This window comes from Muscardinus avellanarius (assembly GCF_963383645.1).
Source record: "Muscardinus avellanarius genome assembly, chromosome: 3".
NCBI classification, from domain to species: Eukaryota; Metazoa; Chordata; class Mammalia; order Rodentia; family Gliridae; genus Muscardinus; species Muscardinus avellanarius.
Window position 1 is genome coordinate 147,540,323 of NC_137788.1, and position 70,981 is coordinate 147,611,303.

The 70,981-nt window shown below is 50.8% G+C and overlaps 1 protein-coding gene across 2 annotated transcripts; it reads right to left on the reverse strand.

Annotated features, from left to right (window-relative positions):
- Positions 1–204: 204 nt before the first annotated feature.
- SEMA4B (semaphorin 4B) lies at positions 205–27,474 on the reverse strand (the record flags this gene model as incomplete). 2 transcript variants are annotated; one of them, XM_080691131.1, is made up of 14 exons in its annotated part: positions 205–935; positions 1,109–1,185; positions 4,549–4,715; positions 5,426–5,541; positions 5,652–5,862; positions 6,806–6,956; positions 7,078–7,259; positions 8,676–8,827; positions 8,926–9,039; positions 9,331–9,442; positions 9,994–10,092; positions 12,479–12,541; positions 12,662–12,825; positions 27,372–27,474. In XM_080691131.1, 14 exons carry the CDS (start codon positions 27,472–27,474, stop codon positions 205–207), a joined length of 2,442 nt encoding a protein of 813 aa, XP_080547257.1. The 2 variants fall into 2 exon arrangements, with proteins under 2 accessions (XP_080547257.1, XP_080547256.1); XM_080691130.1 differs by having other exon boundaries at positions 205–939; positions 1,104–1,185.
- Between the last annotated feature and the right edge of the window lie 43,507 nt (positions 27,475–70,981).

Sequence of the window (70,981 nt, forward strand, 5' to 3'; positions counted from 1 at the left end):
GCCCACCTGGGCAGGCCCCGCTGGGCCCTAAGGTCAGCCCACCTTCGGTGCGGCCGGGCTAGGCTTGCTGGCTGGGAGGAGCTGACTGGCTCCAGGGCTCTAGAGGGCAGGACACCATGGTTGTGTTCCATGAGGAGCAGAGGCCCAGCCGACATGAGTGTTCACAGCCCCCAAGCCGGGGCGGCCTGAGCTGGGAGTCAGCTCTCACACCACAGAGTCTCGGATCTCAGAGCCCAGGCGGACCCGGGGCCGGGGGCACACAGGAGACACCTCCACAAAGCTGTCCTGGATGCTGAGCGGCCTCTTCTCTGACTCGGTGAAGACCCGGGGTCCCGGGGAGCTGTCTGACAGGGCCTGGTAGCCTCGGTGGTCCAGTGATGTGCTAGGAGGGCCGAGGCCGTTGAGTGGTCGGGTCTCAGGAGGCAGCACTACAGGGCGGGTCTTGGGGTGCACGCTGGCGCGCTCCCCCTGCTTCAGGAAGACCTTCATGCCGTCCCGGTTTCGGTAGAGGAAGAATAAAACCAGAAGCACCACGGCGAGCCCAAAGAGCGCGCACATCACCAGGAACTCATTCCAGTAGGACTTGTCTGCGCCCCAGCTCTCCACACCACCCGCTGGCGCGCTCACCCTGGATGTGTTGATGATGGGCACGCTGCCGCCTCCATCCGCCTTCCTGTCCTCCTGCACCTCTGGGCAGTAGCTGGCCACGAGCTGCTGGAAGCCCTCCTCTAGTGACCAGCACTGGAACACCCCCAGCCCCTGCTGGCTGCCCACCAGCAGGAGGTCCCCAGAGGGCAACACACGGCAGGAGGCCGAGGCATTGACTTCGACCCCGTTGTGCAGCCAGAGCCGGGTGGCCAGGTTGGAGAGGAGTGGGCAGGCCAAGGTGTTCACCGTGTTGGGCTGGAACTGGACTTGCTCACACAGCTTCTTGCCTGTGGGCAGAAGAGGCCCGGGGTGGAGGGGCTGGTGTGCAAAGCAGCTCCAGGCTTGCCCCGCTCCTCCCACCTGTGCCCCTGGTGCCATGATGGGCAACTCTGGGAACTCCTGGGACTGGCAAAGGCCTGGGACCCCTGCCTCGCTCCTCCAGCCCAAGGGTGCACCTTACCTGCAGCCCGAGGACTGGCTGAGGAAATGTTGCAGAGCTCCTTGGCATTGGCCCCCTCGATGTCCTGGATCCACGGCCTGAGGACCAGAGTCTGAGTTAGCCAGGAAGCCCCACAAAGCCATGTTCCTTTGTCCCTCAGTGCAGACCTGAGCCCAGACAAGAGACCTGGTGCTCAGGGAACACCAAGCCCAGAGCAAGGGAGAGGAGCCTTCTGCAAGCTGACTCCCCAGCCCCACAGGGATTGAGTGAGCATTTCCTGTCTGCACTTTATTATGAATAAAACTGACATACTCTTTCCTTTAATTACAAAGGCAGAATGTTCTCTCAGAAAAAAAGTCTGGAAAGACAGCTGGGTCTGTATGTAACTATCTGAGTAATAGACATGCATTGATTTACATCATAATAATTTTAAAAAGGCAATTCTTGATTCACCGAATCCAGTACAGCTACATCTGCGTACTCAAGAACAGTGAGTCAAATTGCGGGCCACAGAGGAGAAATCCCAGTACTGTACTCCCTGGGACTTGAACCAGTGGGGGAGGGGCGGTGGCAAAGATATCACACCATAGGAGAACGTGCAACCTGGCACCCCCCACAGTCTAAAGCAGCCTCTATTGACTCTCTGGGTCAGAGACTCTGTGATACAACCCAGTAAAGGAGTAGTGGGGTCTGAGATACTACTGACTCGAGATCCAGAACACCTTAATGAAGTCATAGTGACCCAAGGGAAGAACCCAGAGAGGGCACAAACTTCCGAAATCATGGGAAAGAGGAATAATACTGGAGCAATGAATGCCCACAACCCCACAACATCAGAATCCGATAAAACAGAAAATCAGAGACTTCTAGAAGATCAAATCAGGGAAATAACTGTAGAAATAAGAGGTGCTTCGAAAAGAACTCAGAGCCAAAAAGAGATAAAGGATGCAATTAATGAAGTAAAGGCCTCAGTTCAAAGCACAAACAACCGATTAGACCATATGGAGAACAGAATCTCACTCTTAGAAGATGATCATTCCAAAAATGAACGCATAGTTTCTAATCTAGGAAAAAATATCCGACAGCAGGAATCTGATATTGAAGAAATATGGGCCCATTTTAAGAGAGCTAACCTAAGAATAATTGGAATAGAGGAGGGAAAAGAAAGTGAAACCAAAGGGATCAACAATCTCTTCAAGGAAGTAATAGCAGAAAATTTTCCAAACATAGAGCAAGAGGTTGATACACAGGTCCGGGAAACTTATAGAACTCCCTTTAGACAGGATCGGAGAAGAGGATCCCCACGCCACATAATTGTCAAAATGACCAATGCGGAAGCCAAGCAGAGAATCTTAAAGGCAACAAAAACAAAGGGCCAAGTGACATTCAGAGGCAAACCAATTAGAATCACTCCAGACTTCCCAAACCAAGTCATGAGAGCCAGAAGGGCTTGGAGTAACATATTCCAAACTCTGAAAGAAAACAACTTCCAGCCAAAAATTTCCTATCCAGCAAAACTTTCTACCAAATTAGATGGAAAAATAAGAAGCTTCCATGACAAACAGAAACTGAAGGAATTTATGTCTTCAAAACCAGCACTAGAGAAAATACTCAAAGAGATTAACTACAAAGAAGAACTAGGTAACACACACAAGAACCAGAGAAACAAGAGTTTCCATCCAACAGTCAACTAAGATTGGTTATCTGTGGAGATTCATTACTTATGTTAGTCTTTTACCTATCTCTAAATGGTATTGTTTGCCTTTATTGTTGTTAATTTTTAGGATTTCTAGTTGGAATATTAATATACCTTCAGATATAGCATTTGGAAATATTTTATCCCATTCTATTAGTAACTGTTAACTCTGTTTACATTGTCTTTGGATATACAATATATTTTTTTATTTTTTAGGGAGTTTGTATACTCTTCTGTTGCCTGTGCCATTGAAATCATATCCAAGAAATCACTGCCAATTTCAGTGTTGTGAGGTTTTATGACCCAGATTTTCTCCTAAAAGTTTATAGTCTTAAGATTTATATTTAGGTCTTTTATCTATTTTGAGTTAATATTTGTTTATGGGATTAGGTAAGGGTCCAACTTTATTCTTTTCCATGTAATTATTATGTTTCAACAATATTTAGTTAAAAGATTATTATTTCCACCACCAAATGTTCGTGGAAACCTTGTCAAAAATAACTTGACAATATAGGGAAGAATTTAGCTCTAGGCTTTTATTTAACTCCAATGGTTTATATATCTGCCTTTAGAATAGTAGTACACTGTTTCAATTATTGTAGCTTTATATGGTTTGAAATCAGAAAATATATATCTTCTAGCTTTGTTCTTTTTCAAGATCGTTTTGGGTATCTAGAGTCCATATTCCATATTAGGATAGATTTTTTTTCTGAAAAATAAATATATAAATATATGATAGTTTCACCTAAAAAAAATAGAAAAAAAATATTCTCTGGTAAGAAAGAAAGTAAAAAGAAATATTGAAATGTTATCTTTAAGTCATCAAAAGCTTGGTATCAGACAAATGAAACTGTTATGTGAGATTATCATTTTTAATTTTGGATAAATTGCTATAATACTAGATGTCAACCACTAAGCCAAGCATGGGAGGGAGGGATGGGGAGATAATGGGGTGGGGATCGGGTGGGGGCTGACTGGGCGTTGTGTGCATGTATGTCTACAAAAGTTTGTATCCCACTATGATGTATGAATACAGTGCACCAATTTAAAAAAAAAAAAGGCAATTCTTGATGTACTCAGTAAATGGAAAACTACACTACAAAGAATTTAAAACTCCAAAAATCCCAATGTAACCTGCCTTCCAGAGATCACAACAGCATTTTGTATGATCCTTCCAGATGTATCTGCGTAAGTGCCCCTTTAGGTTTTGCAATACAAAAACGGGTACTGTGGTACTGGGGGTGGAACCCAGGGGCATTCTACCTCCGAGCTATACCCCCTGCCCTATTTTTTTTATACTTTATTTTGAAACAGGGTCTCACTGAGTTGCGAAGGGCCTCACTAAGTAGCCGAGACTGTACGCAAACCCCGATCCTCCAGTCTCAGCCTCTCAAATGCTGAGATTACAAGCATGCACCACCTCGCCCAGCCCAGACATGTTATTCTGGACCACTTTTTGAAGGTTTAAGAGAATGTTCTGTGGCCTTACTGTCCCTAAAGCATGTTTGCCTGCCAATCACACTTTCCTGCAAGGCTTTTCCTGGCTGTGATGTACCATGCGCTACCACGGCGCCAGCCCCACTTTCCAGACAGGTAAGACCGGCGCTGACTGGCTAAACTCCGTCACTTTTGGAGGAAGTAGGCAGCTCATGAATCATGCTGCTGAGATGGGGGACGACCATGTGAGGATCCTAGCGAGGCCTACAGAAGGATTCTGAGGCCAGATGTACAGGGATTGGCAGGTGGGAGGCCGTGGGGGGCTCACCTGGAGTCCAGTTCAGGCCTGTAGAGGCTGATGTGTCTGCAGCTGGAGCCACTCCAAGCACAGTAGGGGTCCCGAGCAAGGAGGCAGTCTCCACAGCTCCGGTACAGGCTGCAGTTGGCCACAGGCACCTGGACTACACCCGAGTGGGAAGCAGCATACAGCAGCCCCTGCAAGACGCCGGGATGAGAAGCGGCAGGCGGCCCGGCTGCCCCGCTACGCTGGCTCACGTGCCACTCGAGCCACCTCTAAGAGGCCTCTGTCATGTGCCTTGCACCCCACCAGGGGCATTCTACCTCTGAACTATAACCCAGCCCTATTTAATTTCTTAGTTTGAAACAAGATCTTGCAAAGCTGCTGAGGTTGGCCTCAAACCCGTGATCCTCTTGTCTCAGCCTCCCAAGTACTGGGATTACAGCTATGTACCATCCTATCCAGTTTATTTTTTATTTTAAAACAGGGTCTCACAAAGTTTCTGAGGCTGACCACAAACCCGAGACCCTCCTGTCTTAGCCTCCCAGGTGCCAGCTCCAGATTCCTTTTTCTTTTTCTTTTTTGGTGGTACTGGGGATGGAACCCTTCTACCTCTGGGCTACACTCCCAGACCTACTTTTTTTTAATATATTTTTTAATTGCAAACAGGATCTCTTAAGCCAGAGAAGCTGGCTTCAAACCTGCGCAATCCTCCTGTCTCCACCTCCCAAGCACAGGGATTACAAGCGTGCGCCACCATGCCTGGCAAGAACCCTCATTTTCTGATGGCCTGCGTGAGGGGCCTGGATTGTGTAACTTTCCATTTTGCCAGGCAGGGGAGGACAAGCCAGGTGGGGGCTGCCTGGTGGTAACGGGGGGCCCGGGCCCCTCCCTCACCGCGGCTCACCCTCTGGCCGTCCAGGAGCAGGTTCTGCACGGGCTGGCCTGGGGCAAAAACCTGGAGTTCTTCAATAATGTGTAGGCCGGAGCCCACGTCCACCGCCTTGTGCAGCCGGCCGTCACCTGGAGAGCAGAGGACTCAGTCCCCAGCTGGAGGCTGCCACCCATGTTACGGTGGATGGCCACCCACCAGCCCTGCCCAGTCCCCCGGCCTGCAGGCTGCAGTCTCTCACCTGTGCCCAGGAAGAGGACATCGTAGGTGCGGTGCAGGCCGGGGACCCGGTGCACAGCCACACGCTGGTAGCGGGCTTGTGGCTGCAGCAGCAGCAGGCGGCTGCGGACCTGCCCGTCCATCAGGAAGTGGTCCTTGAGGAAGTTCAGCACCCGGTCTGGGAGCTGCAGGGACGAGTAGATCTTCCGTTCTCGGGCACTGTTGGTGATGCACTGAAGGAGAGGGCCAGCCATGAGCCAGCAGTGAGATGGGCAGCTGCAGTTCCCCCCAGACACTAGCAGCATCTGCCGGGGCCATGGCACACTGCCTGCCCTTCTGCGGAGTGCCAGGGTACCAGTCTGAAGGCCCCAAGGAATGCCCAGTGGGGGAAACCAGGGCTCTGTGGGTTCCTTGCTGGCCCATTCACACGGCAGCCTTTAAACAGAACCGCTCTTCTGCCTGCTCGCATCCTTTCACTGGAGCGCCGCGGAGCGCTCGATGAGCAGTGTCCTGTCCTGCCTGTACTTGCTGCTGCAGGGCTTCTGTTTACACTCTAGGGAGCCTCAACCGATAGGCCTCGGCCACAGTGGGCTCCCTGTGGTTTCCTTCCCCCTTTCAATTTTTTTTTCTTTTTTTTGTGGTACTGGGAATGGAACCCAGGGGCATTTGTATCTCTGAGCTATACCCCAGACCTATTTTTTAGTATTTTTATTTATTTATTTATTTTTAATTTTTTTTTGCAGGTCTGGGGATGGAACCCAGGGGCATTCAACCGCCAAGCCACACCCCCTGCCCTATTTTTTATTCTTTATTTTGAAACAGGGTCTCACTAGGTTTAGGAGGGCCTTACTAAGTAGCTGAGGCTGTCCATGAACCCCGATCCTCCTGTCTCAGCCTCCCAAATGCTGGGATTACAAGTGTGCGCCGCCACGCCTGGCTCCAATTTTATTTCTTATTTAAAAACAGGGTCTCACCAGGTTGCTGAGAGCCTCACTAAATGGCTGAGGCTGTCCTCAAACCTGTGATACTCCTGTCTCAGCCTCCTACATATTAGGGTTATAAGCATGCATCACCACACCCAGTGGGTCCCCATTTTAAAGATGAGAAGACAGATGCAGAGCTATATGTGACCTGGCCGCGTCAGTGGGCTGGGACCCACCTCTTCCCCGTACTCACCGCTCCAGGCCGGGGCGTGGGCACTGGGTGCGTCACAGTGTACCACTGCTGGGTCTCTCGGTTCACCTCCTTGTAGAGGCCACTGAAAGCCTTCTGCACATCCTTCATGGAGAAGACACAGATGGCGGAGCCCTCTGTGGTTCCCCCATGCCTACAAAACAGACAACCAGATTAACACCGGAGCTCTAGGGGCTGGAGACAAGGTCGGCTCTCGGGCGCAGCACTGGCCACCCTTTTCCTTCCCATCCCCAGTTGGGTCCCGGGGTCCCTACCACTGGGAGGTGAAGACCCCGTAGAAAAGCGTGTCTCGCCAGTCCTGGGGGCTGGGGCTCAGCGTGAAGACATCCTGCAGCACGTTGAACGGGAAGCCGTCGCCAGGCCGGGAGCACAGCAGCTGGGCCTTGAGGAAGGACGTCCAGCGCTGCTGCAGCACCCGCTCTCCACCCTCGTCCGCCTGGAAGAGGGAGGCACGGAACAGCTCAGGCACAGGCGGGGCCCCAGGGAAGGCATGGCGCCCCACTGCCCCTTCCCCAGGGTTGGCCGAGACAGACCATGAATTGAAGACTCTGAAAGCCAGGACAATATTCTAGCTAAATCCAAGAAAACCCGGAGGCTGGCATGAGGTACAATCCTTACTATGGGCTACGAATACACAAGGACCAGCCTGAGCTCTAAACAGGTAAAGGGCTGGGATGCAGCTCTGAGGTAGAGCGCTTGGCCAGCATCATTAGCCATCTGGCTGTGTGCCTGCAGTCCTGGCTACTCAGAAGGCAGAGGAAAGAGGATTGCTATAGCCTAGGGGTTCGTAGCCAACTTGGGAGACATAGCTAGACCCTGTGTCTTTCTCTATCAGTCCATCAAAAAAGCTGGGCATGGTGGCGCATGCCTGTGATCCCAGTTCTTGGGAGGCTGAGACAGGAGAATCAGATTTTGAAGCCAGCCTCAGCAACTTGGTGAGGCCTAAACTTAGCAAAATGCTGTTTCCAAATAAAAAAAAAATAGGGCTGTAGCTCAGAGGTAGGACTCCGATAGGTTCAATCCCCAATCTCTCTCTCTCTCTCTCTCTCTCTCTCTCTCTCTCTCTCTCTCTCTCTCTCTCTCTCTCTCACACACACACACACACACACACACACACAATCAATAAGATAGGGAAAGGTGGCCATGACTGACTACTGGACTAACAAGGATGCCAAAGCACCCTGATATAGCAGGATTCGTATTTCGTATTTGTAAGGAAGCTAATGTCATAAGTACATGTAGTTTAAAAAGGCCAGTAAGTCAGGTGTAGTGGCACATGCCTATAATCCCAGTACTTGGGAGGCTGAGACAGAGGATGACAGGTTTGAAACCAGCCTCAGCAACTTAGCGAGACCCTGTTTCAAAAAAAAAAAAAAAAAAAATTATAAAAAGCCGGGCATGGTGGCACACGCTTGTAATCTCCGCACTTGGGAGGCTGAGACAGGGAGACAGGAGGATTGCGCAGGTTCGAAGCCAGCCTCAGCTGGCTTAAGAGACCCTGTTTTCAAATAAAATATAAAATAGGTCTGGGAGTATAGCCCGGAGGTAGAAGGCCCCTGGGTTCCATCCCCAGTACCACCCCCCCCCCAAAAAAAAGGCCAGGGGGCTATGGATGTAGCTCAGAGGTAGAAAGCCCCTGGATTTAATCCCTAGTATCAAAACAATTATGATAATAATGATCATTAAGGAAAGACAGGGCCTGGGATATAGCTCAGTGGTACAGCGCTTGCCTAGCATGTGTGAGGGGCCAGGTTCCATCCCTAGCACCACTGAAACAAAGGCGCAGATGGGGGTTCCTGCCGGTAGGGAGCCGCGGGGCTCAGCTGGCCACCCCATGGCCCAAATAGCTCACCTTGCAGATGCGTGCCACGCGGGACACAATGGTGTTCTCAAAGAACTCGAACTCCTGCCCGGTCTCGCTGAAGAAGAAGTAGATCTTATCATCATCGCCCTGCACACTGCCCAGGCTCTCGGGAATGTAGGCAGAGGCCACAAAGGCAGGGTCTGTGGGGGCCAGAGGGTACAGAGTCAGCCCAGGAACCCTGGAGACGGGCCCAGCCAGGAGAATGTCCCGTCCCAGCGCCCGCGCGGGGGAACTTCACCCTGCAGCCAGTTGAGGGAGCTCTCGGTCTTGGTCGGGCGCAGGCTTTGGCTCCGGGAAATGGCCGGGTCGTTACCCTGGAAGCTGCTGACTGTGCCAGTGTAGAGCTCGCCATCTGCCAAGAAAACATTCCCATGGGAATGGCTTCCTGGACACGGCCTCTTCTCCCTGCTCCGGGCCCTGAGTGACCCTGGCACCATCCATCCTGCCCGCAGTGGGCAGAGCCGGAAGCAGGGGCTGGGAAAAGTCACACCCAAGGGCAGCCGGTGGCCACTGCCCTGGGAATCAACCCAGTGGAGACCTACAACCTCAGGCCTGCGGCCGCCTGCCCAAGCCAAGCCTCTGCTCCATGCACCTGCCACCCCCAGGAGGAGCCTCAGCGAGTCCATCACACCCCGACACTCACCGACCACCAGGGCCGTGGACTTGAAATTGGGGTCAAAGGGACAACGGCCCTTGCCGTCTTCCAGCAGGATGTTCCCCACCTCGTTCCGGGCCAGAGTGAAGTTCTCCACGTTCTGTAGGAGAGCAGGCGGGTGGGATCAGGAGCAGGCCAGGGAACAAAAGACTGCACAGGGGAAAGGAGAGAGGGCGGAGGGGAGGCCAGCCCACTCCCGACCCGGGGCGACAGGCACTGCCTGCCCCAGGTACAGCGTGGAGATGAGGCTCGGAAAGCAACTGAGTTAGGTGCGGACCCAGGCATTCCTGGCTCCAAAGCTGCTGCCCCAGTCCCCAGCCTTGAATGCCACCCTCTGCCTGAGTGTGTGCAGGGCGGGAATGTGAGGGTATGTGCGTGCTGTGCGGGGGGCGCGTGGGTGACACAGGGGACCGAGCAAAGGAGAGAAGCTAGCAAGCAGAGGCATGATGAGTCAGGGTCAGATGGGGTCTTCAGGCCAGGCTGATACATGTACCCCCTGCAGGTGGACCATCATTGGGACTGAGCCAGCTGCTACCCTGAAGCCCCTCAGGCCGGCCCTTCTCCCGGGGCAGGAGCTAGCCAATGGCTCTGAGGGCAGGAGGAGGGAGTTCCTCTTTTGCCTGGACACCCTAGGGCTGGGGCGACACTTACAATGTAGGTGCACAGGGGACTGAAGGCCGCTGTGCCGCAGGTGAACAGGTGGGTGCTGTTCAGTGGCAAGAGGATCTTGATGTAGTTTTGACAGTCGCGCTGGGTGAAAGAGGAGGAGGATGTCAGGCCCTGTGTGCCACCAGGGGGCACCATTGAGTCCTCTCCCCCAGAGCCAGGGCCAGGCCCGGGGACGGGGCCTCTGCTCAGGGACCTGGGGGCAAGGGACACTCATGACTAGGAACAAATCTGGAGCTTCTGGCAGTCAAAGGGACAGAAGACCAGGGCGTGTGTGCTGCACGGGACCTTCAGGCTCAGCAACCTTTGCACCTGGCAAAGTTTCCTTCTGTCTGGCAGCTGGAGGTCATCCTGAAGATGGGGAACCTCACCTTCTTGGGCTGTGTGGACCCCTATGAGGGACCTCAAGAAGCACAAAGAAAACCAACTTCGTCCCACGGATGCTGTGAGGGCGCCACGGCCCAGAGCAGGAGGACACGCCAGGCCCTGGACCCTGAGCCCAGGTGATACCAGCACCACGAGGTGTCTCACACTTCCGACCAGCGACCACTCCCCCAAAACTCCTAAGGTTCTTCCACCTCCTTAGCTCAGTCGGGGGCCCAAGGGCCCAGCCTTGGAATCTTTCAAACCATTTTCCACCAGGAAATCCTGGTGGTTCCATCTTCAGAATGGAAAGTCTGGCCATGCCTCGTCCCTTTATCACTGCCACCCTGGAGCCTGCCACTGTCATCGCCCAGGCCTCACTGGCCTCTCCCCTCTGTTTTAGCATCTTGGAGGACATTATCCCAGGGACACAGGGCAACTGGGCGCAGTGGTACACGCCTGCAATCCTAGGCCTCAGGTGGCTGGGACAGGAGGATTGCAGGTTCAAGGCCAGCCTTAGCAACTTACAGAGACCTTCATAGAAAGACCTTTCTTTAAAATAAAATTAATACTTGGGACGCTAAGATAGAAAGATCGCAAGTTCAAGGCCAGCCTTGCAAATACAGTGAAACTCGGCTGGGCGTGGCGGCACGTGCTTGTAATCCCCGTGCTTGGGAGGCGGAGACAGGAGGATCGTGCTGGTTCGAAAAGCCTCTGGGTTCCACCCCCAGTACCAAAAAAACAACAACAAAAAAAGTAGGACTAGGGGTATAGCTTGGTGTCCAGTACTTAGTGAGGCTCAGAGGTAGAATGCCCTGGGTTCCATCCTCAGTAACGAAAAAAAATAAAATAAAATAAAATAAAAAAGATTTAAAAATCAGGCTGGGGATGTAGCTTGGAGGTAGAATACCCCTGGGTTCCATCCCCAGCACCACCAAATAAATAAATAAATAATAGGGCTGGGAGTAGATCAGAGGTAAAAATACCTCTGGTTTTAATCTCTAGCACCAAAACCAAACAAAATTTCACAGATTTACCTCTGCTTACCTCTCTACTGGTTTCTGAAATATTTCACCCAGAATAAAATCCAAGGCCCTGTTCCTTTCCATAAGCCACGCGGGCACTCTCTCGCCTCTGAAATCTTGCCTCAAATGCCACTTTTTAAGTGAAATATAACCTGACCACATTTTTGTGTGTGTGTGGGTCTGGGGAAACCCAGGGGCATTTGACCTCTGAGTTACAGGCCCTGCCCTATTTTTTTTTTTTATTCTTTATTTTGAAACAGGGTCTCACTGAGTTGCGGAGGACCTCACTAAGTAGCTGAGGCTGTCCGTGAACCGTGATCCTCCGGTCTCAGCCTCCTGAATGCTGGGATTACAAGCGTGCGCCACCACGTCCAGCTTTGGCCACCTTTTAAACTGACTGATTTTCCACCATTTTTTCCCTCATAATTTTATCTCCAGTGCCTAAAAAACACGGACATAATAAGTGCTTAAAACAGGCTGGGGCGCAGCTCACTGTTAGCACTTAATTAGCATGAGTGAGGCCCTGGGTTCCTACCAGCACCACATTTTTTTTTTAAAAAGGAACAAGTGCTTAATAAACACTTACTAAATAAAGGTATGATTGCATGAGGGCCAGCCGGGACTCGAACCTGACTCAGGACCCCGAGTCTGGTGCTCCGTCACTTCCGCCAGGGCCTCTTACTACGTTCAAGATGGGTAAAGCCTCTGGGGACGGCGGGGAGCCCCTCAGGAGAGCCCCGAATGGGCCCAGACCCCACCCAATGGCTTAAGCAAAACTCCCCAGGAAGGAATCCGGCCAGCTCGCTGGCTCAGGGCCATCTGTGGAGGGCACGGCTCTCACCCTCTGCGAGCCAGAGGCTGTCTGCGGCGCCTTACGCCTGTGAGCTGAGTTCTCAGAGAGATGGACGTCATCTCCAAGGTCACAGAGACAGTAAGTGCAGGGCTGAGGCTCAAACCAAGGGTGACCATCTCAGACGCCCTTTCCACTGCTCCTGGGTAGTCTGCCCACCTCCTGCCTCTCCACTGGGCCTGGCTCCATCCCCTCCAGCCCTCCCTCCCCCAGTGGCCTCATCCCAGCTCACCTTGGGATCTTTGCCCTTGAAGCTGCACTGCTGTTTCCTCTCGGCATCCGCGCTCCATGGTAGCTGGGGGGGTACAGGGGCAACAGAGGCGTCGCTGAGCCCACCTGCTCTTTTGCCTGCACCGTCCTGGGGCCCAGGAGCTCAGGCATCACTCCCATTCTCCCTCGGCCCTGGACCACTCACCTCCTGGTACTCCCCCCCCGGCAGGAAGCTGAGGCTGCTGTTGAGTGCGAAGAGGGCCTCCCGGGCACCAACGTACAGAGTCTGTCCATCCTCGCTCAGCAGAAGGGCTGTGTAGTTGGAGATGTTTTCAACTTCAAATTTGAGGATTGGCCGCTTTTCAGAGCCTGGGGAGAGGAAGATGGACATGACCTGGGGCTCACTTTTCCAAGAGAAACCTCTGACACCCTTCAGGCCCATTTAATCAAAGGCGGGTCAGCACAGCCAGGGTGGTGGGTGGCCAGGGGCTGGGGTGGGGCCAGGTTTAAGTGGGAAGCAGTACTCCTGGACTCTCAGACACTGTACAAGAAACACACACACAAAGGTGCAAGTAATGAATTACGGCAACATTCACACGAATGAAAACTGGAAATGACCTGAGTCCAACAGAAGAGGACCGGGTGAAAAGTGATCCCAACATTCCACTCGGTGGGACACTACACAACTGGGAAAGACGATGCTGTGTTAGAAACCCAGGAAAAATAAGCAAACACGGCTGTACAAGGAAGACATGGTCAGTATATGAAGCAAACTAAAACAGAAAGTCATGGGTTTTGAATACGTAGGAGAAGCCGTAGGAGAAGCCAGGCGTGGTGGCGCATGCTTGTAATCCCAGTACTTGGGAGGCTGAAATAGGAGGAATGCAGGTTCAAGGCCAGTCTCAGCAACTTAGTAAGGCCATCTGCAGCTTAGGAAGACCCTGTTTCTAAATAAAGGAATAAAATAGGCTTGGGGATATAGCTCAGAAGTAGAATGCCCCTGAATCCCATCCCCAGTACCACACACACACACACACACACACACACACACACGCACAGGAATACATGGTAGGATATAAGAAAAGAAACACTAACACTCTTAACACTCGCCTTTGAGTGGCTTTATTTATTTATTTATTTTATTTTTTAATTTTTTTGGTGGTACTGGGGGTGGAACCCAGAGGCTTTCCTACCTCCGGGCTATACTCCCAGATCTCTTTTATACTTTATTTGGAAACAGGGTCTCACTAAGTTGCTGAGGCTGGTTTCAAGCCTGTGCGATCGTCCTGTCTCAGCCTCCCAAGCACTGGGATTGCAAGACTGCGCCACCACGCCCGGCTTCTTTGAGTGGCTTTCCGCCCAAAGAGAAGGAAATGTAAATCCAGCCTATCCTGCCTCTCTGAGTACAATCCACCTGGACAGAATGAGAACATGGGGCCCTGGCCTTTCACTTTTGAGCAACAGGCACTTGTAAGAGGCTTACGCTATTAAACGGCTCTGAATGTTGTCAACCTCGACCTCAGCAGCGTGAGTACAACAGACAGACTTCATGACGTGGTGGCATGATGGTGGAGAGGTGTCATTAGAAAAAGTGTAGGCTATTGTGTTCCGAGCAGAGGGAAGAGGCTCACAAGATGTTGTCATTGGCTAATAGAATAAGAAATAGAGCTTCAGAGCCCAGCATGTAAGCACAGGCTTGTAATTCTAGGTACTTAGGATCAGGAGGATTTCAAATTTGAAGCCAGTCTGGGCAACTTAGTGAGACACTGTCTCAAAACAGAAAAAAGAAAAAAAGGCCTGTGCGTACAGCTCAGTGGTAAAACACTTGCCTAGTATGCTCAAGGTCCTAGGTTTCATCCCCAGTACTGAAAAAAGTAACAAGAAAAAACAAAGCCAGGCGTGCAGGTAACACCTGTAACCCCAGTACTTAGTAAGCTGAGACAAGAGGATCACAGATTCGAAGCCAGACTCAGCAACTTAGTGAGGCCCTATTTCACATTAAAAAATAAAATAGGAGCCTGGTGTGGTGGCGCACGCTTGTAATCCCCACGCTTGGGAGGCGGAGACAGGAGGATCGCGCTGGTTCGAAGCCAGCCTCGCTGGCTTAAAAGACCCTGTTTCCGAATAAAAAATATAAAATAGGTCTGGGAGTGTAGCCCGGAGGGAGAAGGGCTTCCAGGAACCCCAGTACCACCAAAAATAAATAAATAAAATAAAATAAAATAGGGCTGGGCGTGGTGGCGCACGCTTGTGATCCCAGCATTTGGAGGCTGAGACCAGAGGACTGTGGTTCGCAGACAGCTTCAGCTACTTAGTGAGCCCCTCCACAACTCAGTGAGACCCTGTTTCAAAATGAAGAATAAAAAACAGGGCAGGGGGTGTAGCTCAGAGGTCAAATGCCCCTGGGTTCCATCTCCAGACCTGCAAAAAAAAAAAAAAAGGACTGAGGTTGCACCTCTGAGGTAGATGCCCCTGAATTCAACCAGCAATACCACCCCCCCAAAAAGGGAGAGAAAAACAGTGACATAAGCATTATAAGCATTTACAGAACCAGAACACTAAATAATTAAAAGTTGCCACTTTTGGCAAGCTCTGGTGGCACATGCCTGTAATCTCAGTACTTGGGAGGCTGAGAGAGGAGGACCACAGGTTTGAGGACAGCCTAGCAAGGTAGCATAACACTTAGCAACATAACAAGACCCTGTTTCAAACACAAAAAGTAAAAAAGGCTGGGGGTGTAACTTGGGGGCAGAATGCCCCCAATACTCTAGAAAATGAAGGATATTAAGTGGAGAGGGGCTCCGAGAGCTTGTGCATGCATGTCATGTCAACGTGATTTACAGTATGATGTGAGACTATAATACACCAATAAAAGCAGCTTCTAAAAAAAGGGGCCAAAGCCGGGCGTGGTGGCGCACGCTTGTCATCCCAGCATTCGGGAGGCTGAGACCAGAGGATCGCGGACAGCCTCAGCTACTTAGTGAGGCCTCTGCAACTCAGTGAGACCCTGTTTCAAAATAAAGAATGAAAAATTGGGCAGGGGGTGTAGCTCGGAAGCCGAGTGCCCCTGGGTTCCATCCCCAGACCTGCAAAAAAAAAAAAAGAGAGAGAGAGAAGAAAGTAAACACCTGCTGATCCGCCAGGGTACTGTTTATGCTTTGAGTAACTAATAGTTTGGAAATAAATTATTTAAAAAATTCTAAGCAGCTGATGAGAACAGGAAAACAAGCAGAAAGCACCCCCCACACCACGGGCGTGGCCTCACTGCCCAGTGGCTTGTGACCGCGCAAACAAATGCAGCCTCGTGAAGCCGAGGAAGCGGAGCGGGCAGCGCGCCGATGGAGCATGAGGATGACTTCACGTGTGTTTGTGTGTTGAGTGCTTTTACGTACCCTCAGCCTCATTCCACAAAGGGCAAGAACCATTAAGAAAAGAGAGTAGTGAAATATAGTCATTAAAGTCAGGAGCAGAGGAAAAACACAAGCTGAAGACAGCTAAACCAGAAAGGAGTCACGGGAGCAGGTCACAAGGTCTTCACATAGCTACTAGAGATCGACTACGCAGTGAACACTGAGTCTTCTGGTGGCCAAAGGAAAAAGGGAAATGAAGTTACTCTGTCCTCACTGTTAGTTTAAAAAGAAGAATACAAACCAACCTTTTCTGGAAAGTTTAATTCTCAACCACCCAGCAGCTAATGCTGGAGGAAGTGCTCGGGAGGGGCTTCCCAGGAAGCCTGTGGGGATCTGGGATTGATGCACGTGGACAGTCAACAGCAGGCCTACCTCCCTCTCTGCAGGATGTCTCCCAGACAGGGAACAGGGCAGTACTAGAGTTGGGGGACGTGTGTTTCTGAAGCTGGGGTCTCATACTAGGCCCAGGGCTACACTGAGAATTCCTGGGGAAAGTCCTGCCTGAGGTCCAGAGCCAAGCTCGGCTACTAAAACCATAGAGGGCGGCTGTGGTCTCAAGAGGACCTCTCTTTGAACTAGCAAGAGCCTCTGTGTCAACTACCAAGTCCACAACCACAACAGGCCAGAGGACTGCCGCCTCAGATTCCCCTCACCACCTCTACAGTCTGGGAGGCCCAAGCAAAGTTCCCAGCCTGAGACCCAAGCCTCCTAGACCAGAAACTTGCCAGCACACCAGGGGCTGGTCACGCCGCTCAGGCTCCACACCACAAACGTCTGCGTACACTGGCATGAGCATACTGGTCCTCCTGGGTTCTGCCTGGGAAGAACGCCATGTAAGGAGGCCCCGCACCTCGGCCACCGCGGGTCTCCAGCAGCCCGAATGCGCTGCTGACTGCACCCCACCACCACCACGCGAGGCAGGTACTGCTGCTCCTCCCAGCTCACGAATGAGGCCCTCAGAGTTCAGAGAGTTTAAGCCACTGGCCTCCCAGCAAAAGAGGGGCTGGAGTAGAAAGAAGGCCGGCCCAGGAGGCCCCGTCCCTACGTCCAGGGTCACAAAACTGTGGATGCAGCAGTCACCTGGAATCCGGGGCTGGCCCGGGGTGCTGCTGATCTGGGACCGCCTGCTGCGGGGAGCGTCATTTCTACACACATATCCCAGGCAGAGGAAGAAATGGAACTCTAGAGAGTCCCGTGAGGAATCAGAGAGATGAAAGCAAATAGCTCTGGGTGCCCTTATCTTTTCATCCCTCCTCCTCCCTGCAGAGAGCCAGGGCGGCTTGCTGTGGGTGCTTATCTCCCGCTGGAGGGGCATTTCCACACGGGTGGGTCTAACTGGGAGCAGGAGGCCACCCTTGGAGCCTGTCCAGATGCAGTCACGCCAAGAGCCAGAGATAAGCCGCAGTCCCGGGGCGCAGCTCAGCCTCTCGTGGGGCCAAGGAGGGTGGCAAGCTGCCCAGGGTCCCACAGACAGTGCGGCCAGGCTGAAGGGGAGCCAGGGACTGGCTGGTCCCTGAGTCAGTCTGGCCCCACCAACATGGCGGGTGCTCAGAGCCCCCACATCTTCTGCAGACATCTTGGAAATCTCTGAACAAAACGACAGCGGATCAGACAGTGGAAGGTGCCTTGGAGAAGAGGCAGGGTTCCCCCACTCCATCCATTCCACCTCGCCCTCTTCCTCTTGCTCTGAGCCCCAGACTTAAAACCATGGTGTAACTGAGCATGGTGGCACACATCTCTAATCTCAGTACTTGGGAGGCTGAAATAGGAGGATTATCAGTTTGAGACCAGCCTTGCAACTTAGTGAGACCCTGTTTCAAAATAAACAATAAAAATAGGTCTGGGGGAAACTGGGCATGGTGGCACACGCTTGTAATCCCCGCGCTTGGGAGGCTGAGACAGGAGGATTGCACAGGTTCAAAGCCAGCCTCAGCTACTTAGTGAGGCTCTCGGCAACTTAGTGAGACCCTGTTTCCAAATAAAATATAAAATAGGTCTGGGAGTATAGCTCGGAGGTAGAAAGCCTCTGGGTTCCACCCCCAGTACCACCAAAAAAAAAAAAAAAAAAAAATAAGACTAGGGGTATAGCTTGGTGTCCAGTAACACACACACACACAAAAAAAAAAAAAAAAAAAGGAAGGAAGGAAGGAAGGAAGGAAGGAAGGAAGGAAGATGTTGAGCATGGTAGTGCATGCTTTTAATCCTAGTACTTGGGAGGCTGAGACAGGAGGATCACAGGTTCACAGCCAGCTTCAGCTATTTAGTGAGGCCCTCTGCAATTAAGCCCCTGGGTTCCACCCCCAGTACCACAAAAAAATAAAATAAAATAGGGCTGGAGGTGTAGCTAAGAGGTAGAACACCTCTGAATTCAATCCTAGTAACAACAACAACAATAACAAAAAACATATATACATATAATAAAAAGGGCTGGGGATGTGGCCTGCAGAGAGATTAAACCCTTTCCTTGGGTTCAAACTCCTACAAAAACAATCAATAAAGCAAACAAACAAACAAAAATTAGAAAGAGAAAAATGGTGTGCTGCCGGCCTTGGCCCTGCTCCGTGGGCTCCGGGGGCCTTACCAGGGCAGGTCTGTGGGGCCGGCTCCCCCATTGGGCATCCGAACAAGACAAGACTGCAAGGGCCGGCAGGAGGCGGGCCCTGGCTCACACCCAGCGCCAGCGCGCAGCCACCTCAGCGCTCATAGCCTCACTTTCCTTATCTGTAAAGTGGGGATAATAACCACTCCACCTCACAGGGCTGTGGTGAGGAGAAGTGAGATGATGTCCGTAATAACAGACATAATGGCCCACGTTTACCAAGCGCTGTACTCACAGCCCTGCGCACGCTCCCCCTGTGCAGGCACGGCGTCTGGCACACGACCAACACTCAGTGTTGATCCACAAACAAAACCCAAAACCCTGCAGGAAAAGCCAGCCTAGCCAGAGCTGCCAGCGGGCAGGGCTACGGGCCTCCCTCCCCATGTGGGCAGAGCCAGCGGGCAACGCCCCCAGGCCCCAACCCGGCCTCACGAGGGTCTCGCAGCCAAATGGGGATGTGCGTATCCCAGGCGCGTGCCGTGGTGCGCCAGCCTGTGTGGGCCGTGTTGGGGGTGGCGTTCCTGCCTGGTCACCTCCAGAGTGACAGTGGCTGTGTCGACAGGTGGGGTCCTGCTGGGCCTCCTGTGTGCGGCTGTGTGTGTGTGTGCCTCTGTCTGCGTGTGTCTGTGTGTCTGTGTTCTGTGTCTACGTGCAGGGAGCCGCAGGGCCTGCCCGAGCTTGTGGACCAGCTGCTGGCGCTCTTTGTGGAGAGGTGCCTGGGCGGGGAGTTTCTGCACCTCGCCCCCTGGGAGCGCTGGTAAACCTCAGGCCAGTCTACCTTTGCGTTGTCTCTGTTGTGGCTCCAGGGCCACGGAGGCGTCTGGGCCAGTGTCTGGAGCTGTGTGTGTTGCTCAGACACCTTTCAAGTCCACCTGCCCGGTGGCCTGTCCAGCACGGACAGCTGGGCCTGCCCGAGGCTGTAGCTGGCTTTCCCAGTCAGGGTGCATGCCCCACTTATCCTGGGCCTAGCCAGTGGGTCCCCAAAACCTGTGCCCTTGCCTGGCAGGCTGCCCTCTAAGAAGCTGGGGTGGGGCTGGCCTCTCCTGGAGACAGCTGGCTGGGTTGGGCACACGGGCCACCTGCAGGGCCCCAGTCCCCAGGGGTGTGGGCTCTCCACAGGAAGTGATGCAGGGGCAACTCAGCCCCCGGCCCCATCCAGCCTCTCCACTTGCCATGACTCAGCCGGAAGCTTGGGGCTCTCCAGGTTGAGTTGACGGGAATAGGGCTCAGCACCATCCCCACCCGGGGCAGTCCGCACCCCAGGCACCTCAGGCCGGCAAGGCAAGGAGCTGTGGCAGCACTGTGACTCAGAGCCCCACCCCCTCCTGCTGGCTGCTGGCACCGCAAGGAGACGCTGACCTGGACCTAGGATCCTGCCCTCCACAGGCCCCAGCAGGATGCGGCCAGCTCCCTGGGGAGCCTCCAGTGGGAAGAGTCCATCCCAGGGATGTCATGCCAAGTCACCAGAACTCCTGGGCCCCCTGTCCTGGCAGGGGCACTGCCGGCGGCAGGCAGCTCAGTCAGGACCACCAGGGCCGACCTTCCTCCCTCCACGCCCCTCAACGCTGGGCAGGAAGCAGCGGGCAGCCACCCCTTCCCCAGGTCAACCTGGCTGTCAGCCGGCCAGTGCAGGGGAAGAGTCCAGACCTGGGGGAAGCTGCTCACACTGCGGGGTGCAGGGCACCCTCTCCCTGGACTGACGCGGTCCAGAGAGCACTTATAGCTGGGCGTGGTGACACGCCTGTAACCCCACTACTTGGGAGGCTGAGACAGGATGCTTGTAGGTGCGAGGACAGCATAGTGAGACTCAGCAACCTAGCAAGACCCTGTTTCAAAACAGGAAATAAAACAGAGTTAGGAGGCCTGACCTGACGGCACACGCTTGTAATCCCAGTACTTGGGAAGCTGATCACAGGGTTGCAGCCAGCCTCAGCTACTTAGTGAGGTCCTCTGCAACTTAGTAAGACGCTGTTTCAAAATAAAGAATAAAGCCAGGCGTGGTGGCACACGCTTGGAACCCCAGTACTTGGGAGGCTGAGACAGGAAGGAGTGCAGGTTCATGGCCGGCCTCAGCTACTTTATGAGGCCCTCCGCAACTTAGTGAGACCCTGTTTAAAAAAAAAAAAAAAAAATATATATATATATATATATATATATATATATATATATATATATATATGGCCAGGGTAATAGCCCAGAGGTAGAACACACCTGGGTTCAATTCCCAGTATTTCCCCCCTACACACACACACACACACACACACACACACGAGAAAGCACTTGTGTTCCTGGGGAGGGCGTGCCCCTGACAGCCTGCTTCCCAGCTGGTCCCAAAGGAGCTGGCCAAAGGCCTGTCAGAACCCCAGGCAGGGCAGGTACGCCCACGGCCTGCCCTCCGCGCTTGCTCCCAGCCCTCCTAGGACCTTGGCCAGTTCCTCTGCCCTCTGCTCTGGGCTGGCTGTGCCAACACCCTGTCGTGAGGCCTCTGCCCTGGGTCTACCTTCCTCCTCAGAGCCGCCTCTTCTTCTGAGGAAACCGAGGCTGTGTGAGGCGTAGATGACCTCGATGCCGTCCTCTGTCTCCTCAGACTCTACCTCTCAGAAGGCAGTCTTTTTCTTCAGTGCCCATTCTAGCAAGTTTGCATGTCCCCAGATCCTCTGGGCAACGCCCTGCCTGCGTTCCTCACTACCCCCGGAGCTGGGCTCGAATGGCCTTCCATCAGCCGCCTGGCTGTGTGTCCCTCTCCTCTCCTGGATCACCTCCTCTTTCTCACAATCCTTCCAGCCTCCATCCCTCAGAGATACTATATTCGAGCACATAGTGGGTGAAGTCACACGATGCTCCTGGGCAGTTGTGAGGCAGGGTTTATCCTCTCCATTTCTTAGGTGAGAGTCACCTGGAGGACAGCCGTGGGGCTGGGATTTGAACTCGTGCTGCCACAGTCTGCATGACTAACCAGCCCTCAGCCTCTCAAGGCTTTGCTCCTGGCATCTGCACTTGGTCCTATCCCCCCTCATCTGGGCGAGTCCCAGGCCACGCACCCTGCCCATCCTTCAACGATATGGATGCTGGTGACGTCTGTATCTCTCCATCCACGGAGGCCCTCCGTGGCCACCTCCTAGTCCCACCAGGTGGCCTGGGAACTGGCATCTGTGCGGCCCTATGTCCTGGGAACCCCACTCTCTTCCTCCCTCACACACACACAAGAGAGATCACCACAGCCTGCCACTGACCACCTCAGGGCTTTCAGAGTCCATTGGCCTCACTAGCCCGCTGCCACGGCCCGTGCCAGGCGGCCACTGTGCTCACCTGGCTCTCTGGGAACTGTCGCCACCCTGTCCTTACCCCCACTGGGGCCCCATCCTCCAAGCTCCCAAATGCTCCTGCCTCCCTGTCCCAACTGAGCAGCACAGAACTGCTACCCAGGGCCGTCTCTCCTCACTAGTCTCTCTCTGCTCAGGCAGTCCCCTCTGCCGGCAAGGTCCTTCCTGGCTTCAACAGACTGGTGTTCTTCCTTGGGAGAATTCTCTCAACTGGGTTTCACTTCCTCCAGAAGGCCTTCCTGCGTCTCCAGCGGGCCAGGACCTTCCCCGGGTACTGCCACTGTCTGTGCACACCTCTCGGCGTGTGCTGGTGACACTGTTTGATGATGCCAATGTGCTTTCTGTGCCTGTCTCTTCCACCAAGCTGAGTACCCTGAGGATCGAGACCACTTCTTAGCCGCATCTGTATCCCACATCTGTAACCCCTGCTCCGGTGAGTTCTGAGAAGTGTCTGTGGACTGAATGAATGAACGAATGACAGAGTCCTCTTATTTGGGGTGCTCTGGTCCAGGGAGGGGCCCCGGATTCAAAGGGATCAGTGTAGAGGTGCTAAAACTTTACAAAGCTCGCAGCAGTGTGTCTGGAAAGGGCTGCGTCCACTGCGTCCCTCTGCAGGTACCACACACTCAGCCCTGCAATCGGAGTCCTCAGATAGAAGTGGGACACGGGAGGCACTGTGGGGAGACAAGAGCAAGCCACAGGGACCAGAACGGTGCTGGGCGGGGAGTCACAGAGCCACGTGTGAAGGGGTCGCCCTCTCAAGGGTGCCTGCTACACCAGAAAGGCAGGGGGCCTGGATTTGCCAGGTCGTCTGAAAAGCCGGAAATCTGTGTTCTTATATATAATTTCCTAAGTTTTAAATAGCAGCCACTAATTAAATTTTCTAAGTCACCTGGAGGCCAAACAGAACACCTCTCCAGCTGGCTCTGGCCCACCACCCTCTAGTCTGCGACACCTGCCCCATCTCCCATGGGCTCCAAGTTGACTGGTGCTGTGATGTCTCCGTCCCTGGCTGTGCCCTCGGAGGCCCTGTCGGGGAGTGACCTCGACAGATTTCTTTACCAGATGGAATCATATGGCTTATCAATTCCTCCAGGGCTGAGCTGGGTCCTTCTGCTGCTTTCGTAGGATTCACTGGAGAAGCAGCGAGCAGCAGGAGCTCCAACAGAAGGCATGTGGTTCCGGGGCAGAAGAGCCCGAGCTGGTCCCTTATCTTTCTAGCCACAACTCTGAGGATGTGAGTTAACGTCTCTGACCTTCAGTGTCCTCTTCTAAATGAGATAAAATGTACCTCTGCATCCAAGAGCGAGAGCATGCCTGGCACAGCGGGTGTTCCGCAGAAGCAGTTTCCCTGTTTCTTCCTGTAGGCGACTGGTCAGAAAGGAGGCAGGAGGCCGGTTAATTGGGAGCGACTAGTCTGGTTAACTGAGGAGTGTGGTGGAATGAGGGCTGTCTGTCTCGTACCTGCACCCCCACAGAAAGCCTGTCACTGCAGACCCTCAGGTCTCTGGAGTCTACGAGGCTAGAAGACCACAGCGGGAGCCACAGTGCAAAGCAGATAGGTCCAGGGAGAAAAGCCCGGTCACAGCCGCGGGAGGCAGAACCTAAGGGCTCCTAAGGGCTGGAGGGCTGGTGCCGCCTGCCACAGGCCCCTGGACAGGGAGAGGAAGAAGTAAAGGCTACACAATTTGAGTCTGGCCTTTTCTCCAGGCCCCTCCCCGCCCTCTGTGTCCCCGACCTGGAGGTACCCCAAAGCCATGCAAGCCGAGGGCTTTCCTGGGCCCTGACAGGCCTTTCCATGCCCACGGAAAGTGACTGATGAAGAGGGCAGAAGAAGGGACCTAGCGAAGGGCAGGGGGAAAGGGGAGTCCAGCCCCAAGCAGAGGAGATTCTTGGGGCAAAGGAGGACTTTGAAAGGGGAGAGGCAGGAGCATTTGAGAAACGGGCTAAATTAAGCAGGACCCCTGGGAATGACCATGAGTCAGCCCTTGGGGGCCAGGGCAGGGTGCTGGCACCCTTGGCACCAAGCAGAAGGCCTGTATACAGCCAGCACTCAGACAGTGTCCACATGGCGCAAAGAGCCTCACAGAGCGATGCCAGCGGGGGTTCCCAGCGGAGCAGAGCAGGAGCTGCCGCCTTTCGCTGGGGATGCACGCAGCACGTGCCAGGCACCTAGCCAAATACTCTACATGCATTATTTTGTGTAATCCTCTCGGAAGTCTGGGAGATGGGTCCTGACATTCTTTCTATCTTGCCAATGCGAGAACAGGCTTGGAGAAAGCGGGGAGCTTGCCCGGGGAGGTGTAGTTAGTGAGGATGGTGAACCAGTTTTCCCAGCCAGGTTATTATTATTTTTTATTTTGGAGGGACTAGAGATTGAATGTCCCATAAACATTCTACCACCAAGCCACACACTCAGCCCTTTTTATTTTTAAACAGGTTCTTGCTAAGTTACTGAGGCTGGTCTTGAATGAGCAATCCTCCTATCTCAGCCTCCTGAATACTAGGATTATAGGCATGTGTTACTACACCGGCTCCAGCCAGGCTCTTAGCATCTAGTTAGAGCTCTGTCGACTGGGCTCTGAGAACCACGCAGAGGCCAGCCTGAGGTCCAGGGCTGAAGACAAAGAAGGGGAACCACTAACCAGCCAGAAGATTAAGCATCGGGGCCTCTTGGGGCAGCCTTGACCCTGAGTGCCAGTGCCAGCTCCAGGGTCGGGGGGCAGGCAGCTGATCCAGACCAAGGTCCCTACTCTCTGCTCAATGGAGTTTTGTTGACAGCAGTTTGCAGGCTTCATAGATTCATTTCCTATCTGGCTTAGACACAGTGCCTAGAACTTTTCAGAGAGGCACACTTAGGGCGCGCGCGGGGGGGGGGATTAATAACTCCCTTTAACTGCCCAAATAAGGGGACCCTGTTGGACGGCGGTGAGCCCTGAGAGCAGGTTAGCTTCACAACCTCCCACAGGGCCAGGCTGGGAGGCACCAGACCCTGAGGTCAGCACTGCTCCTGTGCCTACAGCTCTGGCCCTGGAACTCCACAAGGCAGTCTGCAGTGCAAAAGAACCCAAGTTCCATGCTCTTCTCTGAAGCATTACTGCCACAGGGGCTTCCAGCTGACTCCAGAGTCCCCACTGTCCTGAGTCCTTCCCCTCCTACTGGCCACTGGGTGACCACCAGTGTCCAACTAGGTGAGGGCCCCCAAAATGTGCTAGTTATCAACAATGGTGGTGGGGTTCTCCAAGTGAGACCCCAGAGGCAGAGCAAATTGGACCTTCCATCTTGAGAGATTTTGTTCTAAACCATGGACATAACTCACTGCAATAGCCCAGGCATCCTGGTCCCTGGGGGGTATAATTCTGCGGGAAGGGCAGGTGGCAGGAAGAGGATGTGGTCTCCAGTTCCATCCTCTCTCCCTGGGAGGCTCACAAGGGAAGAGCCTCGGGGCCCTGTGCCAAGCATCCTTTGGTCACCATGGGCCTGCCCAGGATGGGCATGCTGCCGGGAACATCTAACGAGCCCCCAGGGATGAGGCAGGAAACCGCCTCAGGCCATGCTCTAAGGGTGCGCCTGTTGGGTCACCAGGGCATTCCCCTCTGAAACTCCCAGGCAGCCCGAGGGCTGGCATGCAGATGGGGGAGGGGCGCTCCAGGTGGGTGGCAGCTCAGCCAAGTGAGGACCTGTGCTCAGGAGTGTAGGTGGCTGCGGTCCTAGAACCGGAAAAGAGGTCTCTGTGGGCAGACCCACCCCAAGAACACAGCGGAAGATGTCTCTTTCTCCAGGATTTCCAGCTGGAGAACACAGCAGGCCCTCTCTAGCCCTTTGCTGAATACCTTCACACAGTGCAGAAGACGCAGACCCCCTTGCAGCAGCCCTGGCAGGCGCCCTGGGGCCACCTGTCCACGGGGTTGCTGGCATGTGACAGTCCCCAGGACATCCTGGAGATGGTTGCTAGGCTGCGGAAGCTGGCCAGGTCCTGAACTGTGCGGTTAACAACCAAGGAACACCTGCCACTCTCAGAAGTAGGACCCCTCCCAGCCCCCAGATTCTGCCTCCAGTCACCCTGGGAGTGGCCCTAGCCAGTTCCTGCGTTGGACATTAAAGTCCCCGAGTTCAATGAAGACTTTAAGTCCCAACCTTACTGCATGTGACAGGGCCCTGTGAGCCAGACGGCATCCCCTGGACCTAAGTGGAGTCCGTCAGAACATGTGTCCCCACCCCACACCACATTCTCCCAAAGCTGGAGGGTGTGAGGGCCAGAAAGTCTCGACCACAACAGAAGCAGCAAGGCTGCGCCTGGATGGACGCACCTTGTTCATCCTCACCCAAGGGGCTACACAGTCAGAGTAACACCCGGCACCGCCCCAGCCAGGCAGAACAGCCCAGCTCTGTGTGGGATGACGGGAGTGGCCTTTCAGTGCCTAACAAGAATGGTAGCTAGCACCTGTCCAGCGGTTTCTGTACCAAGCCCTGTCCTAAGGACTTTTCAAACAGGGAGAGATGTAATCCTCACAACTCCGGGCTGGCGCTATTATTATCCCCATTTTACAGATGAGGAAATCAAGGCCCAGAGAAGCTAAGGGGCTTGTTCCAGGTCACAGGGCTCCTAAGTGGCTAAAGCCGATTTGAACCCAGGCCATCGCCAATGCTTCAGAGGGTTCAGAGAGAGAGAGTGCCGCCCTGCGTTAAGTGCTGCTTCTACTCTTTCATTTGGTAATAAGATGCTTTTAAGGGTGGGGATGCTGTAGAGAAAAGGAAGTCTGGTACGGTTTTAATCTGTAACCTCTAATTTATACATGCTTTATTCTATTTATACAATGTGACAACCAAGTCAAAGGAGCTGGAGGAACCCTTGTGCCCACATGCTGCATCGAGTTCCATTAAAGTTCCCAGATAGCTTTGCAAGGCACCTCCAACTGCGTTGGTTTGGCAAGTGAGGGGACTGGAAAACAGGGGGCGAGGGGACCTACTGGGCCGGGGACCCAGGTCCCTCGGATTCCAAAGCCCAGGGGCCCCAGGAGGAGCAGGAGAAGCTGCCAGATCAAAGGGAGTAGTAAAAAACGAGGCCGGAGAGGGAGGTGGCCCGACAGGCAGAGGTGAACCGCAGGAAAGAAACGCGACCAACGAGGATGGTGCCCCAGGTCGTTCTAAAACGACTCGCTTCCAGGGCTTGGGGAGGTCGGCGCCCATGGCTGAGGGTCCCTCCGTGTGGGCCAGGCAGGGCTGGAAGAGCGGGGAGGGAGGGCCTGGCGCCGCCAGCTCTGGGCCCTGCAGGGACTTGCTGGGAACACCAGCAGCCAGTGTTTACAGCTCCGGAGCACCAGCCCCCTCCGCCGCTCGCCCGGGTGGGCGGCACCGCGGCCCGCTCTGGCCAGCATCAAAGACAAGTGGAGGAGCCGGGGGCCCGGGCCGAGCAGCAGCGCCCAGGGGATGGGGGCGGCGAGCACCCCACCGAGCCGGAGAGACCCCTGCACGGCCAGGAGGCAAACGGCAGGGAAGGGCGCTGGGGCCCTCGCTCCCGCCCGCCTCCCCGGCGCTGCACGGGGCCGCAGGACCCTCGGCCTCCTTTGTCGCGCCACTCACCCAGCGGCAGGCGGATCCGGGGCCATTGCGCCCGCGTCGGCGGCGGCGGCAGCAGCAGCAGCAGCAGCGGGGCGAGCAGCAGCGGCCGGCTCGCCCGGCCCATCGCGGCGGCGGCGGCCTCCGGCCGGCTCGGTGCGCTCCTGTGCAGGCGGCGGACCCGCCCGCAGCCCGGCCTCCGCGGACCTGCGGGGGGGGGAGGGAGGGTCACGTGGCGCCGCGCTCCTCCCGGCGGGACCGCGCGGCGGCGAGGTCGGAGGAGGAAGTTGGCCTCGGCCCTGCCCCTTCCCCCTGCCCCCTTCCTCCTTCCTGGGCGCTGGCGAGGGGCGCCCCGCTCCGGCTGCGCCCGGGGAGGCCGGGCCCGGCTGAGACCCAGGCGGACAGCCCGGCCTCACCTGCCCCGGGACCCGCGTTAGCTCTGGTCCGGGAGCTGCGCCTCCGCAGGGTCAAGCTCGGTGGGTCCTCGGCGTGCAGCCCCCCACCCCGCGCCCGGCAGCCTCCGGTCCAAGACCAGCCGGGCCGGCTGCAGGAGCCCGGGGTCCGCAGGGGCAGGCAGTCCCTGCAGGTCGTTCTCGGCGTGCAGGGCAGCGCAGCGCCGAGTCCAGGTCCCCCGCGGGGCTGTCCACCCAGCCCGGGGGCGGGCAGAGCTAGCTTAAGTGGGATAATAGGATTGACTGCGCAGCAAGTCGGGGAGGGAGACCTCCACGACACGCACGTGGCCTGGCCGGAGGGACGGCCCGCCAAGGCTGGAGCGCATCCCGGAGGCACCCACCCCCTCCTCCTGGCTCCCAGCATCTCCGGGGTGGAGCACTGCTCTGCTGAGACCCGGGGTTTCCAGGATAGACTGGGCCGTTTAGTGGGCTGAGATCAATTTAGGGGACCCCTCTCCCCCCAAAAAACTTAAAATAATCAACGGGCACTGATCATGAAAAGGATAAATAATCCCGGTGTGCTGGCCCATGCTTGTAATCCCAGTACCTGGCCAGCCTCAGCTGTTTCAAAATAAAGAATAAACAGGGCATAGTGGCACACGCTAGTAATCCCAGCATTCCGGAGGCTGAGACAGAAGGATCGCGGTTCCAGGCCAGCCTCAGCTACTTAGGCCGTTCACAACTCAGTGAGACCCTATTTCAAAAATTAAAACACTAGCCGGGCGTGGTGGTGCACGCTTGTAATCCCAGCACTTGGGAGGCTGAGACAGAAGGATCACGCAGGTTTGAAGCCAGCCTCAGCTACTTAGGCTTTCAGCAATATAGTGAAAACTTGTTTCCAAATAAAATATAAAATAGGTCTGGGAGTGTATCCCAGATATAGAAGACCCCTGGGTTCTGTCCTCAGCACCACTAAATAAATAAATAATAATAATAATAATAATAATAATAATAATAATAATAAAGACTAGCTGGGCGTGGTGGCACACGCTGTAGCCCCAGTACCTGAGAGGCGGATTGGGCAGGTTAGCTACTTAGTGAGTCTTTTAGCAATTTCGTGAGACCCTGTCTCCAAATAAAATATAAAATAGGTCTGGGAGTGTAGCCCAGTTGTAGGAAGCCCCTTGGGTTCCATCCCCACTACCACAAAAAATAAGTAAGTAAAGAATTAAAAATATGGCCAGGGATGTAGCTTGGAGGTAGAATGCCCCTGGGTTCCATCCTCAGTACTGCAAAAATTAATAAAAAATAATATTAAGTTTTTGGAAATCTTAGCAAGACCGTGTGTATGTCTTAGTTACTGGAAATTTAGTTACAGGGGCTACTAATTTGGAAACAGGGTCTTGCTAAGTTACTGAGAGTCTCACTAAGTTGCAGAGGTTAGCTTTGAACCTGTAATGCTCGTCTCGGCCTCCCAAATACTGGGATTACAGGTGTGCAAACCATGCTTGTCTTGAGATCCTGTTTCAAAATAAATAAAATGGGGCAGCCGAGTGTGGTGACCCTTGTAATCCCAGTACTTGGGAGGCTGAGACAGGAGGTTGGCAGGTTTGCTGCCAGCCTCAGCAACTTGTGAGGCCCTCTGCAACTTAGGAAGACCCTGTTTCAAAATAGAGGATAAAGTAGGGCTGGGGGTATAGCTCAAAGGTAGAATACCACCAAAAAAAAAAAAAAAAAGGAAAGGAAAGAAAAAAAACTGGACTGGGGATATAGCTCAGAGGTGGAGTGCTTCTGGGTTCAATCCCCCAGTACCACCACCCCCATCAAACACAACACACAGGCTGAATGGATGTAACCTAAGAATCACAGAAGAACGCTGGCTCATGCCAACAACTGGAACTATTTTTTATACCAACTTCCATCCAGTGAAGAGTCCCCAGATTTAGAATCATGCAATTATCTTTTTCAATCTAGCACAGGAGCATAGGACTTCATAATTCTTTCTCTTAAGTCTATTTGTCAACCAAGCTTGTAATCCCTGCACTTGGGAAGCTGAGACAGGAGGATCACACAGGTTTGAAGCCAGCCTCTCAGAAACTTAGTGAGACCCTGTTTCCAAATAAAATGTAAAATAGGTCTGGAAGTGTAGCCCGGAGGTAGAAGGGTGCTGGGTTCCATCCCCAGTACCCCCCCCCACAATAATAATAATAAATAAATAATAGGACTGGAGGTATAGCTTAGAAGTAGAATGCGCACGCTTGTAATCCCCGCGCTTGGGAGGCTGAGACAGGAAGATTGCACAGGTTCGAAGTCAGCCTCAGCTACTTAGTGAGGCTCTCAGCAACTTAGTGAGACCCTGTTTCCAAATAAAATATTTTAAAAAATAGGCCTGAGAGTATAGCTCGGAGGTAGAAAGCCTCTGGGTTCCACCCCCAGTACCACCAAAATAAAGTAGAATGCTCCTAGGTTCTATCCCTAATACAGAAAAAAAAAAAAAAATGTGTGTGTCCTGGCCCAGATTTTATCCAACTAAGGTCATTTTGAATAGCAGTCCTATTATCATACATTTGGCTTCCCCTCCTACTTCCCGGTCATCAGTATGATCAGTATGTTTGGTTAAGCATCTTCAAGCCTTTGTACAAGTCATTGGTAAATATCATAGGCAAGCAGACCTAGCACCCAGGTCTAGGTTTCCACATCCCCCCCCTCCAGTTAAAGGAACCAGAACTCCAGGGAGAATGAAAGAGAAAGTACTAGGTAACTATGGAGCACTTTGTTGGGCCAGAAAGCCAAGAAGTGATCAGAGACTAATGGGGTCATGTCAAAAGGACGTAGGAGCTGGCTTGACACCACTCTGAGTATCAGTTGGCAAGGTGAAGTAATGGATTCAAATGCATCAAATTAAAATACCGTCCATTAGTCCACAGTGAGAAAGAGAGAGAGGGGTGCTCAAGGAGTATTTGTTGGGAACTGAATCGCCATGTTAGGCAGCAGGGAGATTGGTCTTCCCAGTATCATGGCAACACAGAGCTGCCCGGCCCTGTACTGGTCCCTGAGGAGTGGAGGCAGGGGCTGATGCAGCCTGGCTGGGTGGTTAATTATATCCTGCTCACGGCTGCTCAAACGCTTCAAAAGTATGTCTTATGCCAACTGGGCAGCAGGCTCCCAGAGGGCAGTGACACTCTTCCATCTTCTGAACCCCCCACTCCTAGCATGGCACCTGGGTATAACTTGACAGGGCTGACAATACCAGGTCCCAAGCGCTGGCTGCGTCAGAGCCAGCCCAGCAGCCTCTGTGCCCCGAGCTCCGCTGTCCTCACTAGGATGCTAATGTGCTCTCCCCTGACTGGAAAGAACAGGAGGGCAACCGACAGGAAAATCTCCTGGAGCTGACTTCCTGCGGACTAGAGCAAGGACCTGAGCCAGCGATGTGTCTCCTCTTCCCCTCCACCACCCTTGGATGCAGGCAAGTCTTTCTTGGCCAGAATGTCAGTGTTCATAAAGTGCTCAGGGGGCAGCTTGGAAAGAGAAAAGCAGCGCTTCCTCTACGCCCAGAACCTGGCCCTCCATCTCCACCGGCACCCACCGGCCTTGGCTTCCGCTCCAGCCTCAGAGGTTCTTTCTCATGCAGGCTTAAGAAGGACAAAGAGCCAGAGGGAGGTGACTCGTGCTAGCAAGCACGGTACTGAGGAAGCTGAAACTGGTGGAATGCAGGTTCAAGGCCAATGCATAGTAATTTAGAGATAACAAAATAACAAGCAACTTGGAGATAACAGAATAACAAATAACAGTGATAATACTCAGTACAAAATATAAATAAATAAATAAATATAGAAAGGGCTGGAAGCCAGGCCTGGTGCCTGAAGCTTGTAATCCCAGCATTTGGGAGGCAGAGACAGGATGATCCAGGTTCACAGACAGCCTCGGCTACTTAGTGAGGCCCTTTGCAACTCAGTGAGACCCTGTTTCAAAATAAAGAATAAAAAATAGGGCTGGGGGTGTAGCTTGAAGGTAGAATGCCCCTGGGTTCCATCCCCAGTACCGAAGAAAAAAAGTAAAAAAAAGTAAAAATAAAAAAGGCTGGAGCCAGGCATGATGGTGCACACCTGTAATCCCTGGGAGGCTGAGACAGGAGGATCACAGATTTGAGACCAACCTCAGCAATTTAACAACTCTGTTTCAACATAAAAAAAAATAGAAAGGGGTAGGCAGTGTAGCCTGGAGGTAGAATGCCCCTGGGTTTATTCTTCAGTAACATTAATATTAAAAAAGAAGAAGAAGAAGAAGAAGCTAGGCTTGCAAATTTGTAATCCCAGCATTCAGGAGGCTGAGACAGGAGGGTCACGGTTCACAGAAAGCCTCAGCTACTTAGTGAGGTCCTTTGCAACTGTGAGAACCTGTTTCAAAATAAAGAAAAAAAAATAGGGCTGGTGGTGTAGCTCAGAGGTAGAATGCCCCTGGGCTCCATCCCCAGTACCGCAAAAAAAAAAAAAAAAAAAAAGGTACAAAATTTTGGGATGGCCAGAGATGTGAGACTGCAGAGGTGGAAACTTTAGGTGTGATGGTATCTTATTTTCAAGTGTATATGTTAGGCTGCATACTTGAGATCTATGCATTTTAATATGTAAACCAGGACTTCATATCTGTTATCACTGGGGGGAAAAATGGACCAAAATGGGTGGGAGCATTCCTGTAGGATCAGGTAGAAAAAGAAAAATCTAAGAGGAACTGTAGAAGAGAGAAAGAGAATGAAGGAAAATAAGAAAGGTTGTAAAAGGGAGCAAAACTAAGGGGAGCAAAATTAAAACGTGGCCCAGAGCCGGGAGTGGGGCGCACACCTAGAATCCTGGGGTGGTGGGGGGAGCCTGGAGAAGCAAAGGTTCAAGGCCCGCCTTAGCAACTACCCAGACTCTCAGCAACAAAGTCAGCAAGAGCAGGTTTCAAAATAAAAATATAAGAAAGAGCTGGGGGTGTAGTAGCTCAGAGGTAGAATGCTCCTGGGTTCAATCTCCAGTACTCACCCCCCCAAAAGTGCAGCAGATGGGCACATGCGCTGCCTCTCCCCGCTCGGCAGAGGGGTACGGCCTGAAATACTGGGCAAGTACTAACAGTGGACCCCTCTAAACCAGGCCTTGTCCAGCCAATCATCAATATTCACTAATCATCCCTAGGCACAGCCTCTGCCCAGGTGCAGGCTGGGAGTCCTTGGGCATGGATGGCCCCTGCCAGGTGCCCCTAGCCAGGCCTGCCTGCTCTGATTCCCCCCAGGGGAGCTGGGCTCTCTGGCTCCCACAATTCTACCCTGGGAGTCATTGCTTTGTTTGCTGCCAAGCCCAGTGGAGCTTGAACCCAAAGGTCCCGCCGCCCCTCGTGGGCTAGTCCTCCGGCTCCTCCCCACCCTGTTGGCTGGCAGGCTGCCCAAGCAAGGCCTCACAGACACGAACTGGCTGCGGCCCAGCTCCCCAGGCCCTGGCCCCCTGCCACTATCCCCTCTAGGCCCAGGCCCTCCTCTCATGCCAGTCTGCAGCTGCAGCTCCCCACCCTGCCCTGGCCGGGCACGCCGCTTTCTCCCGGGGGCCCAGGCTGCACTTCAGTACATTTTAATGAGGAAGCTACACTAGCTGGCACACCCTGTGTGTGCTTTTAAACCAGCCAATGGCTGCGGGTCCTACAGGCTGGGTGCTTCCTTGGGGCAGTGACCTCTGCGGGTCGGGCATCCACCCAGGGTCAGCACTGACACCAGCTTCAGGGGATAGATGTAAAAAAAGGCCTCATCTCCGTCCCCTGTACCAGAGCCCTCTCCTCTCCCCCACCTTCTTTTCTTTTTTTCTTTTTGTGGCACTGGGGAATGAACCAGGAACATTCTATGTCCGAGTTATACCAGCCCTTTTAATTTATTTATTTACTTTTTACAGTACTGAGGATGAAACCCAAGGGCATTCGACCTCCGAGCTACACCCCCAGCCCTAATTTTTGTTCTTTATTTTGAAACCGGGTCTCACTGAGTTGCAAAGGACCTCACTAAGTAGCTGAGGCTATCCTTGAACCAAGGTCCTCCTGTCTCAGCCTCCCAAGTACTGGAATTGCAAGCATGAGCCACCATGCCTGGCTCCTTCCTCCCTTCCTTCCTTCCTTCCTTCCTTCCTTCCTTCCTTCCTTCCTTCCTTCCTTTCCCAGGGGCATTTGACCTCCAAGCTACACCCCCAGCCCTATTTTTTATTCTTTATTTTTGAAACGAGTCTCACTAAGTTGCAGAGGGCCTCAATAAGTAGCGGAGGCTGTCCACAAACCATGATCCTCAGGTCTTAGCCTCCCGAATACTAGGATTACAAGCATGCGCCACCATGCCTGGTTTCCTTCATTTATTTATTTATTTTCTGTACTGGAAACCCAAGCATTCTACCTCCGAGGTATACCCCCAGCCCTATTTTTTATTTTGAAATAGGATCTCACTGAGTTACAAAGGGCCTCACTAAGTAGCTGAGGCTGTCCGCGAACGGCCGTCCTCCAGGTCTCAGCCTCCCAAATACTGGTATTACAGGTGTGTGCCACCACGCCTGGCTCCTTTTTTTTTTTTAATTTGGAAACAGGGTCTCCCTAAGTTGCTGAGGCTGGTTTCAAACCTGCAGTCCTCCTCTCTCAGCCTCCCAAGTACTGAGATTACAGGCATGGGCCACCATGCCCAGCTATTTTACCTGCTTCTGTAAGTGGTGGGAGCCAATGGCGAGAAGAATTCTTCTGTCCTGTTATGCTGTGGACTTTAAGGGAGCCACCCAGTTCCTCTGAACCTCAGTCTCCTCATCTGCAATGGGAACACTAACACTACTTTATGGGGTCATTAAGAGGAATAAAGAGACAGTCCCCATAAGGCATGGGCAGTGCCGGCGTGTTGCAAGTGCGTCGGGGCCCGCTATGCTCTGCGTCTCGAGGTATGTTATCAGGTCGCGCCCCCCACAAATGGGAAGTTGCCCATGGCCTCAGCTTCTAGCACCATAGGTACCCATCCCAAGGACCCACTTGGAGGCTCTCCCCTGGGACCTGGCCATCTCCTGCAAACCCAGTGCTGAGGCTGCAACTCTCGGAGAAGGAACCAGCCCGCCCTGCCCAGGCCTGGGGTGTGCCTGGCACCGCCCCCACTGGGCCTGTACTGGGCCTGTCGGGACCTGAGCTGGCTACTCCCTGGGAGGGGAGTCCCCCGCCCTTACAGGGCGCGGTGCAACCAGCAGGGCTCAGCCTGTCCTGCCCAGGCAGGGCAGAACTTGTCTCTGCCACTGTCGCTCCCTTCTCCCCCAACATGAGTTCAGGTAATCAGCACTGGTCACCTTAAGGGGCCTGGTGACTGCGTAGGGATTCTTCCTGCTCTCAGACCACTGAGCCTGTGGCAGACCACTGAGCCCACAGGTATTGTAGACCAGGGAGGATGGGACAAGAGGTAAAGGCCTGGCAGAGGTATCTCAGCTGCCAGTGTGACCTATGAGGCCCAGCTCTCGAGATCCCAAGAGCTCAGAAATGGTTCTCCTCACCCCCTATTCCACTCTTAGTTATCAAAGGCCTTGCCTCCATCTCAAAGAACCAGCCTTCCAGCTTGGCTAAGCATGGAGACATATACTCATAACCCCAGTACTTGGGAGGCTGAGACAAGAGGACCACAGGTTTGAGGACAACTTCAGCAAATAGAGAGACTCTTATCAACCTAGAGAGATCCTGTCTTAAAAATAAAATGGGGACCAGGCATGGTAGCACATGCTTGTAATCCCAGCATTTGGGAAGCTGAGATGGGAGGATCCGGTTCAAGGAAAGCCTCAGCTACTTAGTGAGGCCCTTTGCAACTCAGTGAGACCTGTTTTCAAAATAAAGGATAAAAAATAGGACTGGGGGTGTAGCTTGGAGGCAGTATGCCCCTGGGTTCCATCCCTAGTACCTAAAAAAAGAAAAAAAGAAAAAAAGTACCAAAATAAAGAAAAAGAAATAAAAGAAGCAACCTTCCTTCCCAGGGACCCAAGGCTCTTCCCCCAGCCTCTTTCTTCCCAGGGAAGAGGGGCCCTCTGACCCCAAAGTTCCTCACCTAAGGTCATCTGGTGGGTGCCACTCACACACCCAGATAAAGCCTGGCTCTTGCTGTGATGCTGAATCCCAGAGAGGGCAGGCTGGCTATGCTCAAGAGCGTGGTGGGACAGACAGGAGGGTGGCCCTTGATTTCCTGCAGCTCCAAGATGGCACTATCACCCTGCTTTGCCAGGGTAGAGGTTCCAAGGAACACCCCACTCATGGCCACATGCCCACTTTCCTCCTAAAACAGTGGCATCAGGAACAGTACTGACAGAATATTGGCATGAAGGCACCACAAGGACCCTGAGCTACTCCACAACCCTATGTGCCTCCTGTCTTCAGCCTCCCAAGTACTGCAGGTGTCTGCCAGTACTGGAATAGAACCCAGGGGCATTCTACCTCCAAGCTATACCCCCAGCCCTATTTTTTATTCTTTATTTTGAAACAGAGTCTCACTGAGTTGCAAAGAGCCTCACTAAGTAGCTGAGGCTATCTGGGAACTGCCATCCTCCCGAATGCTGGGATTACAAGCATGCGCCACCATGCCCAGCTGAAAATCTATTACTTTAAGGTGCACTAGTCTACAGATACAGGGAACTCTCACAATTAGCCTTTATCAGGTTAAAACAAAACAAAACAACTTATTTTGGAATGGTTACATAACCTTGACAGGCACTATTTCGCAAACTCCACCTAAATCAAAGGTGACATTTAGCACTATGCTGACCTTTCCACATTTAATTGTTTATTTAATCCTCACAACAGAGGGAGACAGGAGTTATTATATTATATACCCAATGGGCAGAGGAGAAACTAGAGCGCAGAGAGGCTAAGGTCACACAAGTGCTAAGTCAGGTCTAGGACCAGAACCTGGATCTGCAGAATACCTCCAGTGAGAATTTCTTCTCCCTTCTCTTTCCTTCCCTCCACCCCCCTTTCTCTTTGTGGCACTGGGGACTGAGTCCCAGGGCATGAGCTATATATGCCCGCAGCCCTATTTTTTTTTCCCTTTTAAACCAGGTCTCAATAGGTTGATGAGTCTCACTACTTGCTGAGGCTGTTCTCCAACCTGTGATCTTCCTGTCTCAGCCTTCCAAGTACTGGGATCACAAGCGTGCATCGCCACACCCGGTTTATAGTCAGAATTTCAGCCAAGTTTTTTCTCAAGTTACAGCCATCTTCTCATCCGATGATATGAGCTGCCTGCCTTCCCTCCCTCCCTCCTTTCATTCATTTAACAAGTGTTTCTTGTACACCTGCTGCCTTCTAAACTTTGCTGTTGTTGAAGATGCTAGTACGGTTTCTGTCCTCACAGATCATCCAGACTCCTTAAGCTCTTCTTCCTGGCAAATACCAATCAGGTACCAAGGGTTAAACCCAGGGACATTTTACCTCTGAGCTATACCCTCAGGATATGCTTTTTTTTTTTTTTTTTTTTTTTTTTTGGTAGTACTGAAGATTGAACCCAGGAGCATCCTACCTCCAACTATACCTTCAGCCCTATTTTTTATTCTTTATTTGGAAACAAGGTCTCACTAAGTTGTGGAGGGCCTCACTAAGGAGCTGAGGCTGACCACAAACCTGTAATCCTCCTGTCTCAGCCTTCCAAGTACTGGGATTACAAAGGTGGGACACGCCCAGCTATTTATTTATTTATTTATTTATTTATTTATTTATTTTACAGGGTCTTGCTAAGTTACCGAGGGTCTCACTGAGTTGCTGAAGCTGGCTTCGAACCTGCGGTCATCCTGTGTCAGCCTGCCTGGCCTCCGAGTACTACTAGGATTTCAGGTGTGCACTACCATGCCAGGCTAAGTAAGGCCCGAATTTCCTTAGACATTTTCATTCACTCATTCCTTTGTCTGTAATTGAGCGAGTGATCTGGGCCAACACAGCAGAGCTCCAAAAGGGCTCCCAGGCTGCTCTGGCTAGAGGCCGGCCTTTTGCAGCAGTTTCCGGAGTCCTCCGGGTTCTGGGCACCCAGCTCCGATTTCACCTAAGCACTCATTATGCTGTAGTAAAACAGTCATTTACACATCGCGTCCCTCTCTTCCCTCTCTTCTAAAAGCTCCAGAGTACAAGAACCAGACCTGCCTAACTCACGTTTTAAATCTCCAGCCCCAGGGCAGATCTTGGAAATAGCAGGCACCCCGTAAATGTTTACTAAATGAATAAATGAGTTTTCTGCCCTATCTCAAATCATTTCCAAATGATTCATCCAATGCGCCTTCCCGAAAGGTTTTCACAACCTTCCTCTGATCCTTTTTAAAGGAAAAGGCACCCCATTGACAGGGGGGGGGTGCAGATTAGAGCCTATTTCCCTGCTTTCTGGAGGCCAAAGGATTTTCTTGCTCCTATGATCTAGTCTCTGCTTTGCTAGCTTCAGAGGAGATGGAATTTGGAGAAGAGCCAGATATTCTGCTCAGAGCAGATACTAGGTTGAATTGAGTATCCCGAGGCACAAAGACCTATGCACCAAAAGATTCTCAGCTCTCCCCAACCTAAGAGCCTCCACTTCCATTTTTAGTTCACCTATTGCTGAAGTCCCAGCTTTATTTAACTCATTTGGTGCTGGAGATGGAGCTTAAGGCCTCAAGCATGCTCAGCACAGGCTTTACCTTGAGGGGATGCTACACTACCAGCCACATCCCCATCTTTTTTTTTTTTTTTTTTTTTTTCTGAGTCTGGGGATGAACCCAGAGGCATTGGACCTCCAAGCTACACCTCCTGCCCTATCTTTTATTCTTTATTTTGAAACAGGGTCTCACTAAGTTGTGGAGGGCCTCACTAAGTAGCTGAGACTGTCCATGAACTTCAATCCTCTGGTCTCAGCCGCCTCCTGAATGCGCCACCACACCTGTCCCCTCATCTCCCCCCGCCCTTTTTTTTTTTTTTTTTTTTTTTGGTGGTACTGGGGATTGAACCTAGGGGCGTCTACCACAGTGTTACACCCCAGCCCTTTTAATTTTTTATTTTAAGACAAGGTCTCAGCCTCCCAAATGCTAGGATTACAAGCGTGTGCACCACGCCTGGCTTCATGCCCATCTTTAGACCACCCCCATCAGCAAGAGCTTGAGTCCTGGGTGTGTGGACACATACCCCATGCTGCCCTGAGATTCAGTAGGAATACACCAAAGGAAACAGCCAGAGCCTGGAGTCAGGTGCCTTCAAATCCTGACCTTCCTACCAACTCACTGTGTAGTCTGGGAAGTAATTTAATCTCTCTGGAATGAGGGGAAATGGGACACGGTGATTTCAAAATCTCTTCCAGTTCTAAAGCATCTATGGGAAAAAAAATATTTTTTATAGTTGTATGCTTCCTGGTCCTCGCTGCGTTCGGCCCTTATACAGCAATCCCGTGACTCTTAACTAACATACATTACAGGTGAGGAAATGTGAGCAGAGGTGCGCTGACCTTCCGCAGTGACTCAGGGCCCCTGCGCCTTTGTGCCGGATGAGAATGGCTCTGGAGAGGCCACAGCAGCAGCCTCCTCTCCAGGATCCACTTCCTTCCCGCCCCAGCCCCTAAGTCCACCAAGAAAAAATCAAGACAACCGGTAGCTCAGAGGTCATACCCACGACCTCCAAGGGGAGGGACCCTAGCCTTTCCCGGGTCAGGTCTCAGCTTTGGGAGAAAGGGGTGGGCTGAGCAGAGTGTAGTAAGACCAGGCCGGAGGATTCCTGGGGGGGGGGTTGCCATGGCAACGCGGACCCAGCCTCCCGCGCTGCCATGGCAACAGGCTCCCCCAATGGCTGGCGCGCGTGGCCATCAAAGCGCGCAGGTGGAGCCCTCTAGGGAGAGGGGCGGGCGGAGGCGGCGCTGGGGGACTGCGGCGGCCTCGCGGCCTGGCCCCGGCCTGGAGGGCCACGGGCCGGACCCCACGCCTACCTGGAGTGAGTGTCCCCACCGCGGCAGGGCCACCTGTGTGTGCGCTGCGGAGCGGCCCCGAAGCCCAGGAGCTCGTTCCCGCTGCCAGGCCGGCACGACGCTGTCCCTGGGGCCCGGAGTGTCCCGCGAACACCCTCGGTCCGGAGCAGTGTCCCCGGAAATGCTGGACAGGGGCCAAGCCCCGCCCCCCGCGTCCTGCCCGCCTTTACGGGAAGCTCCGCTGCCCCGGTCCCCGCCGCGTATCGGGTTACAGCCCCTGGGGACCCCGCAGGGGTCCTGCGCCCGGGGGTGGCTGTCACCCGCGGGTCCACTGCGCGGCGCCCTCCCTTCCCGGGGAGGCTCGGCCTCGCTGACCCGGCCTCAGGGGCCGGTGGAATCCAAACGCCGCTACTACCCAAGTGGCGGTGTTGGCGAGGGCGCGTTTCTTAACCTCTCTGAGCCTGAGTTCCGTGTCCACCTGCAAAGTGGACATCAGGCCAGTAGGGACCCCACAGTGTTGTAGTGAGAAACGCTCAGGTGGAGACGCACACCTGGCACCTGGTCAACGCTCAATAAAGGTAGTATTGTGTACAGGAGGAGCCAAGCGAGAGAAGAGAGCCACCTGGGAGGGCGAAACCACCCCCGACTCCGCCCAGGATAAACGCTGCGCCCCTAACCTGCCAAGGCAGGCGCACCCGGCCAGGAAAACGAAAGGAAGAGGAGTGGGGAGGCTGGCGGACGGGGATATAAATATCTCGCCTTTATCAGTGACCTTGCGGGTCCCTCTCCAGCCCTGCACCCGGTTCTCCTATCTTCAGGAAAGCAACAGCAGCTTTCTGGGCGGGTCCTGAAACAACCAGTTCTGGGCGTGTAGAAGCAGCTGAGCTGGTCAGAGCTGGCTGGTCAGGGGCTGAGAAACTAGAGGCCAAGTGCCAGCCTCTTCCAGGGCCAGACGAGGGTCCTTCCATGAGGCCCCCTGCCCTGGTTCGGCCAGAGCCACCTGACAGACTTCAATAGAAAAAAGAACAAAGTGCTTATCTCCCTTCAAAAGATATTTACTACAGGAAAGTTGGAAAACACATTTTTGTTTTGTTTTGTTTTTGGTGGTACTGGGGTTCCTGGAAGCCCTTCTCCCTCCGGGCTACACTCCCAGACCTATTTTATATTTTTGAAACAGGGTCTCTTATGCCAGGGCGGCTGGCTTCGAACCTGCGCGATGCTCCTGTCTCCGCCTCCCAAGCTCGGGGATTACAAGCGCGCGCCACCACGCCTAGCTAGGAAAACACATTTTTAAAATAACACCCATACCGGAGCTTGGTGCACATACTTGGAATCCCAGTAGTTGGGAGGCTGAGACTGGAGGATCATAGGTTGGGGGACAGCCTCAGCTACTTAGTGAGGCCCTTTACAACTCAGTGAGACCCTGTTTCAAAATACAGAATAAAAGTAGGGCTGGGGGTGTAGTTTGGAGGTAGAAGGCCCCTGGGTTCCATCCCCAAAATAAGTAAATATAAATAAATAAATAAATAAATAAATAAATAAATAAAAGTTGGTATGGTAATGCACATCTATAACCCCAGTGCTTGGGACAGGAGTATATATTGTTGTTGTTGTTGTTGTTGTTGTTGTTGTTGTTGTTGTTATTATTATTATTATTATTATTATTATTATTTTGGTGGTACTGGAGTTCCTGGAAGCCTTTCTACCTCCGGACTACACTCCCAAACCTATTTTTTATATTTTTATTTGGAAACAGGGTCTCTTAAGCCAGCGCGGATGGCTTCGAACCTGCGTGATCCTCCTGTCTCTGCCTCCCAAGAGCAGGGATTAGGAGCGTGCCCCACCACCCCTGGCAGGAATATGATTTTAAAGAGCAGCTCTTTATCTTGATTGTGGTGGTAGGTATAGAAATCTATTCCTCAGCCAGGCACGGTGGTGCACACCTATAATCCCAGGAGGCTTTCAGGTTTGAGGACAGCCTCAGTAAGTAGTGAGACTCATCAATTTAGCAAGACTCTGTTTCCAAATAAAATAGGGCTATGGGGGTAGCTTGGAGATAGAATGTCCCTGGGTTCTGTCCCTAGTACCAAAAGAAAAAACAAATTTATTTCTGGGAACAAATTGTACTGAACTATATACATATATACACCACATACACACAGTACATGTAAAACTGGGTGAAAAATTAATCATAAGGTGAGTCTATTTAACAGTATTGTACCAAGACCAATTTTTTGATTTTTGATATTTTACTACAGTTACATAATATCAGGCTTGGGGAAAACTAGTGAAGGTTCCTGGGACACTGTGTTCTATTTTGCAACTTCCTGGGAGTCCATAATGATTTCAAAATAAAAGTAAAAAGAGCAACCATGTGTATAATTCTACTATACACAGATGAAAAGAACCGGAAGAACAAAAGCCATGTATATTAAACACTGATTTGGTGGGTTTTTGTATCTTTTGTGGGGGGTTTTTTGGTGGTAATGGAGATGGAACCCTGGAGTATTATACCTCTGAGTTACACCCCAGCCCTATTTTATTCTTTATTTTGAAACAGGGTCTCACTATGTTGAAGAAACCTCACTAAATTGCTGAGGCTGGCCATGAACCTGCGATCCTCCTGTCTCATCAGCCCCCAAATACTGGGATTGCAAGCATGCGCCGCCATGTCCACTACTACACACTTAGAAGAGTAGTCTACGGGGCGGGGAGGAATGAGGAGAAAATGAGAAAAACAGCATCATTAATCAGTGGCCCGGTGCAGATCTTAATGACGATGTGCTGTGAACTGAAACGATGTTAACTCCAACCTCCCTGCAGCTGAGGTCAGCTGAGAGGAGAGAGTCGCATGGCTGGTGAGTCCATAACACCAGAGGCAGGGCCTTTTCCCTATAACATTCTCTATTATACATATACATATCCATATATACATATATACATATATACATACATATATTTTTTTTAATTTTTTTTTTGGTGGTGGTACTGGGGATGAAACCCAGAGGCTTTCTACCTCCGGGCTACACTCCCAGACCTATTTTATATTTTATGTGGAAACAGGGTCTCACTAAGTAGCTGAGGCTGGCTTCGAACCTGTAGGATCCTCCTGTCTCAGCCTCTCAGTGATTACGAGTGTGTACCACCATGCCCGGCCTCATTAAATATTTTTCTCTTTGCTCAAGAGACGCCTGGAGGGAGGCTGGTCATGGAGGAAGAGGAGGAAAGGATGATGGGGAGAAATGAAGGCTGCAAAGGGCAAACGTCTCCTGAGGGCAGCGGCCTGGCCTCGGGCCCAGGGGCCTAAGAGGCCGGGAGGAGGCCAAGTCTCGAGGTGCTCGGGCTGCTCCAGGTGCAGGGAGCTTAGAAGTGCTGAGTTCTCACACGGCCTCAAGGGCCTGGGTGACCTCAGGCAAGACCTCTCACTGGGCTGTGCCTTCACTGTCCTTCAGTCTCCACCCCCAGTGTTATTTGGAAGGCAGAGCTAATAAAAGCTAATAAAAGGATTGGAGGAGCCAGGTGTGATGGCACACCACCGTGCCTGGCCATGATATAGTTTGTTTATTTATTTATTTATATGGTACTGGGGATGGAACCCAGGGGCCTTCTACCTCCGGGCTACACTCCCAGACCTATTTTTTATATTTTATTTGGAAACAGGGCCTCTTAAGCCAGTGTGGCTGGCTTCGAACCTGTAAGATCCCCCTGTCTCTCCCTCCCAAGCGCGGGGATTACAAGTGTGGGCCACTATGTCCGGCATGACCACAGCCCTTTTCACGAAAAGCTTAATGCAAGGAGGAAAAAGATAAGGGAGGCATCTCAGAAGATTTCTACTTGGGGTAGGGGGTGTAACAGTCTCTCAGTCTCTTCTATGTTCCTGTCTCTCTAGCTTTTTTTTTTTGCTAAGGGTTTCCTGCAAAGGGTTAAACCACTTACAGAAAGCAGGAACCTCCCTCCACCCCAGCAGCTCTAGCGATGCTCTGCAAAAGGTCAGATGTTTCCAGAATCTCAACAGACAGCCAGTGTCTGTTTAAATGGAAAGACAAGGAGTTCCTGGCACCCTGCCAGCCTTCATGGGCAGCCCTTGCCTGGTTCTGCAGGCACGGGGCCAGATGCCCGGCCACAGAGCACCCCACCTCACCCTCTCCAGGGGCAGGCGCAGGCTGCAGTCCTCCCAACCCCAGATGCTGTCCTGCAGCCTTGGGGTCCCACAAACTGGGCTCTGTTGGGGCCAGAGATGACAGGGAAGGGGAGGCAGGGGGAGGACAGCTTCCCATGGACTCTTGAGTACTTTCAGCTAATGTATTCTGACCCTGTCATCTTGAAAACAAGGCTCAGAGTAGGATGGTTTGGCGGGCAGTGTAGAAAATCTGGACCCAGATCAGGAAACTTAACTCTCAAATCTACAGCACCATAAACTGTAGAACCCTGGGCACAATGTGGGTCCTTTCTGTCTCTCTCTCTCTCTCTCTCTCTCTCTCTCTCTCTCTCTCTATATATATATATATATATATATATATATATATATATATATATATATTTTTTTTTTTTTTTCAGTACTGGGGATTGAACCCAAGAACTTTCTACCTCCAAGCTACATGCCATGCCCAGCCCTATTTTCTTTTTTTTCTTTTTTTTTTTTGAGGGTCTGGGGATGGAACCCAGGGGCATTCGACCTTCAAGCTACACCCCCTGCCCTATCTTTTTAATTATTTTGAAACAGGGTCTCACTGAGTAGCAAAGAGCCTCACTAAGTAGCTGAGGCTGTCCGTGAACCACGATCCTCCTGTCTCAGCCTCCCAAATGCTGGGATTACAAGCATGCGCCACCATGGCCGGCCCCCGCCCTATTTTTTATTCTTTATTTTTAAACAAGGTCTCACAGAGTTGCAAAGGGCCTAAGTAACTGAGGCTGGCCACAATCCGTGACCCTCCTGTCTCAGACTCCCAAATGCGGGGATTACAAGCATGCACCACCACGCCTGGCTTCCAGCCCTATTTTTTATTCTTTATTTTGAATGGTCTTACTAAGTTGCTGGGGCCTCACTCAGTAGCTAAGAAGCTGGGTATGGTGGCACAAGCTTGTAATCCCATCATTTATTTGGGAGGCTGAGACAGGAGGGTTGCAGGTTCACAGCCAGCCTCACCTACTTAGCGGGGTCCTCTGCAATTTACTGAGACCCTGTTTCAAAATAAAGAATAAAAATAGGGCTGGGAGTGTAGCTTAAAAGTAGAATGTCCCTGGGTTCAATCTCTAATACCAAAAAACAAAAAAACAAAAAACCCCAAAACTAAATAGCTGAGGCTGGCCACAAGCCTGCAATCCTCCTTTCTCAGCCTCCCAAATACTGGGATTATAAGCATGGGCCACCACACTCAGCATCTGCGTCCTTCATATAAACTGGGTACAAAGTCCAGTGTGGTGGCTCTTGCATGTAATTCCATAACCCCAGCATTAAGGAGGCTGAGCAGGAGGATCAGGGTTCACAGACAACCTCAACTACTTAGTAAGGTCCTCCACAACTTAGTGAGACCCTCTTTCAAAATAAAGAAAAAAAAATCACGCTGGGGTGTAGCTTGGAGGTAGAATGGATTCAATCCCCAGTACCGAAGCTGGGGGGTGGGGGCAACAGCTGGGTGTGATGGTACATGCTTGTAATCCCAGTACTTGGGAAGCTGAGACAGGAGGACCTCAGAGTCAAAGGCCAGCCTCAGCAACTTAGTGAGAATTTCAGCAATCTAGCAAGACCCTGTTTCCAAATAAAAAATAAAATAGAGCTGGGGGTATAGCGCAGAGGTAGAATGCCCCTGGGTTCAATCCCCAATAACACACACACAACAAAAATTAAATAAAATAAAGCTGGGCTTGGGGTCGTGGGTTTGTAATCCCAGTACTTGGGAGGCTGAGACAGGATGGTAGGTTTGTGTCCAGTCTCAGCTACTTAGTGAGTCCCTCTGCAATTTAGTGAGACTTTGTTTCAAAATATAAATAAATAAATAAATAAATAAATAATAAATAATGGGGCTGGTGGTGTAGCTCAGGGGTAGATTGCTACTGGGCACAGTCTCCAGTACCAAACCAAACCAAACAAAACAAAAAAAAAACAACAAAAAACGAAGGACTACTGGAAATTGTCTAAGGGGGCACAGTCAGCAAGTTACTATTTAGATTCAATCCTAGGTCTGACCATAAAACCTATATTGTATATTTAAATTATTTTAGGGCTGAGGATGTAGTTCAGTGGTAGAGCACTTGCCTAGCATTAATGATAACCTGGGTTTGAGCTCCAGCACTCCAAAATAAATAAACAAATAATTATAGAGTTACTGTGTATATCAATGTAAACAAAAGGTCCTACAGAGACACAGAGCCACCTGGCAGCTCCCCCCAGGAAGGAGAGGGTTTGGACTTAGCCAGGCGCAGTGTGTCTCCAGGTCTCTGCTTAGCCGTCTGTGAGAGGGGAATGCTTTCACACTGCCGTGGCAAAGGGCACCTGTGCTCCGCCCTCCATGGGTTGATATTTGATTCTGCTGAAACAAACTGACCGTAGATTAACAGGAAAAAGGGCACACTGGGGAGAGTACTCATGCCCCCGGGGGATGTAGAAGCACCTCGTCTCTCCATGGGGTAATTTGGTAGATGATTTTTAGGAGACCTTAATGGGCCCAAAGAACAGACTATAGGCTGACATGAAGTTCATTTGAGCTCTGGGTGTGGGGTCAGCTCTGCTCCTCTTCCCAGCAAGCTGATCTTCTTGGGGGGGGGCAGCTTTAGGTAGATAGGAGGCAGAACTTTGGAGAGGAAAGGGATGGGGAGGGGAGGAGGCCTGAGAGACCTCAGTTCTGAGGCTGTTTTGTTTGTTTTGTTTTTGCAGTACTGGGGATGGAACCCAGGGGCATTCTACCCCCAAGCTGAACCCTCCAGCCCTATTTTATATTCTTTATTTTGAAACAGGGTCTCACTAAGTTGTGTTAAGCCTCACTAAGGAGCTGAGGCTGGCCAGGAACCTGCAATCCTCTTGTCTCAGCCTCCCAAGTACTGGGATTACAAACATGTGCCACCATGCCTGGTTCCTAACTGGGTGTTCGACACAGAGTGTGTGTGTGTGTGTGTGTGTGTGTGTGTGTGTGTGTGTGTGTGTGTGTTGTGAGCATACAAAATATATGTCAAAAATGTTGTGAGTATATGAAATATATGTCAGGATATAGGTATAGCGTAGGGACAGGTGGACTGGCCAGATATGCAAAGAAAATGGGGCAGAAGAAGGATGTAACCGACATGCCCAAGACAAATTGATGCACACATACCCCGGGCACACATCCGTAGGATGAGACGACTGGAAGACAAGATAAGGGTGAAGTAACGGACACACATCCCGGACATACGTCCATAAGATGAAACAGCTGTGAAAACAAGATGACGGTCGAAGCAAGAGCAGACACAATTAATGACATCACTTTAGGGTATATGAGACCTAGCAAATGGCTAGATCGGCGGCTCTGACTCAGCTGTCTAAGAGGCTGAAAGTTAGCCCGGGCAGAAGGAAACATTCCTCTGGTAGCTGCTGGACAATTCCTCTAAATGACAGTCGGGCTCTTCCCAGTCTGACTCCCCGGATATGGAGCATCTGCACCTCGACCATCTGCGACGGCTGTGACAGCCATCCTGAACCTAGGTTACCCGCGGAGACCGTTTGCCTCAGGCAACCAAATGCTATCTGGCCAGTGGTTTAGTTAGGGAAGGACGGGAGTGTTATGAGCATTGTAAAATAAGCCTAGTATTCGTGAAAGACACTAAGTGTGACCTGTCATTCTCGCCACTGTGTCAGTAAGACTCAGAACAGTTGTGTGTGTGTGTGTATGTGTGACTATGGATTGACCCAAAGGTATTCTACCTCTGAGTTATACCCCAGCCCTATTTTATTTTATTTTATTATTTTGTTTGCGGGTCTGGGGATTAGCCCAGGGATATTTGACCTCTGAGCTACACCTCCTGCCCTGTTTTTTATTCTTTATTTTGAAACAGGCTCTCACTAAGTTGCAGAGGGCCTCACTAAGTAGCTAAAGCTGGCCGTGAACTGCGATCCTCCTGTCTCAGCCTCCCGAATGCTGGGATTACAAGCGTGCACCACCACGCCCAGCTTTCTATTTTATTTTTATGTGGAAATAGGGTCTTGCGAGGTTGATGAGAGTCTCACTACTTACAGAGATTGTCCTGGAACCTGCCATCCTCCTGTCTCAGCCTCCCAAGTACTGGGATTACAAGTGCGTGTCACCACATGTACACACGGTGCCACATAATACTCTATATCTGGATTACTACAGTGTATTAAAATGGACCACTATTCTTGTAATCCCAGCATTTGGGAGGCTGAGACAGGAGGACCACGGTTTGTGGACAGCCTCAGCTACTTAGGCCCTCTGCAACTCAGTGAGACCCTGTTTCAAGATAAAGAATAGAAGCCGGGTGTGGTGGCGCACGCTTGTAATCCCCGCACTTCGGAGGCTGAGACAGGAGCATCCCGCGAGTTTGAAGCCAGCCTCAGCTACTTAGTGGGGCTCTTAGCAACTTAGTGAGACCCTGTTTCCAAATAAAATATAAAATAGGTCTGGGAGTATAGCCCGGAAGTAGAAAGCCCCTGGGTTCCACCCCAGAACCGCAAAAAAGAAAAAAAATATATATATGATAAAGAATAGGCCAGATGTGATGGTATATGCTTGTAATACCAGCTGAGACCGGAGGATCAGGGTTCATGGACACCTTTAGCTACTTAGTGAGGCCCTCCACAACTTAGTGAGACCCTGTTTCAAAATAAAGAATAAAAAATAGGGCAGAAGGTGTAGCTCAAAGGTCAAATGCCCCTGGGTTCCATCCCCAGACCTGAGAAAAGAAAGAAAGAAGGAAAGAAAGAAAGAAAGAAAGAAAGAAAGAAAGAAAGAAAGAAAGAAAGAACAAAAATAGGGCTGAGGGTGTAGCTCGGAGGTAGAATGCCCCTGGGTTCTGTCCCCAGTACCACATAAACAAACAAACAAACAAATAAAGGACCACTATTGACAGACATGCAAGTTGCTTCGCTTATTCAGAAAACACAGTTCTATTGTCGCAAAATCTACGGGAAAGGAAGTACTGATATTTATTTCCTCCCTTTTGGTTCCTATCTGGCAGTTTACGGCACAGTCTGCACCTGGGGGGCCGTGTGCACCTGTGGACAGAGGAGTAGCCAGCGCCCTTGCCAGGAGCGGAGGCCGTGAGCGCGGAGTGCGCGGGCGGGGGCGCGCAGGGCCGGAGCGTGTCCACCTCGCTGGCTGACTGACCCTGACTCACAGGTTCAGGTCGATCAGTTAGCGGCCTGGAGACTCCAGCGCTCTGAGTGAGTTCTGACTCATGGCAATTACCCACAAACAAGTCATTTCACTTCTTGGTTTCCTTCCAGAGCCACCACGGGAAGGGCTGTGGCATGAGCTGTGTGCGTCCTGAGAAAGACGAGCTTGGTTCAAGGAGACACCAGGAAGATTCTGCTTTTGTTTTTTGTTTTTGCTTCATTCATTGCAAGATGTCGACTTAGTTCTTATTATTTTAGTGTTTTGAGTGCCCCCTCAAAGTAGATGGTCCATTGTGATGGACACAGATTCTACCTGTATATATCCCAGAGGGGTTTGACAGAGGACTTTAGTCACTAATGTGTAAGAATCTCTTCCCTATTCCTTTTTTTAACATTCAGTGGCTTTTTAAATTCCATTTCAAACTGAATAAATTATTTTTTCCCCTGATGATAAAATGTCCTTTCTTTCTTTCTCTCTCTTTCTTTCTTTCTTTCTTTCTTTCTCTTTCTTTTTCTTTCTTTCTTTGTACTAGGGATTGAACCCAGTGGCCTTCTACCTCCGAGCTACACCCTAGACCTATGTTTATTTTTATTTTGAAACAGGGTCTCAGTAGGCTGCTGAGAGTCTCATTACTTGCTGAAGCTGTCCTCAAACCTGAGATCCTCCTGTCTCAGACTCCCAAGTACTGGATTACAAGTGTCAATCACTAGCCCGGCTCAGAAAATGCACCTCCCCCACGGTCCTGGGGATAGAGCCCAGGGGCATTCTAGGCATTCTATCTTCGAGCTACACCCCCAGTCATATATATATATATATATATATATATATATATATATATATATATATATATATATATATATTTTTTTTTTTTTTTTTTTTTTTTTTTTTTTGGGTGGTACTGAGGGTGGAACCCAGGGGCTTTTCTACCTCTGGGCTATACTCCCAGACCTATTTTTTAATATTTTATTTGGAAACAGGGTCTCACTAAGTTGCTGAGAGCCTCACTAAGTAGCTGAGGCTGGCTGTGTGATCCTCCCATCTCAGCCTCCCAAGCACTGGGATTACACGCTTGTGCCACCACGCCCAGTGCCTCTGTCCTATTTTTTATTCTTTATTTGAAACAGTTGCGAAGGGCCTCACTAAATAGCTGAGGCTCCTCCTGTCTCAGCCTCCCAAATGCTGGGATTATAAACCTGTGTAACCAAGCCCGGCAGAAAATGCTTTCTTGAGCCAGGTGTGGTGGTGAACACCCTAATTCCAGTGGGGTGAGCCAGGAGGATCGCAGGTTCAAGGCCGTCCTCAGCAATATAGCGAGACTCTAAGCAACCTAGTAAGACCCTCTTTCCCAAAAGAAAATAACAAGGACTGGAGGTGTAGCTGGGAGGCAGAACACCCCTGGGTTCATTCCCCTGTACCACATAAAATAATAAAAAAAAAAGCTTTCCTGTTGTAAGATTTCAGACAGTACAAAAGAGGTATAAGCCCAAAGTCGCCCACAGGGCGGCCCCGGGGACGCAGTATTGGCACTTTGGATGGCACCCGCCACGCTCGCCCTGTGTCTCTGCCCTCATTTGGTTGTGTATTCCACAAGGGTGTAACCTGAAGCCTCTCATCTCTCCCCTCCCTCTCCTCCTGCAAGACAGCCATGACCAGGACTTAATAAGCCTTTAATGAGCTTAATAAAGCAACTAAAGATGGCGTTATGGTTTTAACAATCGAGCCATGAAGGACTGCATCCTGCACACAGCTGGGTGAATCGAGCCCGGTGGGAAGAGCACCCCGCTTGGCGTCAGACGGGCTCCGTTCTCAACCTGCCTCGCCATTTCCCACATTTCCCTGTGCGGGCAGGTCCCGTCCTCCTCTGAACCGTATCCGCGGTGGAATATATGTGAGACTGTGCATGAAGTACCGGGCAGAGTAGAAAGTACTGCGTACTATGTACCTGAATAAATACAGTCATGCTGTGATTCCATGGCCAAAAAATAGGAAAGGAATGGATTTCTAAGCACAGGAAGATTGAGAATTTTAGGATTTCTCTGGATGAGACTTTTTGGTGGTGGTACTGGGGATTGAACTCAGAGGCATTCTACCGTAAAGCTACAGACCTATCCTTCCCTCTCTTCTTCCCTCCCTCCCTCCCTCCCTCCCTCCCTCCCTCCCTCCCTCCCTCCTTCCCTTCCTTCCTTCCTTCCTTTCTTTCCTATTGGGGATGGAATTTAGGGGCTTTCTATCTCCCAGCTACACCCCCAGCCCTATTTTTTTTTTTTTTTTGGTGGTATTAGGGGTGGAACCCAGGGGCTTTTCTACCTCCAGGCTATACTCCCAGACCTATTTTATATTTTATTTGGAAACAGGGTCTCACTAAGTTGCTGAGAGCCTCACTAAGCAGCTGAGGCTGGCCCCGTGCGATCCTCCTGTCTCAGCCTCCCAAACACGGGGATTACAAGCGTGCGCCACCACACCTGGCCCTATTTTTTTTATTCTTTATTTTGAAACAGGGTCTCACTGAGTTGCAAAGGGCCTAAGTAGCTGAGGCTGTCCTTGAACTGTGACCCTCCTGTCTCAACCTCCCAAATGCTATGATTACAAGCATGCGCCACCATGCCTGGCTTATTTTTTTATTCTTTATTTTGAAATAGGGTCTCACTAAGTTGAGGAGGGCCTCACTAAACTGAGGCTGGCTGCAAACCTGTGATCCTACTGCCTTCAGCCTCCCAAGTACTGGGATTACAAGTGTGCACCCCTACACCTGGCTTCCTAAATGAGACTTATAGGTAGCACATATACAGTCAGCCCTCCATATCTGTGGGTTCTATAATTTAATTCAATCAACTACAGATTAAAAAAAAGTGGTTATTAACACCGGGCGTGGTGGCACATGCAGGTAATTCCAACATTTGGGAGGCTGAGACAGGAGGATCGTGGTTCGGGGACAGCCTCAACTACTTAGTGAGGCCCTCTGCAACTTAGATCCTGTTTCAAAATAAAGAATAAAAAATAGGGCTGGGGGAGCTCAGAGGCAGAATGCCCCTGGGTTCCATCCCCAGTACTGCAAAAAAAAAAAAAAAAAAAAAGTGGTTAGTAAACTGGGAGTGGTGGCACATGCTTATAATCCCAGTACTTGGGAGGCTGAGGCCAGCCTCAGCTACTTAGTGAGGCCCTCTGCAATTTAGTGAGACTTTGTTTCAAAATAAAGAATAGCTGGGCATGGTGGGCACACTTGTAATCCCAGCATTTGGGAGGCTCAGACAGGAGGATCACGGTTTGTGGACAGCCTCAACTAGTTAGTGACTTCGCAACTCAGTGAGACACTTTTTCAAAATAAAGAATAAAAAATAGGGCTGGGAGTATAACTCAGAGGTAGAATGCCCCTGGGTTCCATCCCCAGTACCAAAAAAATAAAAAAATAAATAAAATAAAATAAAATAGTCAGGTGTGATGGCACACACTTGTAATCCCAGCATTGGAGAGGCTGAGACCTGAGGATTGTGGTTCTTGGATAGCCTCAGCTACTGAGTGAGGCTCTTTGTAACTTAGTGAGACCTGTTTCAAAATAAAGAATAAAAATATAGGGCTGAGGGTGTCGCTGGAAGGTAGAATGCCCCTGGGTTCAATTATCAGTACAGCAAAAAAAAAAAAAAAAAAAAAAAAAATGTGATTAGCTCTCAGAAGCTAGGAGTCACCTGGATACCAGGGAGACTTCAGACAACCTCAGTGAAGCCTGGGAGCTGGTCTAGGGGGAGGGGTGGGGGAGGGAGAATCACTTCCATCGACAGGTACATATGTGAGAACATCAATGCCAGTCTCTATATACTGTATGGGGAGGGCTGAGAAACGGGGAGGGGGCCGGGAGAAAACTCAGCAGTGCTGTGTGCACGTCAGGACGAACTGCAGGATGCCGTGAGACTCTAATGCACCAATAAAAGCTAAAAAGGAAAGTACTTAGGCAGCTGGGTGCTATGGTGCTTGCCTCTAATCCTAGTATTTGGGAGGCTGAGACAGGGTGATAGGTTCGAGGCCAACCTCAGTGACTTAGGAAGGCCCTCAGCAACTCAGCAAGATCCTGTTTAAAAATAAAAATTAAGCCCAGAATCGTGTTGCATACCTGTAATCCCAGTGCCTGTGAGGCTGAGACAGGAGGATTTCAGGTTTGAAACCAGCCTTAACAACTCAGTGAGACGCTCAGGAACTTAGCAAGACCCTGGTTTGTTTTGTTTTTTTTCTCTCTCTCCCTTTTTAGTACTGGGGATTGAACCCAGAGGCATTCTAATTCCAAGCTACATCCCCAGCCCAATTTGATTTCTTATTTATTTATTTATTTATTTTGGTGGTACTGGGGATGGAACCCAGGGGCTTTCTACCTCCAGGCTATACTCCCAGACCTATTTTATATTTTATTTGGAAACAGGGTCTAATTTGCTGAGAGCCTCACTAAGTAGCTGAGGCTGGCTCCGAACCTGTGCGATCCTCCTGTCTCAGCCTCCCAAGCGCGGGGATTACAAGCGTGCGCCAACACGCCCGGCTCTTATTTCTTATTTAGAAGCAAGGTCTCACTGGGTTGCTGAGAGCCTTGCTAAATTGCAGAGGCTGGCTTTGAACCTACAATATTACTGTCTCAGCCTCCCAAGTACTGGAATTGCAAACATGTGCACCACTATGCCTGGCTGACCCCGTTTCAAATTAAATAATGCTGAGTACACGTATGTCACCGTCAACACGATTTACATTATGATGGGAGACTGTTATACACCAATAAAAGCATAAAGAAATAAAATAGGACTGGGGTGGAGGTCAGAGTAGAAGGTCACTGGGTTTAATCACCAGTACCACAAAAAATAAATAAATAAAATAAAAATAAATAAAAAAGGGCTGGGGGTGTAGCTTGGAGGTAGACAGCCTTTGCTGATGTGTGTCTGTACTGAACATGTACTGACTTTTCTTGTCATTATTCACTAAACAATACTACACAACAACTATTGACGTAGTGTTTACACTGTATCAGGTATCGTAAGTCATTTAGAGATCATTTAATGTATACAGAAGGATTGTGTAGAGTCGAGCAGACTCTATGTGTCATTTTATTTATTTATTTTTGTGGCACTGAGGATTGAATTCAAGGGCATTCTACCTCCAAGCTACACCTCTAGCCCTATTTTATTTTCTTATTTTGAAACCGTCTCACTAGGTTGATGAAAGTCTCACTACTTGCTGAGGGAAAATCTGGGACCTTCAGTCTCAGCCTCCCAAGTATTGGGCATGTGCCACCACGCCCGCCTGGCATACAAATATTGTACATAAAAGATTTGAGCTGGGCGTGGTGGCGCACGCTTGTAATCCCAGTGTTTGGGAGGCTGGGATTCCATGAGGATCATGGTTCATGGACAGCCTCAGCTACTTAGTGAGGCCCTCTGCAACTCAGTGAGACCCTGCTTCAAAATAAAGAATAAAAAATAGGGCAGGGGGTGTAGCTCGGAGGTCGAATGCCCCTGGGATCCATCCCCAATCCCACAAAATAAAATAAATCAGTAAATAAAAGATTTGGGCATCTGTGTGTTCTGGGACCCATGGGGTCTGGGAACTTATCCCTCTTTGGATACTGAGGGAAGACTATATCCTAGGACCCTGAAGAATTTTAGGTCAGAAAAAACAAAAACAACAACTCAGAGATCAGACTCCTACGGCCTCACACGGTAATGTAGATCTGTTTACACTACACATGATGTCATGGGGAGACAGCTTTGGCATATGGGGTCTCTCTCTCTTTTTTTTCTTTGTGGTTCTGGGTATTGAACCCAAGGACATTTTACCTCCAAGCTACACCTCCAACCCGATTTTTTATTCTTTATTTTGAAACAGGGTCTCAGCCCGCTGTGGTGGGACACGCTTGTAATCCTTGCACTTGGGAGGCTGAGACAGGAGGATCGCACAGTTCCAAAGGCAGCCTCAGCTACTTAGTGAGGCTCTCAACAACTTAGTGAGACCCTGTTTCCAAATAAAATATAAAATAGGTCTGGGAGTATAGCCCGGAGGTAGAAGGGCCCTGGATTTCACCCCCAGTACCACAAAAATAAAATTAAAATAAATAAAATAAAGTGAAACAGGGTCTCATTAAGTTGCGGAGGGCCTCACTAAGCAGCCGAGGCTGGCCAGGAACCTGTAACCTTCCTGTCTCAGCCTCCCAGTACTGGGATTACGAGCGTGTGCCACCGTGCCCAGCTATGTGGGTTCTCTTTTAAAGCACTATCACATCTGGCTTGGGGTCCTAGAAAGCGCTTCCCAAGACCCAAGTTCTGCTCCTGGTTCTGCACCTAAAAAAGCCTATGGCCTTGGGCAGGTTTCCTACGCCTCTGGGCGCCACAGGTTCTCATCTAAAAAGTGAACTTTATGATCTTGCCCTACCTGTCTCTCAGAGTCACTGCGGGCCCATGAGGCAGCGCATGGGAGAGTGGTTTGGAAATCCAGCCCTTTCCTCGCCCTTAGAGCTGCCTCGTGGTAGCTCCAGCCCCTGCCCAGAGAGGGAGGGAGGCTGGCTCCAAGGTGGGAACCCAGGGGACCCACAGTGAGTCCCTGAACATCCCCAGCTCCAGGTAGCGTTAACGGCTCCTGAGACAACAGCAGAAGAGACAGATCCAAGCAGGCCCTGTCCTCGAGGAGCCGCCAATAAAAAGGAAGATGAGTTGTTCCTAGTACTTGGGAAGGACAGAAGGGTCACAGGTTCGAGACCCCCCCTCAGCAATTTAGGGAGACCTTGCTCCAAAATCAAGAATAAAAATAGCTCTAAGGAGCCGGGTGTGGTGGTGCACACTTGTAATCCCAGGACTTGGGAGGCTGAGACAAGAGGATTGCAGGTTCATGGCCAGTCTCAGCAACTTAGGCCTCTCCAACTTAGTGAGACCCTGTTTCAGAATAAAGAATAAAAAGTAAGGCTGTGGGTATAGCTCGGATGTAGAATGCCCCTGGGTTCAATCTCCAGGATTGGGGTGGGGGGGGAGGGTATAGTAGTGTAGCTCAGAGGTAGAACACTCCAGGGTTCAATCCCCAGTACAAAAAAAAAAAAAGTTTTTTCAAGAGGTGCTACCTAAAATGGGTGTGGTGGCGCATGTTTGTAATCCCAGCATTCTTGAGGCTGAGACAGGAGGATCATGGTTTGCTGACAGCTTCAGCTACTTAGTGAGGCCCTTTGCAACTCAGTGAGACCCTGTTTCAAAATAAAGAATAATAAAAAAAAAAAAAGAAATAGGGCAGGGGGTGTAGCTTGGAGGTCAAATGCCCCTGAGTTCCATCCCCAGAACCCCCCCCCAAAAAAAAGTGCCGCCTAGCCTGGCTGGTATAATCCCAGTGTTTGAGAGGCTGAGACAGGAGGATTGCAGGTTTGTGGCCAGCCTCAGCAGCTTAGTGAGATCCTGTTTCCAAATAAAATATAAAATGGGGCCCAGATCTAACCTGAAAGTGAGATCATTGGAAAGGCTCCCCACCCCCCCTTCTTGCTGTTCTAGGTCTTTCTTCCTTTCCGAGTGATGGCCTAACTTGCTGGGAGAGGGCTGTGCCACATCCCCAGACACTCCCTTGTGGCTACAGTTTTAAAGTCAACAAACAGCCCACCAAGCGCTGTGTGCGTGCAGTGTCACCGTCAACATGATCTGCAATATGATGTGAGATTCTAATGTACCAATAAAAGCACACTATATAAAAGTAAAAGAAAGGTCAGGTGTGGTGGCGTGTGCTTGTAATCCCAGCATTCGGGAGGCTGAGACCGGAGGATTGCGGTTCACGGACAGCCTCAGCTACTTAGTGAGGCCCTTTGCAACTCAGTGAGACCTGTTTCAAAATAAAAAATAAAAAAAAAAATAGGACTGGGGGGTGTAGCTTGGAGGTAGAATGCAACTGAGTTAGCTGGGTGTGGTGGCGCACGCTTGTAATCCTTGCGCTTGGGAGGCTGAGGCAGGAGGATCAAACAGGTTCGAAGCCAGCCTCAGCTACTTAGTGAGGCTCTCAGCAACTTAGTAAGACCCTGTTTCCAAATAAAGTACAAAATAGGGCTGGGAGTATAGCCCGGAGGTAGAAAGCCTCTGGATTCCACCCCCAGTACCACCAAAAAAAAAAAAAAAAAAAAAAAAAAAAGAATGTAACTGAGTTCCATCCCCAGTACCGCAAAATAATAATAATTTAAAAAAATAATAATAATAACTAAAAATAGTAGCTCAGAGGTAGAATGCTTCTGGGTTTCATTCTCAGTACTGCAAAATAAATAAATAAATTAAATAATAAGTAAATAAATAAAAATAGGTCTGAGGTAAGATCAGAGATAGAATGCTCCTGAGTTCAATCCTGGGTGCCACAAAAATAAATTTAAAAATATTTTTTAAAGCTGGGATTAGAAGGCTGTGGTGGTTCATTTTGTAATCTCAGCACTTGGGAGGCTGAGACAGGAGGATTGCAGGTTCAGAGCAAGCCTCAGCAGCTTAGTGAGGCTCTCAGCAACTTAGTGAGACCTTGTTTCCTAACAAAATAATAAAAATAGGTCTGGGGGTATAGCCCGGAGGTAGGAGGCCCCAGGGTTCCACCCCTAATACCAAAAAAAAAAAAAAAAAAAAAAAAAAAGCTGGGATTATGGCTCAGTGGTAAAATGCCTCTGTGTTCTAGCCCAGTACCACACATGCCCAAGTGCCAAAGCAAGGAAAACTGAGCTGTAGAAAGGGCCACCAGCCCGAGGGCACGCTGCTGTATTCCCTGGCTGGCATTCCAGCCCAGGTCCCTGATCCCGGTGCAGCAGCCTCACCCCCAAGTCCAGTCCCCTCCAGGGCTGGAAGGGCTTGACAAGGCCCCGAGCAGGAAGGGGGCCCAGAGGGTCCTTCCCTGTGCACCCGGGCTTCCTGCTCGTCAGGAGACCCGCGCTGGGCTCCAGAGCGGAAGCCCGGTGCCCAGGCTGCGTCCTGTCCTATCACCGGGGCCAGCCCTCAGATGCCAGGCGCAGGGAAGGGGTCAGCTTCGCGAGCCCGGCTTGCCAAGAGCAGCCTGCCCCAGCAGGAAACTGGCCTCCATCCAGGCAAAGCATCACTGGCCCAGCACCTGGAGCCTTTGTTCCCTTATCCCTGTTGCAAACTTTCCCAGGCACCTGCGCTGGGCTCGGCAGCACCTGGGCTGGCCAGGGCTCCCACGGGCTCCGGTTCTCCTGCACCAGGGAGTGGCTGCCTTGTGACCCTCAGGGAGGGCTCGTGATACAATTACCACAAGAACAGCAGTGCGGCCCACGTGCGGGGCGATTCCTACAACATGTCATTTAACCCTCACAACAAACCCGAGAGGCGTGTGCCATTAACACCCCATCCTGCAGATTAGGAAATTGAGGCGTAAAGAGGTGAGGTGTAAGGTGACCTCTCCAGAGCCACAGTGCAAGGACCTGAGAAGACCACAGGCTGTGAGTCCACACATCCCAGCTCCCTGCCTCTGAGCCCGCCCAAGGTGTTCACACTTAACGGATTCCTCTTCTCCTCCTCCTCCTCCTCCTCCTCCTCCTCCTCCTCCTCCTCCTCTTCTTCTTCCTCTTCCTCCTCTTCCTCTTCCTCTTCTTCTCCTCCTCCTCCTTCTTTTGATACTGTAAATTAAACCCAAGGGCTTTCTATTTCTGAGCTATACTCCCAGCACCCCCTTTTTTGGTGTTGGTACTAGGTACTGAACCCAGGAACATTCTACCTCTGAGCTACATCTTCAGTCCTATTTTTTTATTTTTTATTTATTTATTTATTTATTTATTTATTTATTTATTTATTTATTTTTGGTGTGTGTGTGGTACTGGGGATGGAACCCAGGGGCATTCGACCACCAAGCCCTATTTTTTTTTTTTTGCGGGTCTGGGATGGAACCCAGGGGCATTCGACCTCTGAGCTACACCTCCTGCCCTATTTTTTTTTATTCTTTATTTTGAAACAGGGTCTCACTGAGTTCTAGAGGGCCTCACTAAGTAGCTGAGGCTGTCCGTGAACCGCAATCCTCCGGTCTCAGCCTCCCGAATGCTGGGATTACAAGCGTGCGCCACCACGCCCGGCTTATTTTTTTTTATTTTGATACAGGACCTCCCTAAATTGCTGAACCCAAGCCTTGAAGCTGTGATCTTACCTCAGCCTCCCAAGTATTTGGATTTACAGGTGTGCACCTCCAGGCCCAGTTATTTTCCTCTGATTCTGACATCTGAGGAGGTCTCTGCAGATTAAATGACTTGGGCTGGGGTGTAGTTCAGTGGTAGAGTAGGTGCTCAGCGCGTGCAGGGTCCTGGGTTTGATTCCCCAACACCAAAAACACACCAGTTAAATGATTTGGCATAAAGAAAGCCTCAGCCCACGGGTCTTGCTGTCTGTCTTCCTCCCCAGTTCTCGGAGTTCTGTGACCTTGGGCACATTATCAAGGTTGAGCCTCAGTTTCCATATCAAGCAAACAGGTGTAGTAATAGCATCTGGCAAGGCTGTTGAGAGCCTGAAGTTCACCTGCGCCTCTGCCTTTAAAGTGGCCACACTCACCGGATGTGGTGGTGTTTGCCTGTAATCCCAGTATTTGGGAGGCCGATGTGGTGGTGTTTGCCTGTAATCCCAGTATTTGGGAGGCCGAGACAGGAGGATCGTAGGTTCATGGCCAGCCTCAGAAATTTAGGCTGCCAGCATCTTAGTAAAACCCTATTTATTTCTTTTCTTTCCTTTTTTTTTTTTTTGGTGGGTCCGGGGATGGAACCCAGAGGCATTCAACCTCCGAGCTACACCCCCTGCCCAATTTTTTATTCTTTATTTTGAAACAGGGTCTCACTGAGTTGCAGAGGGCCTCACTAAGTAGCTGAGGCTGTCTGTGAACCGCGATCCTTCAGTCTCAGCCTCCCAAATGCTGGGATTACAAGCGTGCACCACCACGCCTGGCTAGAAACCCTATTTCAAAATAAAAAATAAAAAGGGTTGGGGGTATAGCTTGGAGGTAGAATGCCATTGGCTTTAATTCCCAGTAAAACACACACACACACACACACACGCACAGTGGCCACACTCCTGAGATCATCCAAGCATAACACACAATAGAAAAACCGGCCTTTGCCATTCCCCAGCTGAGACAAAAAGCCACTATTACTTGCACTGCTGGGCCCAGAGGGTTTTCTCGGAAGGAAAACCAGAAGTGGCAGCTCAAGCCATTGGCTGGGTTCTGTCTGGCTCCACCTGAGACAAGACAAATGACCGGTCACAGAGCAGGACAAGACAGACAGGCTGACCGCAGCAGGCTCGGCGGCGTCCAGAGAGACAAAGCAAGCGCTCAGAAACCCTTCTCCTACAAATTAGCCAGTGTGTGTGTGTGTGTGTGTGTGTTAGTTACTGGGGGTTGAGCCCAGGGACATTCTACCTCCATGCTATACTCCCAGACCTATTTTTATCTTTTTATACCTCCAGCCCTATATATATATATATATATATATATATGTTTGTTTATTTATTTATTTATTTATTTATTTTGGTGGTGGTACTGGGGGTAGAACCCAGGGGCTTTCTACCTCCAAGCTATACTCCCAGACCTATTTTTATCTTTTTATTTGGAAACAGGGTCTCACTAAGTAGTTGAGGCTGGCTTCGAATTTGTGCAATCCTCCTGTCTCAGCCTCCCAAGTACGGGGATTACAAGCGTGCGCCACCATGCCCAGCTTATTTTATATTTTTGAAATAGGGTCTTGATAGGTTGATGAAAGTCTCACTGCTTGCCGAGGCTGTCTTCAAACCTGCTGTCTTCCTGTATCAGCCTTTCGGGTGCTGGGATTTCACGGCAATAATTTAAGCCATTATAATCGCCCAGTTTATTATTATATTTATTTATTTATTTATTTATTTATTTATTTTTGGTGGTACTGGGGGTGGAACCCAGGGGTTTTCTACCTCCGGACTATACTCCCAGACCTATTTTTTTATATTTTATTTGGAAACAGGGTCTCACTAAGTTGCTGAGAGCCTCACTAAGTAGCTGAGGCTGTCCGTGAACCGCGATCCTCCTGTCTCAGCCTCCCGAATGCTGGGATTGCAAGCGTGCACCACCACGCCCGGCTCATTATGCCCAGTTTAAATTAGCCAATATTGAGCCGGGCGTGGTGGCACACACTTGCAATCCCAGCATTTGGGAGGCTGAGACGGGAGGATTGCGGTTTGCGGACAGCCTCAGCTACTTAGTGACGCCCTCTGAAACTCAGTGAGACCTGTTTCAAAATAAACAATAAAAAAATAGGGCTGGGGGTGTAACTTGGAGGTAGAATGCTCCTGGGTTCCATTTCCAGTACTGCAAAAACAAACAAACAAACAAACACACACACATATGGGCCAGTCTGTCCATTAGCCCAACAGCGGGAATAAAAAAGAGAATGTAAACACCGCCCCTGGCTTGCACCTCAAGGGTGGAAGCAGCTCTTCCCCATGGCTCCATCCCTTCCCCTCATCACCCTTTGAAGATCAAACTGTTCCTTTTCCAGTCTCACTGTCCTTCAAGTAGAGGCTGCCAGTCATACTGCATCATGGCCCCTGCCCACAGTGATTGGCCCAAGAGAAGGCTGAGTGATAGGTAGGCATGATGGCACGCCCCGTAATTACCCAGTACTCAGTAGGCTGAGGCAGGAGGATCACAGATTCGAGGATAATCTCATCAATGTAGTGAGACTCTCAGCGACCAAGGAGACTCTGTTTCAAAACAAAAAGTAAACCAGGAGGAGAAAAGAAAAAGAATAAAAAAGAAAAGGGCTGGGATTGTGGCTCAGAGGTAGAACACCCTTAGATTCAATCCCCAATACAAAAGTAAAAAAAAAAAAAAAAAAAAAAAAGAGCCGGGCGTGGTGGTGCACCTTGTAATCCCCGTGCTTGGGAGGCAGAGACAGGAGGATCGCGCTGGTTTGAAGCCAGCCTCGCTGGCTTAAGAGACCCTGTTTCCAAATTTAAAAAGTATATAAAATGGGTCTGAGAGTATAGCCCGGAGGTAGAAGGGTTTCCAGGAACCCCAGTACCACCAAAAAAAAAAAAAAAAAAAAGAAGAAGAAAAAAAATCAGAGGTGGAAGAGAAGACTTCTCTTCTTGGGTTGCTGTGCTAGGAGCTAGGAGGCTGTAAATCCAGACAGGCAGCAGCCATTCTGTGGGCAGAGGAAGCCCATTTGCAGATTCAGGGCATAGTGAAGACCGCAGAGAAAAGCCAGCGTGAGAGGCACAGGCCCACACTCTACCCCCCAGCTCCTGTTTCCCCCTGCCTTCCTGGTGTAGCTGGATGAGGCAGTAAATCCTCTGTCCCCAGCCCTGGAGAGCCCAGCCTAACGCAGCCACCCAGCCCCGAGTGGTGACAGCACGGCAGGTCAGTAGGAGAGGAGTCACGGGCAGGACTGGTGGTTTGCCAAGTGAAAGTTTGGGGCGGTCTAGGTCAGAAGTCAGAGACAGCCAAGGCCACCTCATCCAGCCAGTCAACAAACGTAAACGGAGCCCCTGCTTGTGTCGGGTACGGTGTTAGTCACTCAGGGTGTAACCGCGCGAAAGAGGAGGACGCGGTCTCTGGTCCCACTGTGGAGTAGTCAGCAGGGACGTGTCAGGACTGGAGGGCTTAAAAAAGTCACTGAAGGGGGCCGCATGCAGTCAGGGAGAGTCTTCCATAGAGGGAAAAGCGTGACTGAAGACATAGAGGCGGAGGCCATGGTGTCCACGAAGGCTCAGCAATGTCACCTGCCTCCACGCCTGGCTACTGTCCACGCTTGGTGAGGTGCCTGGCTGCCAGGCGTGGTGCACACGCCTACAATCCTAGCGCTTGAGAGGCCGAGACAGGAGGATCACAGGTTCTGGGCCAGCCTCAGGAATTTAGTGAGGCCCTCAGCAACTTAGTGAGACCCTGTTTCCAAATAAAAAACAAAACAGGGCTGGAGGTGTAGCTCAGTGGTAGAAAGCCCTTGGGTTCAATCCTCAGCACCCTCCTACCCCACATACACACAGTAAAAGTAAATAAGTAAAATAAAAAGGAAGTCCGGGCGTGGTGGCGCACGCTTGTAATCCCAGCGTTTGGGAGGCTGAGACCGGAGGATGGCTGTTGGCCGACAGCCTCAGCTACTTAGTGAGGCCCTCTGCAACTCAGTGAGACCCGGTTTCAAAATAAAGTATAAGAAATAGGGCAGGGGGTTGTAGTTCGGAGGTCAAATGCCCCTGGGTTCCATCCCCAGACCCGCAAAAATAAATAAATAAATAAAAACACCCCCCCCAAAAATAAATAAAATGGATTGGCAATATGCAGCTCAATGATAGAGGGCCCGTGGTTTTCACCTACCAGTGCTGCAAAAACAAACAAACAAACAAACAAATGTGCTTGCTGTATGTGTGAATGAATGAATGAATGAATGATGAAATAAGTGTAGGTCATTCCGAGAGGAGCCTGGTCACCTAGCTGGGCTGGAGCTTTTAGAGCGGACAACACGGAGGGATGGAGGGAGGGAGGGAGACAGAAGCCTGATTGCAGAGGACCTCAACAGGAAATTGCGGGTTTTGCCTCCAGCCCCGCTTCAGGATCCCCACTCACGCAGGGCGGGAGCGAGACTGGCCAGGCCCAGTGCGGCCTCATCGCCCAGTGGTTGCCGCACCCACGCTCTCCCGCCCCACCACGGGTTCCACCCAGCACCCTAACCAGTACCATAGGCTCCAGAGGTCATGCCCCAGACAAGGCCCGCCCTGCAGGCTCCTGCGCCAAGCTGCCAACACAGCACTCCTGCCCTGTAATTTTCACCTGACCTCCGCCCTCGCCTGCCTGCCGTGGCCTACCCCGGACCCACACGCCACTGCCAGAGTTGTTATGGAGGATGAGACCTGGAGTCTACCGGAACCCCTGGGCCCCTGCTGCAGGGGCGTCTCTCCCAGCCTTGCAGGGCAGGACTTCTTGGCTGCAGCCCCCAGAGTTGGCTCCTTAGCCCAGAATGGGGGGACAACGCCCCCTTGTGGCCAGGATCTGCCCAGCACCTTGGCCTCCTGGGGACAGAATTTGCACGTTTTATTAGTATGTGTTTTGTGTGTGGTACTTGGGATTGAACTCATAGCATTCTACCTCTGAGTTACACCCTTGGGCCTTTTTTTTTTTTTTTTTGTAAGAGTTTCATTAAGTTTTGGAGAGCCTCACTTGCTGGGGCTGGCTGCAAACCTGTGATCCTTCTGTTTAGCTGTTTTTTTCTTTTTTGTGTGTGTGTTACTGGGGATGGAACCCAATGACATTGTACCTCCGTGCTATAACCCCAGGCCTTTTTTTTTTTTTTTTTTGTGGGTCTGGGGATGGAACCCAGGGGCATCTGACCTCCAAGCTATACCCCCTGCCTTATTTTTTATTCTTTATTTTGAAGCAGGGTTTCACTAAGTTGCAGAGGGCCTAAGTAGCTGAGGCTATCCGCGAACCACGATCCTCCAGTCTCAGTCTCTCGAATGCTGGGATTACAAGCGTGCATCACCATTTTTTTTTTTTTTTTTTTTTTTTTGCGGGTCTGGGGATGGAACCCAGGGGCATTCTACCTCTGAGCTACACCCCTACCCTATTCAGAGTCTCACTGAGTTGCAGAGGGCCTCACTAGGTAGCTAAGGCTATCTGAGAACTGTGATCCTCTGGTCTCAGCCTCCCAAATGCTGGGATTACAAGCATGCATCACCATGCCTGGCTAGCTGTTTTATATTAAATAAAACAACTGAGCATGGTGGCGCATGCCTGTAATCCCAGTACTTGGAGGCTGGGATAGGAAGATCACAGGCTCAAGAACAGCCTCATCAAGTAGTGAGACTCATGAACCTAGCAAGACCTGTTTTTAAATAAAAATAAAAGCCGGGCGTGGTGGTGCACGCTTGTAATCCCATTACGTAGGAGGCTGAGGCAGGAGGATCACACAGGTTCGAAGCCAGCCTCAGCTACTTAGTGAGGTTCTCAGCAACTAAGTGAGACCCTGTTTCCAAATAAAATATAAACAAATAGGTCAGGGGCGTAGCTGGGAGGTAGAGGCCCCTGGGTTCCATCCCCAGGACATCTATAAATAAATAAATAAATAAATAAACAAATAAATAAATAAAGCTGAGAGTGTACCTCAGAGGTAGAATGGCTCTGGGTTCAATCCCTACTAACATACTCATACACACGCGCGTGCGCACACAAACCAAAAAAAAAAGCCATATTTCTCAGCAGGATTTAGTGGTATAAACCTATAATCCCAGTACTTGGGAGGCTGAGACAGGAGGATTGCAGTTAGAGACTAGTATACAATGATTTCAAAATAAAGACTAAAAAGGGCCGAGTGTATCGCTCAGTGGCAGAGTGCTTATCTTGCAAGCTGAAGCCCTGGGTTAGATCCCTGGTACTGGCCCCCCATTATTTTTTTTTTCCTTACAAGCTGAGAACACAAATAATTTAAGTTATCCAAGTTGAAGGACGGGGCTAAAGTTCAGTGGTAGAGCACAGGAAGCCCTGGGTTCATCCCCGGCACACATTTAAATAAAGAAGAAAGTTACACACATTGGTACGTCAAGGAAACTCATAGCAAAAACTTCCGGAAACAGGTGTTACGGGTTTTCCAAAGCCGAGGCTAATTTTTCGGCTCGCATTTTAACGCTGATCTGCTACATCGGGAGGCGTGATGTCTGAGGCTGTTGCTTTCCTCGTGGCCAGCTGTGTGCCAACGCGAGGGACCTGTGTCTGAAGCTTGGAAGAAGATGCCACTTCTTTAGTGGCTCCAACAGCCCTTTGGGGGAAAAAAAAAAAACCCTTAGTCTGTGGGATGAACTGTAAAGGCAAGCACTCCGCCCTGCCATCCCTCGGTGGGGAGACTCGGCGTCTCTCCTGCGTGGTGTGTTTGTAGTGGGGCAGACCTCTGCGTGTCTGTGACGTTAGCTGAGGTACAAGCATTTTTGTCTGGGTTACATAACGCTGTGTGCTAACGCTGGCTGTTGCTGAAGGTGGTGGTACAGGAGCAGGAGGATTGGAAAACAGAAGACAGATCCCAATCTCAGGGCCTCCATCCATCTAGACACAACACACTCACATGACACAACCTGTAAACCATCAACCGCAAGTCAGACGTGCTGAGCTCCAGCGCGAGCCGGAGCCAGGCTGGCGGCAGGATGCTTTGTTTTTTTTATTCTTTTTTTCTGTACTGGGGACTGAATCCAGGGGCACTCTACCTCTGAGCTATGCCCTCAGCCCTTTCTATTTATTATTTATTACTACTACTACTACTACTATTTTTGCGTTGCTGGGGGGCTGAACTCAGGGGCGTTCTACCTCTGGGCTACACACCCAGCCCTATTGCACTAGGGATGGAACCCAGAGACATTCTACCTCCAAGCTACACCCCCAGCCTGATTTTATTTCCTATTTGGAAACAGGGTCTCACTAGGTTGCAGAGAGCCAAGGCTGGCTTTTTTTTTTTTTTTTTTTTTTTTTTCAGTACTGAGGATGGAACCCCAAGGGCATTCTACCTTTGAGCTACACCCCCAGCCTTATTTTTTATTCTTTATTTTGAAACAGGGTCTCACTAAAGTTTCAGAGGGCCTCACTAAGAAGCTGAGGCTGGCTTTGAACCTGCCCATCTCTTAGCTTCCCAAGTACTGGAATTACAAGTGTGTGCCACCAGGCCCAGCTAGGTCATCCAGTGCTTGGGAGGCTGAGACAGGAGGATCACAGGTTCGAAGCCAGCCTCAGCAACTTAGTGAGGCTCTCGGCAACTTAGTGAGACCCTGTTTCCAAATAAATTGTAAAATAGGGCTGGGGGTATAGCCCAGAGGTAGGAAGCCTCTGGATTCCATTCCCAGTACCGCAAAAAAAAAAAAAAAAAAAAAAAAAAAACCTGGTAATTTAACAAGAGACCCTGCTTCTAAATAAAAAAAATAAAAAGGACTGGGAGTGCAGCTCTGAAGTAGAATATATCTGGGTTCAGTCCCCAGTACTACAAAAAAGAAAAGAAAAGAAAAGAAAAGAAAAGAAAAGAAGAGAAAAGAGAGGGAGAGGGAGAGGGAGAGGGAGAGGGAGAGGGAGAGAGAGAGAGAGAGAGAGAGAGAGAGAGAGAGAGAGAGAGTTCAGTAGTGAAGGACAGACAGGCCTAGTGGAATCTCTCACTCCTCCACAGGCAACATTCTTTGCTAATGACCTTCCTGGTCAGCCCTGTGGTTAAAAGCAGCCAGCTCCTGCCCTCGAGCTACTCTGCTGCTACAGGTACCGATTTCATAATCTGTGCCTTCTCTCCTGAACCCTGTGATGGAGACAAACTTCCAGGGCAGTCACAATCAGAGAGGCCGCTGCCGCCTTAGTTCACAGTGGTCGCTGGGCCTACGTGGGCCAGCACCCGCCCTGCACAGGGGATCTCTGCAGAGAAGGAGCGCAACCGCTCTGGGGCACCAGCGCTCCTGCCTCCAGGCCCCAGTTCCCTTTAAATGGGGCCAGAAAGCCAGGTGTAGTGGCCCACGCTTGCTCATAATCTCAGTATTTAGGAGGCTGAGACAGGAGGATCACAGGTTCAAGATCTGCCTTAGCTACTTAGTGAGGCCCACCACAACTTACTGAGACCCTTATTTCAAACAAAAAAATTAAAAATAGGCCGAGTGTGCTGGTGCACACTTGTAATCCCAGCATTTGGGAGGCTGAGACTGGAGGATCGTGGTAAACGGACAGCCTCGGCTACTTAGTGAGGCCCTCTGCAACTCAGTGAGACCTGGTTTCAAAATAAAGAATAAAAAATAGGGCAGGGGGGTGTAGCTCGGAGGTCAAATGTCTCTGGGTTCCATTTCCAGACCTGCAACAAACAAACAAACAAACAAACAAAACCCAAACAGGGTCTCACTAAGTAGTAGCTGAGGCTGTCCTCAGAGGTCCTCCTGTGTCAGCCTCCCAAATGCGGGGATTCTAAGTGTGTGCCACCATGCCCCCAAATCACTTCTCACTAATGATTTTTCCAAAGAAAAAACAGAATGCCAGTTTATTTCATTACAGTGGGATATGTAACTGCCACACAAACTGGAAATACGCAGGAACTAGAACATTATTTTGTGAACAAGAAATTCAACTAAAGGGGCTGTGAGTATAGCTCAGGCACAAAGTTTGTGGTTAGCATGTACGACACCCTTGATCCCCAGCACCAAAAAACAGAACCCCAATTGAAGACAATTAGATGGACTAAATAGCTAAAGATCATGTGGTTAGCTCGCAGGGTCCAACCCTTGGGAATCACCTACCCCAGGATCTTCCTGCCCCCAGGGCTTGGGGCACTCAGGGGAGACCACAGGGGTGGAATTGGACCCGGGCAGCTGCCCACCCACTCTGTGCAAATGGCTCGGGGCCCACTCCCTGGGAGGGACTGAGCATGAGCTCAGCCTTTGGGATTGTATGTTTGTGTTTGGCTAGTGCTGGATGACCCACTTTAGACTCCATAACCTGGCTCCTGGACAGAACCACTTTGCTGCTGGGCTCAGGGTGGGGGGCAGGAATATTTGGTTATTTGGGGTTCTAGGTAATAGAAACCTGCTCTATCTGGCTTAATAAGAGCATTTATTGACATTCATTTTTTTTTTTTTTTCAGTGCTGGGTTGAACCCAGAGGCATTCTACCTCTGAGCTATACCCCCAGCCCTATTTTTTATTCTCTATTTATTCTGAAACAGGGTCTCACTGAGTTGCAAAGGGCCTCACTAAGTCGCTGAGGCTGTCTGCGAACCGTGATCCTCCTGTCTGGGATTACAAGCGTGCGCCACCACGCCTGGCTTTTTCTTCTTTATTTTTCTTTTTTCTTTTTTGTGGTACTAGGGATGGAACCCAGGGGCATTCTACTGACGAGCTACAACCCCAGCCCTATTTTTTTTATTTTTTATTTTGAAACAGGGTCTCACTAAGCTGCGGGGGGCCTCACTTAATAGCTGAGGCTGCCCGTGAACCTGTGATCCTCCTGTCTCAGCCTCCCAAGTACTGAGATTACGAGTGTGCGCCACCAGGCCTGGATTTTCTTTTTCTATCTTAATGTGGACAGAGTAGCTGGAGTGGCATCGGGCCACAGACATCTGATACTAGTGTTATTTCAGCTGCCAAACCAATGCCAGGAACTACTTACCTCCAGATATATGTGCTAAGGTCAGGAAATATCTCTCCTCTTTAGCCAGTGTGTGTGTGTGTGTGTGTGTGTGTGTGTGTGTGTGTGTGTGTGTGTGTGTTATGGGTAGGTGAGGTGGGTGAGGGCAAGGGGTGTTCAGTATGATAAAAGCTTTTTTGTTTTTTCAGTACTGGGGATTGAATCCAGAGGCATTCTACCTCTGAGCAACTTCCCGGCCCCTATTTTATCTTGGAACAAGGTCTCACTAAGTTGCTGAGGGCCTCCTCACAAGTTGCCGAGGCTGGCTTTGAACCTGTGATCCTCCTGTCCCAGCCTCCCAAGTACTGGCATTACAAGCATGTGCCACCACGCCCGGCTTGATAAAAGAATTTCTATGTTGATTTAAGAGGGAGACAACTTTTCCCAGAAGCAACTCCTCCCCCAGTTTGGATCAATGCCCTTTCCTAAACCACACATTTTTCAAAGAGAAAGTTTACTCTCAGGCCAATTAGGTCACTCCTACTGTGGGGAGGTCAACTTTCCCAGAGGCAGGACTGCAGAAAGAGGGTGGGGCGGGCCGTGCCTCGCAGGCCTGCCTCAGGGTCCCCTGGACATCACGTGGTTACTTAATGTGCTTTCCAAGGAAGGCCAGCTGGTGCCCAGAAAGAACTCCATTCCTCAGTAGCCTGGGACATAAGCAGTCCAGGCCAAGGGACCCCTATTTATTCATTTATTTACTTATTTATTTCTCTATTTACTTTTTTGTAGTACTGGGGATGGAACCCAAGGGCATTGTACCTCCAAGCTACACCCGCAGCCCTACTTTTTAGTCTTTTATTTATTTTTTATTTATTTATTTTTTGCAGTACTGAGGATGGGACCCAGGGGCATTCTACTTCCAAATCACACCCCAGCTCTATTTTTTATTCTTTATTTTGAAACAGGGTCTCACTGCGTTGCAAAGGGCCTCACTTAGTAGCAGAGGCTGTCCGCAAACTGCCATCCTCCTGTCTCAGGCTCCCCAATGCTGGGATTGCAAGCATGCGCCGCCATGCCCGGCTCCAACTTATACTGAGTAGCCAGGCACTTGTTTATCAGCGCTTCACCCTGCCATGGCTGCATCTCTCCCCTGCTTTGCTGGCCTGAGGCCCCATCACCACTGCCCTGTGGGGTCCACAAACATTTCCCCATCTGTGTGTGTGTGTGTGTGTGTGTGTGTGTGTGTGTGTGTGTGTGTTACTGAGGATGGAACCCAGGGCTTTCTACCTCTGGGCTACACTCCCAGACCTATTTTATATTTTTATTTGGAAACAGGGTCTCTTAAGCCAGCGAGGCTGGCTTTGAACCTGCGCGATCCTCCTGCCTCCGCCTCCCAAGCGCGGGGATTACAAGCGTGCGCCACCACGCCCAGCCTCTCCTTTCTTTCTTTCTTTCTTTCTTTCTTTCTTTCTTTCTTTCTTTCTTTCTTTCTTTCTTTTCTTTCTCTTTCTTCTTTCTTTTTTGTGGTAGTGGTAGTGAGGGTGGAACCCAGGTGCTTTCTACCTCTGAGCTATATTCCTAGACCTATTTTATGTTTTATTTGGAAATAGGGTCTCACTAAGTTGCTGAGAGCCTCACTAAATAGATGAGGTTGGCTGGGAACCTGTGTGATCCTCCTGTCTCAGCCTCCCAAGCGCTGGGATTACAAGCGTGCACCACCATGCCTGGCTGCTTTTTTTTTTTTTTTTTCAGCACTGGGGATGGAACCCAGGGGCATTGTACCTCCAAGCTACACCCCCCAGCCCTAGTTTTTAGTCTTTTTACTTTTGAAACAGGGTCTCACTAAACTGCAGAGGGCCTCACTAAATAGCTGAGGATGGCTGTGAACCTGTAATCCTGTCTCAGCCTTATATGTATCGGAATTACAAGTGTGTACTACCACATCCGGCTCACACTGGT